Raw genomic sequence first — 72,089 nt, 5'->3', positions numbered from 1 at the left:
TTAGCAAAGGAGGTTACTGAGGCCGCTCAAGTTCAAGCTGAGAAAATTGCCGAGCATTCCAAATATCAATCTCGAAGGGAGACCCTCGAGGAAATAAATGCTCGAGGCTTTGATCTCAAACCGAGATCGAGAGTGCTAAATAGCTCGAAGATGAAGCCTGGAGATTAGCTTACCCCGATGATGATGACGAGTCTGGAAGCTTGAGCGGATCCAAAAAGCGGAGATGACCTCGAGGGCATAGATGCCTCTCCTGGAGACGACCATGCCACTTATGCTTTTAGATAGTTAGTTTTTTACTTTTCGTTGAGGTCGTTTTAGCCTTTATAAAGAATTTTCATCGGACCGTGTTGCCTTTGTATAAAGTTTTTGATGAATATATAAAACTTCTTCCTTTCCATGGTTTATGAATATGTTGTCTTTTTTGTTATTTCATGTAAGGGTCGGAATACCTTAGCATAAGATCATAAAGTTGTGTTCGAAGGTCCAAGGTTTGAGGAAGGTCAGGGGTGACAATAATCCTTCCCTTCTACCTTTTATAATCGATGGACGCCAAATGATAACTCAAACTTGAGTTTATTTAGCCCTTAAGCTTTATGATCGAGTGAGGACATGCTCGAACTCGGAATTAGGTAGACCTTAGGCTTTCTAGTCAAGTGAGAAGGATCTCTCGAACTCAAAGTGAAAGTAGCCCTTAGGCATTTGTAAATTTTGTATTTCACTGATTTGGCCTTTGTAAAATGATCGTTTAATCATATATATAAGGCTTTTCTACCCTTTTCGGCTTTTAAAGTTTTCCCTTTGTTTATCACTCGTGTTCACAAAGGTTGCAATGCCTTGGCATGAAATAAGGAGTTTGTTTGAGAGTTCAAACAACTTTGTACTCATTAGAGTTTTCAAGGCTTGATATTATCGAAGCCTTTTTATGACTTTGTCATGGGTAGCCCTTGTAACTGATTTATGAAAGAATTCGAAGGCCCGTTTTGGTACGGAATTTGGAAGTCTCTGAACTGTGTTAATTTGGCCGTAGCCTCTTTAGTCTGGGATTTGCCCCTTGAGCTTATTTTCCCATTTTACTTCGAGCTTTCCCGAAGTGACAGTCCCCGAGTGGGGTGGTCGCGGCTTATAAAGATTGAGAGTTGCCTAAAAGGTCTTATGATCTTGAAGTTTTAATGATTCGATTTCGTTTATTTTTTGGATGGTAGTCCTCGAGCATGGGGTAATTATCCGAACTCTGGTTATGATCGACCCTTAAACCCGTTTACATAATAGATCGAGAGTATGAAATGGTAAAGTAGAAATTTTTTTCTAAGGCATGAGATATTGGCAAGGAAAAATACTTCTCTTTATAATTGATTGGACATGCATACATGTTCTATGCCAGGGTCGAGCAAATTACATGGTCACGGTTCGTTTGATCGTTTGGCCTTTATAAATTTTCTATCGAGACCCTGATGCCATGAAGTAATTTCCTCGTAACAAAGTTGATATTCGAGAGTAATTCCCTCCAGTATTCGAGTTTGATTGTAAAGAAGCCTCGAAAACTGTTGACTTGTTCTAAGCTAGCACGATTAATAGTTGACTCATTAAAAACCTCACCGAAAAACCCATTTGGAAAAAAACCTGTCTAAGGGAAAAAGAGTGCAATGCGTGCTTTCAGACCTAAAGACTTCGTGTCGAGGAGTCCATTGTTATTTCTAATTGAAGACATGCAGGAGTTAGTTTAAAATATAAATGAAAATAGAAGGGGTCATACCTTAGAAGTAGTATCGTTTTAGGTGCGATACATTTCAGTTGCTTGGTTGTTGTTCGTCGTTCACTATGCCGAGCTAGTAGGATCCTTTTCTAATGATTTAGAGAACCTGGTACGGTCCTTCCCAGTTCGGACCCAGTTTACTTTCATTTGGATCTCGGGTGTTGAGGGCGACCTTTCTTAGCACCAAGTCCTCGATATTAAAATGTCGAAGATTGGCTCTTCGATTGTAGTACCTTTCGATCCATTATTTTTGAGCGGCCAATTGGACGAGGGAGGCTTCACATCTTTCATCCAACAATTCTAGGCTCGTATTCATGGCCTCGTTATTTGACTCCTCTGTTGCATATCAAAATCTGATGCTGGTTTCTCCAACTTTGATCGGGATAATAGATTCGGTCCCATAAACTAATGAGAACGGTGTTTCTCCAGTACTGGATTTCGATGTTGTGCGATACACCCACAGAACCTCGGGCAGTATCTCTCTCCACTTCCTTTTGGCATCGGTCAATCTCTTATTAGGGTTCTGAATGATGGTTTTGTTGGTCGATTCGGCTTGTCCGTTCTCGCTGGGATGATAAGGCATCGATAGGATCCTTTTGATCTTGTGATCCTCAAGAAATTTAGTTACTTTGTTGCTAATGAATTGCTTTCCATTATCACATACGATCTCAGAGGGCATCACGAATTGACATATGATGTGATCCCAAATGAAGTCTATGACTTCTTTTTCTTTGACTTTCTCGAAAGCATGTGCTTCAACCCACTTAGAAAAATAATCAGTCATAAATAAAATAAACTGAGCTTTACCTTGGGCCGAGGATGTCCATTCCTTATTTCATGAACGGACATGGGGATACGAGTGAATGGAGCTGCTCTCCGGGATGGAGAATCATTGGCACATACCTTTAGCATTGGTCACATTTTTGAATGAACTCCTTTGTGTCCTTATCCATATCGGTCCAGTAGTACCTGCTCTGATTACTTTGTGGACCAATGATTTAGCACCAAAATAATTTTCACAAGTGCCTTCGTGAACTTCCTATATGACGTAATCGGTATCTCCCAGTCCCAAACATATAGCCAATGGTCCATCGAACATCCTTCTAAACAGCATTCCGTCTTCGAACAAAGTGAACCATGCTGCCTTTGTGCATAGAGCTTTCGACTCCTTTGGATCCGATGGGAGCTTCCCGTTCTTTAAGTACTCTATGTACTTGTTTCTCCAATCCCAGGTCAAACTCGTGGATTTTATTTCGGCGTGGCCTTCTTTAATCACCGACCTCATGAGTTGTACGATAGTCCCCGAGTTAAGTTTGTCTTCTTCGACCGACGAACCTAGATTGGCAAGAGCATCGGCCTCGCTATTCTGTTCTCGAGGTACATGCTATAAGGTCCTTTCCTTAAATTGATGTAGAGTCATCTGTAGTTTATCCAAGTACCTCTGCATTCGATTTTCTCGGACTTCAGAAGTCCCGTTAACTTGGTTTACCATGAGGAAGGAATCACGCTTGGCCTCTAAGTCATCTGTAGTTTATCCAAGTACCTCTGCATTCGGTGTTCTCGGACTTCAAAAGTCCTGTTAACTTGGTTTACCACGAGGAGGGAATCACACTTGGCCTCTATGACCTCCACTCCAAAACCTTTAACTAGTTCGAGAACTGCAATCATGGCCTCATATTTGGCCTCATTGTTAGTCAATTTTGTAGTTCTAATAGATTGTCTAACTATATTACCCGTGGGTGATTTTAGCATGATGCATAGTTCGTACCCCTTCACGTTCGAAGAACCGTCCGCAAAGAGGGTCCATACTCCCGAAGATGTACCCGATTTCATCAGTAGTTCTTTTTCAACCTCAGGTACGAGGGCCTGCGCAAAGTCAGCCACGAAGTCTGCTAAGATTTGAGGCTTGATGGCGGTTCAGGGTCGATACTCAATATTATACCCACTGATTTTGACGGCCCATTTGGCCAATCGACCCCAAAGTTCGGGTTTGTGCAAAATATTTCGAAGAGGATAAGTTGTCACCACACATATTGGATGACATTGGAAGTATGGTTTCAGTTTCCTAGAGGCACTTATTAGAGCAAGAACTAATTTTTCTAAGTGCGGATATCTTGTTTCGGCCTCACCTAAGGTACGATTAACATAATAGACAGGGAATTACGTACCTTGTTCTTCTCAAACCAGGACTCCACTTACCGCGATCTCTGAGACTTCCAAGTACAAGTAAAGCTGTCCGTCCACTTTTGGGGTATGAAATAGCGGCGGGCTCGATAAATACCGCTTTAGTTCCTCCAAGGCCTATTGGCATTCCGAGGTCCTTGCAAAATTGTTCTTCTTCTTAAGCGGTAAGAAGAATCGGTGACTCCTATTTGAGGACTTCGAAATGAATTGTCCTAGGGAGGCTATGCGCCCTGTTAGCCTCTGCACGACCTTTACATTATCTACAACTATGATATCCTAGATAACTTTGATTTTATAGGGGGTGATCTCGATCCCCCAATTGGACACCATGAAGCCAAGAAATTTGCCGGAGCCAACCCCAAGCGCACACTTTTTTGGGTTGAGCTTCATATTGTACTTCCTCAGTATATTGGAAGGCTCCTGTAAGTGCTTTAAATGGTCCACTGCTCGCAGGGACTTAACTAGCATGTCATCAATATAAACTTCCATATATTTCCCTATTTGTTCTTCGAACATTAGATTTACTAGGCGTTGATAAGTGGCACCAGCATTTTTTAGTCCAAACGGCATTACATTATAACAATAGGTGCCATACTTAGTGATGAACGAAGTCTTTTCCTGGTCTTTCGGGTTCATTTGTATTTGGTTTTACTCGGAATAGGCGTAGAGAAAACTGAGAGTCTCGTGGTCGGCCGTGACATCGATCATACGATCTTTGTTAGGCAAAGGAAAAGAATCCTTGGTGCATGCTTTATTCAGGTCTTTATAATCTACACACATTCTAAGTTTGTTTCCCTTCTTAGGGACTACCACTATATTTTCTAGCCATTAGGGATACTTTACTTCCCAAATGGATCCTATTTGAGAAGTTTAGTTACTCGTCCTTGATGAAGGCATGCTTAATCTCGGACTGAGGCCTTCTTTTTGCTTCACCGGGCGGAATTTAGGGGCCAGGCTTAGCTTGTGAGTGGTAATTTCCGGTGGGATCCTTGTCATATCGAGGTGGGACCAAGCAAAGCAATTCATGTTAGCTTTAAGGAAATGAATAAGTTTTTTCTTGAGCCCGAGGGTTAGCCCTGTGCCCAGGAATACCTTTCATTCGGCTTGATGTTTGGCCAGTGTGACTTGTTCCAGCTCTTCGACCATTGACTTGGTGGCGTCGGAGTCATCAAGAATTATGAAAGATCGAGGGATCTAGTAGTTGCCATCTTCATCGGTCCCCGCTTCTTCGATTGTGTCGAGGCTGGTGTCTTTGGTTGCTATTTGGCCTCATGTTTTCCCTTCGAATATGGTCTCTTTGCTGATGTAAGTACCGATACCGATATTACTTCATCGGTTGCAAATATCTCCTTGGCGGCGGGCTACTCCCCATACACTGTTTTGATTCTCTCAGATGTTGGGAACTTTAGAACTTGGTGAAGGGTCGAGGGTACTGCCCTTATGTTATGGATCCAAGGCCTTTCGAGCAGGGCATTGTACCTCATGTCACCTTCGATCTCATGGAATTTTATTTCTGTGATGGTCCCGGCCATGTTCACTGGCAAAATAAATTCACCTTTGGTGGTTTCACTTGCCATGTTAAAGCCATTAAGTACTCAAGTTGTAGGCACAATTTGATCCTGTAGGCCGAGCTGTTCTACGACCCTCGATCAGATAATGTTGGCCAAGCTACCTGGATGAACCAAAACACATTTAAGTTGAATTTTACTCATAAGAAAAGATATTACCAGTGCGTCATTGTGAGGTTGTTCGATCCCTTCTGCATCCCCATCATTGAAAGACAAGGTCTCTTATGGTAAGTAGTCTCGAGTTCACTTTTCCCTTATGATCGTCACCTTGATGCGTTTAAATACCGGTCCTTGAGGAATATCGACCCCTCCAACGATCATGTGAATCATGTGTTGTGGCTCTTCTTGCTCGTTCTGTCTGTTTGAATCTCTATTTTTAAAGTGGTTCTTGTCCTGATCACTTAAGAATTCCTAAAGGTTCCCCTCGTTGAACAATCGGGATACTTCCTCCCTTAGTTGTCTATAATCTTCTGTTTTATAGCCATGTGTGCCATGATACTTGCATATTTGGTTTGGATTTCCCTAGGCCGGATCGGTCTGCAGAGGTCAAGGCCATCTGGTATCTTTGATGCATCTGATGGTCGACACGATGGTGGATGCATCTACGTTGAAGTTATATTTTGATAATCGAGGTGCTTCTTTGGGCCCAGCATCCCTGTCGAAACCACTCCTGATCATGATTCCTCGGGAGCTCTGTCCTTGATCATTCCTTCTATTATTCCGAATGGGGTTGCATCTAGGCCCGTTGTTTCTCCGATCTCTACCGTATGGCTGATATCATCTCTATTCAATCGTAGTTCCCAGTCGATATACCTTTTAACTCTGTCGATGGATCTGTTTGGATAAACAGACCCAGAAGGGGGACTCAATTGATTATCCTCGACCCTAATCTTCAACTGAGAATGATTATGTACATCGGCCCAAGTGACAGCTGGATATTCGATCAAATTCTGCTTTAAATACTGTGAAGTTATGGAACTCCAAGCGTTGAGACCTTGAGTAAAAGCTTGAACAACCCAATCGTTGGTGACTGGTGGCAAATCCATTGGCTACATTTGGAATCGAGATACGAATTCCCTGAGCATTTTGTTGTCTTTCTGCCTTACCTTGAAAAGGTCCGACTTTCTTGTAGCGACCTTAATGGCTTCGGCGTGTGCCTTTATAAAAGAATCTACAAGCATAGCAAATGAATCAATAGAATTAGGTGGTAAATTTTGATACCATATCATAGCACCCTTCGATAGAGTATCCCCGAATTTCTTTAGTAATACCGATTCAATCTCGTCATTCTCCTTGATGGCACACGTGAATGAGGTGACGTGTTCGTTTGGATCTGTCATCCTGTTATACTTCAGAATCTCGGGTATATAGAATTTCTTAGGGATTGGCTTCGGAGCCGCACTCGGGGGAAAAGGGTTTTGCACAAATGTTTTGGAATCTAGTCCCTTCAATATTGGTGGTGCCCCCGGGATTTGGTCGACCCTGGAGCTATATGTTTCCAACTTCTTATAGTTTTCTTAGATCTTCTTTTCCCTTGTCTCGATTCGCTTTGTAAGTTCTTTGAGCATCTTTACGATAATAGGATTGGTCTTCGATTCTCCTCCATTAAATCTCTTTGGCACCGATTCGGTTCTATGAACAATTTCTTGCGATGTCTCGAGCTCGATCCTGCTTGGTGTACTGTTCAGATTTTGGAGTTTTGCTATTGCAGCTTGTTGAGTCTGCAACATTTCAAATATCCTTTGAAGGCTAATCCCGCCTTCTTTACAGCCCTATGCATTCTGATCGGTTGGTCAAACATCTCTGTGAATGCTACTTTCAAGATCGATGGTCAAATTCCCATTAATGGGAATATGGGAGCTGACGTCGATTGGGTCCACGGACGGGGCTCCATCAGGGTTGACTGGAGGTACTCCATTTCCCGGGGCGGCTATGTTGTCGTTCTCGCCATAGAGACCAAGGCCATTGTCTGTGTGTGTGGGTGCTACTTGAGAGTTTGACATGTTGATCCTGGAAACAAAGACACTTGATAGAACAAGCGTAAAATAGTATGTGTTACAAAAATTGTACCAGGCAATCACTATTATCCTTAACTCCACGGTGTGCACCAAACTGTTTACCCTTAAAATTGGATAACAATTAAATTTATAAGTGGTTTTAAGGATATGTGATTTCACTTAGCACAAACTGAGAAATATGAGAATTAATGTAAGAAATTAACTGTAAATTAAAGCAGACCAATATAATCAGCAATTATGGCCCTTGAGCTAGACCGTCATCGAACCAGCTGAGTATGTTAATGAAAAGTATGAACTGAACAACAGAGCTTAAGAGAGAAAATGTAATGTAATGCTTTGTTATACGTGAATATGATGATCACAAAATGATTAGAACTCTCCTTTATATAGTAAAGGAATTTCACTTATGGTACAATTCTAAATACGGAATAAAATCCCATGATTGGCTAAATAACCGATCCCGACTCGATATGTGCCGAGATTTTCGCCACTATCCTTGCCCGGTCACGGATATCTCGACTTTTCTGTTATTCGACTTAGCAAGCTTCCTTCGATCTCGCTCGATATCCATCCCGCTTCGGTCTCGATCATGGCTGGTCTCGATCTTGATCAGTCAATGATTCACGAGCATAACAATCCATCTTTGTGTCGTGGTTCGATACAACGCAGGGCCGAGCCTTAGTATGCCACCCTGATTTCGATTAGCCGTACATAATTAGGGAAGCCCGATTTTGACCGTATATAATAGTGCACCTGATATGTTTTCAATAGATCTGTTGTATGCTTCTTAAGTTTTGATGATCTAACAAACTTATTGTGAAAAACCAGATAGAGAACCTGGCCCACATAGTATACATTTCAAATGCATAATGTCCAGTCTGATCTCCAGCAAATGAATGAACAACCACATGGAGAAACACAACAGGGACCTGGTGACTTGGTCCCTTAGGGTTCTCCGACAAAAGTACAAGTTAGTGACTGTGCACAACTATTATAAAGAGGAACACAACAGGGACCTAGTCCCTTAGGGTACTCTAACAGAAGTACAAGTCAATTGTACAGCTGGAACGTAACAACAGAAAGTGACTATCTCGTAACTGTTACAAAAGAGGAACACAACTGGGACCTAGTCCCTTAGTGTTCTCTGACAGAAGTACAAGTCAACTTTGCAGCTGGAACGGAACTGCACAAAAGTGGCTGTGCAGCAGACAGTGCAGTAGTCACTTCTCATTGGGAAGAGGCGTGTACCATGAATTGACATCACCATCCATTGTGATGTCTTTTACAGTATAACAACATGGTGCAAGGAACAAGATATCACTTGTGCATTCAATGATATTCTCTCAAGCATAACAGTGTTCATCCGGCATTGAAGTCACTGGTGTGTCAAGAAAAAGAAGACAACTCCACTAAGGATCAGTTTCATAATGAGTTTATGTATAGTAATCTTGTTATTTGTTCTTCATTGTATCTCTTCTCTTGCTTTCTTAGAAGCTTTCTCTTAGGAAAACGAAAAATCTGTAAACTTATGAGTTTATGTTGTGACTAGGACTAGTCATAAGTTTAAAGTCTTTGTAACTAGAAGAGTCACAAAGTGTCTTGTGGTGAGAGCATCACAAGTTAATTGAAGTCTTTATAATAGGTTTATTACAAAGTGGCTTGTAATAGGGTTTTTACAAGTTAGTGAAGTTAAAAGCCTACAAGTATAGATCGTGGTTTTTTGATCCCCTTGTGTGGGATTTTTCCACGTAAAAATCCCTTTTCTTCTTTACTTACAGTTTTATTAGCATTCTCAGCTTAACCTCATAGAGGACCAGGTACTATACTATTTGGTATACTTATACAAACTAACAATTGGTATCATAGCGGGTTCTTTCTAAAAGGCTAACACCTAGAAAGGATCTCAATGGCTGCTCCACCCAACTTTGAGGAAGGACAATCAACCTACAGACCTCCTAGATTCAATGGTCAATACTACGGCTGGTGGAAGACTCGCATGCATGATTTTATAATGGACAAAGATTTAGAACTATGGGACATCATCTGTGATGGTCCACATGTTCCTATGAAGAAGCTTGAAGAAACTGGACCAATGGTGCCGAAAGCCATAAAAGAGTACATCGACATTGATAGAAAAGCCGTAGAAAAGAACTATCATGCCAAGAAAATCTTGGTGTGTGGCATAAGATCCGATGAGTTCAATAGAGTCTCAGCTTGGGATACTGCCAAAGAAATATAGAAAGCATTGAAAATCGCACACGAAGGAACTACTCAGGTTAAATAGTCCAAGATTGACATGCTCACCATAGAGTATGAGCTCTTTAGGATGAGGGATAATGAGTCTATATAGGATATGCACATCAGATTCACCTCCAGCATACATGAGCTTCATTCACTTGGAGATGTTATTCCTAGAAACAAGCTTGTAAGGAAAATCCTCAGTGTTCTACCTGGTTCTTGGGAAAGTAAGGTAAATGCCATCACTGAAGCTAAAGATCTACAAATTCTAACCATGGATAAGTTGGTTGATAATCTAAATACATACGAGATGAAAATAAAGAAAGACAGTGAAAGGAGAGAGCCAAAGAAGGAAAAGAACCTGGCACTCAAAGCTAAGAGTAGTGACTTAAGTGATGAAGATAGTGATATGGCATATCTTACTAAAAGATTTCAAAGGATGGTTCAAAGAAATGGTGGTATACCAAAGAGGGGTAGTTCAAGTAAAGCAAGGAACAATGATCTTTGTCACAGGTGCGGAAATCCTGGGCATTTCATCAAAGACTGCCCACTCGTGAAACAAGAGCAATACAAACAAAATCCTAACAAAGCAGCAAAGAGGAACTTGGGTCCAGATAAATGATTCAATCGAAAAAGTACAACTAAAAATATTATAAAGCAGGCTCTTGCTGCTTAGGGAGACTCCTACAGTTAATTAGAAAGGGAACCAGATGCAAAAAACAGTTCCATGATGGCAGTGGAAACTGAAGCGACTAAGTATGACTCACTATTCATGCTGATGGCTCAGTCTGATGAGGATGAAGAAGATGAAGATGATGAGGTAAATTTCAGGGATGTTCAGAAAAATCTAAAATCCTACCCTTCTAAGAAGTTAAGGTCATTAGCAAATGTTTTAATTGATGCTTATTATAGTGTGGACAATGATAAGGAGATCCTGGCCTTAGAACTAGGAGAAGCTGAATAATATAGAAATGATCTGGTGGTCTGTGTAGTGGACCTAAATGAGACAATAACTAGTCTTGAAAAAGAAAAGAAAGCTCTAAATGAAAAGATAACTAGTGTAGAAAATGAGATATATGACCTGATAGTAGTGGTTGTTGACTTAAAGGAAATAATAGAAAGTCTCAGTAATGAGAAACACACTCTAAAAGAAAAATTTCTGCTACTGAGCAAGAGAGGGTTGACTTTTTTAGTGATAATCACTGACCTAGAGAAACCCATTGAGGGACTCAATAGAGAATATAGGACTGTGAGTCTTGGTAAAGGGAATGAAGTAGCTAGTGAGATACACATCAAGCTTGAACATGAATTAAACGATGTGAAAACCAGTCTATGTGGTGAACTTGAGAAAAATCGGCAACTTCAAGCTGAATTGGAGAAAGTCAAAATTGATCTTGAGAAATCTCTGAAGTGGACCTGGTCCTCAAATGTTGTGACTTCCATGTATTTGAATAATAGTGGAAACAAGTAGGGAATCGGGTTCCAAAGGGAGAAAACTCCTTACAACCCTCAGAGCAAGTACGTCATTATTCCCGATAACTGGCTGTGTACCCACTGTGGGAACAATGGGCACTTCAAAGAAAATTACCAGGCCAGGGTTCAATCTGTTTAGAAAAACAAAGTGTTTACTGACAAAGTGACTACTAACAAGGGACCAGGTACCTGTCGCAAGAAATGAATGTTGCCTGCATGGACTAGAAAAGCCCTTATCCATCCTTTTCATCATAACAAGGGACTCAAACTAGTTTGGGTTCCTAAATCTAACCCATAATTATCTTGTGCAGAGAACAGTGAGAGGAAGCGGACTGCAATGAACCAAGGACAGTGGATGCTCAAAGCACGTGACTGGAAGCACCATAGATTTCTTCTCACTGAAAGCCTTGCAGGAAAGGAACGTATCCATCGAAAAAGGAAAGGGTACATTCTCAATGCTAGAAAAGTTGGAAAATCTCTTTTTCACTCAATTGAGAATGTGTACTATGTGGATGGCCTGAAGTACAGTCTCTTGAGTGTCTCTCAAATCTGCGATAAAGGGAACAAAGTAGAGTTCTTGTCAAAAGAGTGCATAGTTACCAATTTGGTGACTAGCAAAGTGGTCTTAGTGGCCAAAAGAAACAAGAACAGCTACGTTGTTGACTTTGAATCTTTACAAGCTGGTGATATGAGTTGCTTGAGAAGGACCTGGTTTGTGGTCTATCAAATTCAAGATTCACCTGGACACTGGTTCTTAGAACAAAGGATGGGACTTTTGAAGTATTTAGTGCCTTTGTCAAGAAGATCCAAGTGAAGATAAAATTGAAGGTAGTATACATCAGATATGACCATGGGACAGAATGTGACAACGCCAAATTTGATGAGCTTGTAACAAAAATGGAATCACACACAACTTCTCAGCACCAAGGACTCCACAACAAAATGGTATTGCTGAAAGAAAGAACAGAACTCTGGAAGACATGGCATGGACAGTGTTCATCTACAATGGAATCGCCAAGAATTTCTGGGCAAAAGTAGTATATACTGCTTTCCTAGTTGGTGAACAGGTGTATGATCAGGTCCCTCCTGAATCAAAACCCACTATGAGCTGTCAAATGGAAGAAAACCAAAGTGAACTCATCTGAGAACCTTCTTGACTGAAAATGCCATGTTCTCGACAACGAGAAGGACCATCTTAGGAAGTTTAATACAAAAGGAGATGAAGGAATCCTTCTGGGATACTCTCCACAAAGTAAAGGCCACAAAGTCTACACCAAAGGGCACACTAAGTGGAAGGAAGTGCTCATGGGGGATTCAACAAGACACCTTCTTCTAACCAAGGAAGAGACAGTGATGATCAATATAATGAACCATCTCTGGTCCCTGGGAAATATCTGAGGTTTCAAATAGGATTGTTGATATGATAAGTAAGATGAAGGAGACAGGTGAAGGACAATGCAACATCATCTTCCACTTCTCACATGGGACTTGGTACTTCACTTACTACCACTGAAGTTGAAGAAAGAGTGGAGATGCAGTTCATGCAACTCCACAAGTAACAGAACAAAGAGTGTAGGGAAATTAAATTAACCTCCCAAGTTCCCCTGCCAATCAAACCTCAGTCCCAAACTGGAAACACAAAAGCTCCAAGCTATCTGATAACTTAATCACTCCTTAGTATTCTAGAAGTTAGACAAGTTTTAAAAAATTCAAAAAATATAAAAAAAAAATCGTAGTCCCTTTTTTATCTCTTCTCCAGAATAGAATCTGAAGTCAAGTCCTTAGGAATCCTACTTGAAGGCGGCCAAAAGAAGTTTGAGATACCTTAAGGGAACTCAGGACCTGGTCCTGTATAACCCCTCAGGTGATAGTTTTAATCCTGTTGGGTATGATGATGATAACTGCGCAGGTTTTCTTGTGGACAGGAAAAGCACTTCTAGAATGGTTCACTTGCCATGTTCATGTCTAATCCCTTGGGTCACAAGGTAGCAAAACTCAATGGCCTCGTCAACAACTGAAGAAGAATGTGTAGCGGGAGCATCCTGCTGTGCTCAAACCCTATGAATTGAGCAGCAACTGGGAGATCTTGGGGTATCTTCTGATGGTATATCTTCTCTATACAGTTCAAAACATGAGGACCAAGCACATTGAAGTGTAGCATTATCTTCTGAGGGTCAATATGGAGAAAAGGTTGATCTGTGGAATATCCTGCAGCATAGAAGACCAAATTCCAGATACCTTCACCAAAGCCTTGAGTAGGGAACATTTTAGAAGAAACAAGGTGAAGCTGGGGCATTAAGATCTAATGGAGAACCTGATTCCCCATCAGTTGGCTATGAAAAACACCTTCAGGTGAAATTAGCTAAAGTGTTTTCTGGCCAAGCCTAACTCACATCAATACTGTTGCAGGGTAAACACGCATAACGATCATAGAAGTTAAAGGTACAGTTATGAACTGCGAAAGAAGAGCTGCTAAAGTCTTTTTCAAAAAATTGTTCGGGCATCAGGTTCTTGTACCACAGGTTAGTAGTAATGTTCTTACTCTGCATGCCTTCTCAAAATTGTTTAACAAAATCAACTCAACTGCCACATCATCTGATTTTTCAAAGTCTGCATGTCATGTCTTTTCTTTCAAATCCGTTCATCCCCCCTGCACAATAACGTTTTCCCACAAACCTACCACCATTTTTAGAACTATTCAGAACCCATTTCTCTCTCTTCTTATCATTAGTCCTTTTTCCAATAAAACTTTCTTTCTCCCTCACAGCAAGTCATGAACCTTCATCTCTTCTGTATAGCTGTGATTCTCTCTTCATCTCTCTCTCTCACTCTACTTGTCTTCCAAATACTCCTATAATGGCAATCAAATGATTGCTTCCTTCTCCCACCATTAACTCTACTCCCACTTCCCTATCATCCCTAAAATCATCCCCAGAGAGTCACTATTTCACTCCTTCCAATACTACTGTATCCACACTTGGTTCTTTCTCCTTTCTTATAATCTTTCCTTTTCTGACAAACCCTATTTTTCTCCCATGTATTGAGAACACTATGTCTCGTCACTCCTTTGATCTCATCAAAGAACAGTCAGAGGGTTTCACCTCTCAAGTGTCAGAGGTCTCTAAGGATGATCCTGATCAGTATCTAAACTCCTCCATTTTGGACTTAGTGACTCTCACAAAGTCACCAGAAAAGGAAGCAGTGCATAACATCATGGCTATCACTGTTGAGAGTCTTATGAATGAAGGAGCATATATCTCGTCTGAGTATCAGGGGGAAGAAACTCCATTCCTAGGTGATGTAAGAACCACAATACTCTTCGAATCTTTGGCCCATAAGACGTTCCCAGAAAAACCTACTGAAGAACCTGATTCTGTTCCAGGCAAATCCACATCTGCACCCCCTGATCATCCTAAGCTCCTAGAATCCTCCTCCAAGTCACCCACTATCAGGTCACAGCAGAAAGAGGGTTTTGAGTCTACATTGCAGAAAAGTAGGAGGGGTATCAAGATAAGGAAAATAAGATTGATGAATCAAGGGGAATTTGTTACTGACAAGAGTGTTCCAGTAAGTGGGATTGACAAAAATGCTCCAAAGGAACCTGGTTCCTTAGTGAAACAATCTATAAAAGCTCAAAAACATGTGGAGAAAGCTTCCAATGAAACTATTGAGAAACAAAATGGTGCATCCGTGAAGGGTAGCAGCAAGTCTAAAAAGAGTCTAGTTCAGCAAGCCATGTCTGAAGATGATACTATAGGGCTAGTAAGCTAGAAAGAAAAGTTTGTTGAAGGATCTAGCAAATGAAAATGGGAAACTATTAGAGAACCTGGTGCTCTGAGGTCCATGCCTGGTGATAGTGGTCTTTGGCAGCAGAGATTAAGAACTCAGAAAGTCTTGTGGTGGGGTCGTACATTTGACCCAGCAATTTCAGCGATGGCTGGTATGAGACAAATTCTGGAGATAGTGGAATTTCAACAATGGGAGCACTTGTTTGAAGGGAGCACGCCTTTGGTGTACGAAGATGCGGTACAAACTTTCTATGCATCTCTCTTCACCGTTAAGGGAATCACATTTGTGCGCTAGTAAATGGAGTAGACATTGTACTCGACGCTTCAGCATTGGGAAAGGTTCTAAGAATTCATGTGAAGGAATGTCCTCAGTGAAAGGTGTATGTGGTGTCAACTTTAGGAGAGCTATCATGAAAGAGCAAGCTATTCAACAGGGGGAACAAGTGCATAAGAAGGTATTACTTCCTGAGTACCAGCTTCTTTTTTACCTGGTCAATAAGGTGCTCTTACCTCGTTCTGAAAGACAATCCATTGCCATAAAATCGAATATGGTCTTAATGGAAGCGCTTGATGAGTTTGTCCCAATCAATTTTCCAGCAATCATAATGGATCATATGCAAAAGGTGGCACACTTTAAAGGTGGGAATCATGGGCTACCATATGGATTTCTCCTCACTCAGATGTTCAGATTCTACAAAGTCCCCTTGGGGAATTCCAGAGTGGGAACACGCAAGCAAGCTTTCTCTAAAACCACTTGAAAAGAATGTGAATGTGTAGAAAGAGTTGGTGGAAGTATCTCGACCATCTCTCAGCTGATCAACGCTCAAAATGTAGCTTCTGAAGAGATTAGAAGGTTGAGGGCCCAAATGCCATACTGGAAACTCAGCTCAATCAAGCAGTTAAAGGAATTGATTCTGTAACTGAAGAAGTTGCCCGATTGACAAAGGAAAATGATAAGCTTTGGGAAAAACTGCTTGAACAATTGTCTGCAAATACCCGACTCGACCTGGTTCTCAAAACCATTGTTGCCTCCTCTTCCAAGCCTACCTCGTCTAGTGCCCCCTAGGATCCTCTCATTGGCCAGCTATTTCTTGCTCTAATGTTTTGTGGCTGTTGTTTTCTTTTTGTTATCTTTTTGTGATAGGCATGCTGGATTTCACCACTACTACTCCTGGTTTGCTCGGTCCATTGTTAATATTAATGAAACAGCTCCTTTTTGTGCATGTACAATGCTGCTTTCCTATAGCTTCTCTTTTTTGTCATATTGTGTGCACATATATGGCATGAGTTGGCTGTGTTAGACTTCTTTATGCTGATTGCATGCTTGTGTATCTTTTTAATGATGGCAAAAGGGGGAAAAGGTCAGGGGTCAGGGAGAATAAAGGATCTGATTGTGTATCAAAAGTAAAAGGTCAGGGGTTAGGGAGAAATAAGGGATCTGATTAACGGAGAATCAAAAGAAAAAATCAGGGGTGAGGGAGTCAGGGGGAACATGTGTAGTTTTTAGTACCTTATCAAGTTATTCTAAGTTTATCATCATCAAAAAGGGAAAAATTGATGGGTTTTCAATATCGCTGCCTTATGCTTCTTATGTTTTGATGATCTAACAAACTTATTGTGAAGAACCAGATAGAGAACCTGACCTACATGGTGTACATTTCAAATGCATAACGTCCAGTCTGATCCCCAGTAAATGAATGAACAACCACAGGGAGGAACACAACAGGGACCTGGTGACTTGGTCCCTTAAGGTTCTCTGACAAAAGTACAAGTCAGTGATTGTCCGCAACTATGATAAAGAGGAACACAACAGGGAGCTGGTCTCTAAGGGTTCTCTGACAGAAGTACAAGTCAACTATACAGCTGGAACGTAACAACAAAAAGTGACTATCTCGCAACTGTTACAAAAAAGGAACACAACTGGGACCTGGTCCCTTAGTGTTCTCTGACAGAAGTACAAGTCAACTTTATAGCTGGAACACAACTGCACAAAAGTGACAATGCAGCAGACAGTGCAGCAGTCACTTCTCATTAGGAAGAAGCGTGTACCACGAATTAACATCACCATCCATTGTGATGTTTTTTGCAGTATAACAACCTGGTGCAAGGAACAAGATATTCACTTGTGCATTCAGTGATATTCTCTCAAGCATAACAGTGTTCATCCGGTATTGAAGTCACTGGTGTGTCAAGAACAAGAAGACAACTCCACTAAGAATCAGTTTCATAATGAATTTATGTATATCCGTAGTTGAGTTGTAATCTTGTTATTTGTTCTTCACTATCTTGCTTTCTTTGAAGCTTTTTCTTAGGAAAACCAAAAATCCATAAACTTCCGAGTTTATATTGTGACTAGAATTAGCCATAAGTTTAAAGTCTTTGTAACTAGAAGAGTCACAAAGTGACTTGTGGTTAGAGCATCACAAGTTAATTGAAGTTTTGTAATAGGGTTATTACAAAGTGGCTTGTAATAGGGTTTTTACAAGTTAGTGAAGTTAAAAGCCTACAATCGTAGGTCATGGTTTTTTGATCCCCTTGTATGGGATTTTTCCACGTAAAACTCTCTTGTCTTCTTTACTTACAGTTTTATTAGCATTCTCACACTACTAGAAATCCGGTAAAAAGTGACCACGAAAAGCGACCAAAGTTGGTCGCTTATAGGCCTAAAAGCGACCAAAAAGCGACCAAACATGCCTGGTCGCAATATTGTTGGTCCCTTTATTTTAGGGACCAAAGTTGGTCGCTAATTAGCAACCAACTTTGGTCTCTAAGGTAAAAGGACCAAATATTCCAGGTAAAGACTATAGCGACCAACTTTGGTCGCTTTATTATTTTAATAATATAATTTTGGCGACCAAAGTTGGTCTCTAAATGTAAAATACGTTTTTTTATTTATTATTAATCATAAAAAAGCGACCAACTTTGGTCTCTAATTCAAATATTATATTTTAAAATCTGGAAAATAGAGACCAAGATTGGTCGCTTTTTTATTTATTTTTTTATTTTATTTTTAAAAATAAGCGACCATAGTTGGTCGCTAACTTCAAGAAATAATTTTTTTAAATGGAATAGCGACCAAAGTTGGTCGCTTTTGAGAAATCTGGGTTAAATAGCGACCAAGGTTGGTCGCTATTGCCCAGAAAATTGTTTTTTTAAGGGAAAAGCGACCAATTAGCGACCAAAGTTGGTCGCTTTTCTTGGTATATTTTTGCCAAAAAATGCCTGTTTTGGTAGCTACACCACCTGTCAGCTTACCAAAAATTCTAAACATGCATTTTATGCCAACAACAACAACAACAATAAACAACAACAACAACAACAACAATAGAAAAAAGCAACAAAGTATAAAGTTCAATAGAACTAACACATTAAGCTAACAAAACTAAGTTAACGCTTATTACAAGCCCATTCGAAAACTAGTTCTATTGTCTAGTTCAAAGTATATAAAGTACTCAAGGAGTGTTCTTTCAGCATCCTCATCCGAAAGTTGGATTGCCTCGCCCGACTCATTAGGTGGCTGACTGCGTATGAATTCCCCCACATCAGCTGTGAAGCGAACCTATAAGAAAAATTATATTGAATTAGTATTTCAAAATTTATATAAAAGTAAATCAAAATACTTAATAAAAAGTAAAAAACTTACATGTATAGTCGAGGCTCGACATTCGATCCACCTTTCTGGATCAGTCTCTTTCTTCTTCTTTACAATACGAGTCTCATTGAATAACTCATCTTACTTCATTGGCATCATAAAGTTGTCTGGTGGTTTTGGTGATTATCCTCGTGGTACTATTACTCGGGATGAACTTAGATACAGAGAGTAACTTGGATACAGTACCCGACAGGGTGTGTCTTTGATCAATTGTTGTTCTCATTAGCGACAATGATGATGAGAAGGCAATGGCATGTGTTTCAAACAGTGATGGTGTAGGTAAGAATTTAACATTTCCTAAGCAGATAAAAGAAGAGGTTATAGAGGAATTCTCTACTTCCTCTTGGAAAATGAAGTAGAGAATTCCTCTATAACCTTTTCTTTTATCAATTTAGGAAATTTTAAATTCCTACCTACATCATCACTGTTTGAAACACATGTCATTGCCTTCTCATCATCATTGTCGCTAATCAGAACAACAATTAAAGCACACTATGCCAGGTACTGTGTCTAAGTTATTCTTGGTGGAAGTTGCATTGCATGTATATTAAAGTCATCAACCCCTTCTACAAAATCCTCCCGCAATCCTAAATTTCAATTCATATCCACAAAAGTTCAATTCATATCCTAAAGGCTCAATTCATATCCTAAAAGTTCAATTCATACACAAAAATTTCAATTCATATCCTAAAAGATCAATTCATACAAAATAATTTCAATTCATATCCTAAAGGTTCAACTCATATCCATAAAAGTTCAAGTCATATCCTAAAATTTCAATTTATAAACTAAAATACCAACATATCCTAAAGGTTCAATTCATATCCTAAAGGTTCAACGCATATCCACAAAAGTTCAAGTCATATCCTAAAATTTCAATTTATAAACTAAAATTCCAATACATAAACTAATATCTTAAAGGTTCAATTCATATCCTAAAGGTTCAACTCATATCCACAAAAGTTCAAGTCATATCCTAAAATTTCAATTTATAAACTAAAATTCCAATACATAAACAAATATCCTAAAGGTTCAATTCATATCCTAAAGGTTCAACTCATATCCACAAAAGTTCAAGTCATATCCTAAAATTTTAATTTATAAACTAAAATTCCAATACATAAACTAATATCCTAAAGGTTCAATTCATATCCTAAAGGTTCAACTCATATCCACAAAAGTTCAAGTCATATCCTAAAATTTCAATTTATAAACTAAAATTCCAATACATAAACTAAAAGTCCAATTCATATCCTAAAGATTCAATTAATATCCTAAAGGTTCAACTCATATCCACAAAAGTTCAAGTCATATCCTAAAATTTCAATTTATAAACTAAAATTCCAATACATAAACTAAAAGTCCAATTCATATCCTAAAGGTTCAATTCATATCCTAAAGGTTCAACTCATATCCATAAAAGTTCAAGTCATATCCTAAAATTTTAATTTATAAACTAAAATTCCAATACATAAACTAAAAGTCCAATTCATATCCTAAATGTTCAATTCATATCCTAAAGGTTCAACTCATATCCACAAAAGTTCAAGTCATATCCTAAAATTTCAATTTATAAACTAAAATTCCAATACATAAACTAATATCCTAAAGGTTCAATTCATATCCTAAAGGTTCAACTCATATCCACAAAAGTTCAAGTCATATCCTAAAATTTTAATTTATAAACTAAAATTCCAATATATAAACTAAAAGTCTAATTCATCTCCTAAAGGTTCAATTCATATCCTAAAGGTTCAACTCATATCCACAAAAGTTCAAGTCATATCCTAAAATTTCAAATTATAAACTAAAATTCCAATTCATATCCTAAATGTTCAATTCATATCCTAAAGGTTCAACTCATATCCACAAATGTTCAAGTCATATCCTAAAATTTCAATTTATAAACTAAAATTCCAATACATAAACTAATATCCTAAAGTTCAATTCACATCCTAAAGGTTCAACTCATATCCACAAAAGTTCAAGTCATATCCTAAAATTTCAATTTATAAACTAAAATTCCAATACATAAACTAAAAGTCCAATTCATATCCTAAAGGTTCAATTCATATCCTAAAGGTTCAACTCATATCCATAAAAGTTCAAGTCATATCCTTAAATTTCAATTTATAAACTAAAATTCCAATACATAAACTAAAAGTCCAATTCATATCCTAAATGTTCAATTCATATCCTAAAGGTTGAACTCATATCCACCAAAGTTCAAGTCATATCCTAAAATTTCAATTTATAAACTAAAATTCCAATACATAAACTAATATCCTAAAGGTTCAATTCATATCCTAAAGGTTCAACTCATATCCACAAAAGTTCAAATCATATCCTAAAATTTTAATTTATAAACTAAAATTTCAATATATAAACTAAAAGTCCTATTCATATCCTAAAGGTTCAATTCATATCCTAAAGGTTCAACTCATATCCACAAAATTTCAAGTCATATCCTAAAATTTCAATTTATAAACTAAAATTCCAATACATAAACTAAAAGTCCAATTCATATCCTAAATGTTCAATTCATATCCTAAAGGTTCAACTCATATCCACAAAAGTTCAAGTCATATCCTAAAATTTTAATTTATAAACTAAAATTCCAATACATAAACTAATATCCTAAAGGTTCAATTCATATCCTAAAGGTTCAACTCATATCCACAAAAGTTCAAGTCATATCCTAAAATTTCAATTTATAAACTAAAATTTCAATACATAAACTAAAAGTCCAATTCATATCCTAAAGGTTCAATTCATATCCTAAAGGTTCAACTCATATCCTCAAAAGTTCAAGTCATATCCTAAAATTTTAATTTATAAACTAAAATTCCAATACATAATCCTAAAGGTGCAACTCTTAGGGTTTCTTCTCTTCAAACAATTTCTTCCCCAAATTAGTAGGTAAAACTAAATATTTTGGACTAAATGTATTAATAAGAACCCTAAAAATGCAAATAATATATAACTTTGAACCCTAATATGGTTGAGCTAACTTTGAACCCTAACATGGAGAAATTAAACCCTAATATGGAGAAATTATACCCTAATATGGAGAAATTAACTTTGAACCCTAACATGGTTGAACAAATAATATATAAATTTGAACCCTAATATAGATAAATTAAACAAAATTACTGTATTTCGAAAAAAACAAAGAAAGGAGAAAGAAACCTACCTTGGGAATGTCGGCGGTGGAGCTGCTACCGTCGGTGGTCGTCGGTGGCGTGGGTGGCGCCGCTGCTGCTGGGAGTCGGAGGGGGGGTTGAGTGTGAGAGAGAAAAGAGAGATTTTGGGGAATTTTTTTGAAAGAATGGGAGAGGAAACCCGATTTTGACGCTAGAATTAAAAATAGCGACCAACTTTGGTCGCTATTTTGGTAGCAAAATAAGTTTTGACTTTTTAACCAAAATAGTGACCAAAGTTGGTCGCTATTTCTAAAAACAATTAAATTACTTTTAATTCAATTTTAAATTATGTACATATGTAGTATAAATTTAGGATTTTAATTCAATTTAAGCTATATATATATATATATATATATATTAATTGATATAAGTCAAGACGTTTTAATTTATTGTTAATATATATACATGCATATGAGTAGGTTATAAGTCGATGAATCAATTTACAAGTGTATCAATACCTAAAAGAACCCGTCCCTGTGTTCCGAGCGCTTCATGTTCTTATATATATATATATATATATATATATATATATATATATATATATATATATATATATATATATATATATATATATATATATATATATATATATATATATATATATATATATATATATATATATATATATATATATATATATATATATATATATATATATATATAGTATTAGTGCATTAACTAATATTATATCAAATATAGCTATATATATATACATATATTAATTGATATAAGTCGAGACGTTTTCATTTATTGTTAATATATATACATGCATATGAGTAGGTTATAAGTCGATGAATCAATTTACAAGTGTATCAATACCTAAAAGAACCCGTCCCTGTTTCCGAGCGCTTCATGTTCTTATATATACATACCTAATATTATATCGAATATAGCTTATATATATATATATATATACTATACTATACTATACTATACTATACTATACTATACTATACTATACTAAATAATATAAATGTAACCCGCTAACACTTTTGTAATACAAAGGATGAATAGACTAAAATATACTCTAACATGCTATATATGCAATTAAGCAGTACTACGAAGCGTGCGTGTGTGTCTATATATATATATAAGAACATGAAATGCTCGGAACACAGGGACAGGTTCTTTTAGGTATTGATACACTTGTAATTTGATTCATCGACTTATAACCTATATATATATTAACAATAAATTAAAATGTCTCGACTTATATCAATTAATATATGTATATATATATATAGCTTATATACTATATACTATATTATACTATATATATCGAATATACCTTGATACATACATACATACATACATACATACATACATACATACATACATACATACATACATACATACATACATACATACATACATACATACATACATACATACATACATACATACATACATACATACATACATACATACATACATACATACATACATACATACATACATACATACATACATACATACATACATACATACATACATACATACATACATACATACATACATACATACATACATACATACATACATACATACATACATACATAAATACATACATACATACATACATACATACATATATTGTTAATATATATATATATATATATATATATATATATATATATATAGGTTATAAGTCGATGAATCAAATTACAAGTGTATCAATACCTAAAAGAACTTGTCCCTGTGTTCCGAGCGTTTCATGTTCTTATATATATATATATATATATATATATATATATATATATATTTCATGTTCTTATATATATATACACACACACACACGCTTCGTAGTACTGCTTAATTGCATATATAGCATGTTAGAGTATATTTTAGTCTATTCATCCTTTGTATTACAAAAGTGTTAGCGGGTTACATTTATATTATTCAGATAGTAAATACAAAAGTGATTTTTAATTTTGACCATTGTTGACCTGAAAAGAGACCAACTTTGGTCGCTAAATATACATAAATTTAAATTAGCGGCCAAAGTTGGTCGCTAAATTTAAATCAAATTTATTGATATTTTATATAATATTTAAAATAATAATATAATTGTTAAACGTTAGAACTCGGTCCCAGATTAGCGACCAAAGTTGGTCTCTATTTTCGTAAGCGACCAACTTTGGTCGCTAAATTTGAATTATATTTTTTTATATTTTATAAATTTTTTTAAATAAAAATATAATTATTAAAATTTTATAATTGGGTCCCATTTTAGCGACCAAAGTTGGTCGCTATCTGCTTACCCCTTAATTAGCGACCAACTTTGGTCGCTAATTTAAGTTATATTTATTTATATTTTATAATTTTTTTAAAATAATATTATAATTATTATAATTATATAAGTGGGTCCCCCTGTAGCGACCAACGTTGGTCGCTAATCTCAGTATACCTTTGACCAAGCAAGTCTGACCAGTCCGGTCAATATTTTGACAAAATTAGCGACCAAGTAGCGACCAACCTTGGTCGCTAATGTATATCAAATAATTATTTTATTATTTTCGCCAATTTAGCGACCAACTTTGGTCACTTTTCTTGACAGACCAACTTTGGTCGCTAAAGTTTGGTCACTTTTTTCAGGAATTCTAGTAGTGTCAGCTTAACCTCATAGAGGACCAGGTACTCTACTGTTTGGTGGACTCATACAAACTAACAACCATCTAATATCTAGCACACTAGAGATCTACGATCAGTACCTGTAGGCAAAGGCGAATCCGGGGTTTTAGCTTTATGGGTTCAAAATTTAGTATTTTATATTGAACACATTATACTTTAAAAGTATTGGGTTTGAATCCGCAGCTCAAAAGCTACGACCCCCCTACCTGTAGGTCTTTTTTGTAATAACTGTGAAATATTACCATTTAACAACCAAATTAATACGTCCTAAAGAGCACCTAGACACACTACCACCTTCTAAGAAGAGTCCAATGTACTCATAGGCCTCTAATCATTCACTAATTACAAAGTTTCGGTAGCAAATAATCGCATCTTCTGGCTTTCCTAGAGTTTCTGTGTATATCTATTATATCTTTAAATTCCTTTTGTATGTGTGTCATCACAAAGCTAATATTTACATTGATTCCTTTAAACACTTTTTCATTCCTGGTTTTTCACGTGTGATAGATCAGGCCCCTCAAATTGCTGCAGCTATTTCCTTTTTGAAGAACTTCCCGTGCTTTCTTTTAATCTTTTCCAGCACCTGCATTAGAGTCCCTTGTGGTATTATCATATCTGTCCAGTTCTGTATCGCAACCGTCAATTCTGTTGTCCATCGACAATCCTGAAACATGTGGTCTTGGGTTTCAGCAACCATATCATTACATAAGCACCATTCAGTGTCTTGTATTGGCATATGTAGTTTCAAAGTTTATCTTTCGTAAGCAATATAATTAACACTAGTCATTTTCTATTTGGATATGAGAACAAAGAACTTTCAGTTTCGTACATCAAATAATGTATACAAAGAAAAGTTTGTCCTCCTTTAAATATCATGCGGCTTTTCAAGAGAGAGGCTTCAATCATAGTTAGAATCCAGTGGCGGGCCAGTTCTAAGTTACACTTATATGCATCTCTATGATGGATAACTTCCATAAAATGGACAATTGCTCGTGTATTTTATGACCAGATGTAACAGTTAACATTTTTTGTGCAATAAATCTTTTGTGGTTTCGATAGTCCAGAGTGTTCATGTTCTATATACAAATCGGAAAGGTCCGATAGTTAGCAAAGAGATACAGGAAATACAGAGATGGTTTAGGACAATCTGAGTTATTTCTGGTGGAGCTTTAGAGCCCGTTTGGATTGGCTTAAAAATTGACTTTTCAGCATAAATAACTTTTAAGCCAAAAAGTAATAAGTTGGGGCTGCCCTATTTTAAGTTATTCTAACTTTGCCATACAATAAAAAAAGTTAAAAAGAGCTTAAAAACTGAATTAACCAGCTTAAAAGTCAATCCAAACACTCTCTTACAGTCAAAGAAGTGCATAGGCAGGCCATGACAAGTATAAATATTAGGGAAAAGAGTTGCTGCTACAAACAAAATCGACAAAAGTATTGGATGCTCGACAAGCGGATAGTAATTGGCATATGCTATTGTGAAATGGACGTAGCAAATGGTATAGAAAAGTAGTAGTAGCAATTTTGTGCAAAAATCTAATAGACATTATTTGCCGTTTAAGGTTTTCGGCTTTTCACACAACTCTTAAGAAAAATATATTATAACTTTAATCATAAGAATGCTTGTCTAAATTTCTTTTAATCTATGCCTTAACAGCTTGTTTGGATGGTTGTTACTCATTGTATCGTATTGTATTATTATCTCAAAACAATGTTTGTTTTGATTTTTTTAATTAAAATTGGTTGTATTGTATTGTTAAATCCATTGTTCCGGAACAATAAAAAGTCTCATTTTTTTAAACAACCAATTTGGTGTGGTGGGATCGAGGTTCAGCTGTGCTCCAGTGAGCTTTGCTCCAATAAATATCAATGGTTGTTTAGATTATTGACATGTGTCCTTTTTCATTCTAAAGGTTAACATTTGTTTAGAGTTAGTCTACATTGTGAGAATGCACGGGAAAAATATTATTGATATTATTCTCTTATGTTAAACACAATAATATATATATATACACACACACATATATACATAACACGTCTTACTCCTAATACATATGGGATTAGGGTTATTTACTACTATTTACATAACTATTCTAACACTCCCCCTCAAGCTGGTGCATATAAATCATATGTACCGAGCTTGTTACATATGTAGTTAATACGAGGACCAGTGAGGGACTTGGTGAAAATATCTGCAAGCTGATCATTCGACTTCACAAACTTTGTAGCAATATCTCCCGAGAGTATCTTTTCTCTGACAAAGTGACAATCAATCTCAATGTGTTTAGTTCTCTCATGGAACACTGGATTTGGCGCAATATGAAGAGCAGCTTGATTATCACACACAAGTCTCATCTGACTAATCTCACCAAATTTCAACTCCTTGAGCAACTGTTTAATCCAAATTAGCTCACATGTCGCCATAGTCATCGCTCGATATTCTACTTCTGCACTAGACGGAGCAACCACATTCTGTTTCTTGCTCTTCCAGGACACCAAATTTCCTCCTACTAAGACACAATATCCAGAAGTAGAACGCCTATCAGAAGGTGATCCTGCCCAATCAGCATCTGAGTATCCAACGATCTGCTCATGGCCTCGATCCTCAAATAATAAACCTTTGCCTGGAGCTGATTTTATGAACCGAAGAATGCGAACAACTGCATCCCAATGACTATCACACGGAGAATCCATAAACTAACTCACAACACTCACAGAAAGGGAAATGTCCGGTCTTTTCACTGTAAGGTAATTTAATTTACCAACCAACCATCTATATCTTGCAGGATCGCTAAGAGGCTCTCCCTGTCCTGGCAGAAGTTTAGAATTCGGATCCATCAAAGTGTCAACAGGTCTATAACCTGCCATTCCTGCCTCCTCAAGAATATCTAAGGCATACTTTCGTTGTGAGATCACAATACCTGAGCTAGACTGAGCGACCTTAATACCCAGAAAATACTTTAGTTTGCCTAGATCTTTAGTATGAAAGTGTTGAAAGAGATGTTGCTTCAATTTAGTAATACCATCCTGGTCATTGCCGGTAATAACAATGTCGTCAACATAGACCACCAGATAAATACAGAGACTCGAAGCAGAATGCCGATAGAATATAGAGTGATCAGCGTCACTCCGAATCATGCCAAATTCTTGGATAACTGTGCTGAACTTACCAAACCAGGCTCGAGGAGATTGCTTTAGACCATAAAGTGACCGGTGCAAGTGACATATAAGGCCATGAGACTTCCCCTGAGCAACAAATCCAGGTGGTTGCTCTATATAAACTTCATCCACAAGGTCACCGTGTAAAAAAACATTCTTAATGTCCAGCTGATAGAGGGGCCAATGGCTAATAGCAGCCATGGATAGAAAAAGGCGAACTAATGCTATCTTAGCCACGGAAGATAAGGTATCACTGTAATCGAGCCCAAATATCTGAGTATATCCCTTGGCAACAAGACGAGCCTTAAGGCGATCAACCTTACCATCTGTACCAACCTTGACTGCATACACCCAACGACAACCAACAGTAGATTTACCTGAAGGAAGAGGGACGAGCTCCCAAGTACCACTCGCATGTAAAGCAGACATCTCGTCAATTATAGCCTGTCTCCATCCTGGATGAGACAACAGATATTCCGACTGACTGGGATACGAGGACAATCCCGATTGTCCGATTGTCTCATCCAGGATTGACGAGATGGCGACAGTCATCAGCAGATACGAGGACAGCAGATATTTCGACTGACTGGGATACGAGGACAGTAGACATCTCGTCAATCATAGACTATCCACTAACTGGGATACGAGGACAACAATATGAGATGCCCGATTGTCCACTGACTGGGATACGAGGACAGATGAGTCAAGTGTCTGTGATGAGCTCACTGGGTGACTTGGTGTTGCAGCAAGGCGAAGTAATCGAGAGAATAATTCATCAATTGTGGGGACAGTCGGACTAGCCAAAATCTGGTCACGTACTAAATCAAGGTCATTAGGGAGTCCAGCGAGTGTAAGAACTAGAAACATCTTTTGTCGTTGCTCTTATTGCTTTTCAATGCTAGTAGAAACTGGCATCAATGTCTCAAATTCTTCCATGGCTGCCTGTACTTGTCTCAAGTAAGTAGACATATCCAATTCCTATTTCTTCAAGCTTGTCATTCGCGATATTACATCATAGAAACGAGATATGTCATTAGTGTATAAATTACGAGCCTTTTCCCAAACTAAATAACATGTCTAGAACAGACGGAACAAGGGTATCAACTTGGAATCAATAGATCGCCACAGGATACTACATAACTGAGTATCGACCTTCTCCCACAGTGTTTTGGCCTTTTCATCACCTTCGCTAGCCTTTTTTGTTAAATGATCTTGAACTCCTTGACCTTTACACCACAACTCGATAGACGAAGCCCAAGCTAAGTAGTTTGAACCTCCCATTAAAAGGTTCTGAGGTAATCATAACACCGGAACTGCCAGAACCCGGGTTTTTAGACCCGAAAGTATCGACTCCCAAAGACATCGTGAAAACTCGCTGAAACAAATGAAGGAAATACTATTTTTGCTGGGAAATTACTGTAGCTGCCGGAAAAAAATTGGTGTAGATGCCGGAAAAAACTCAAAGTGGTCGGAACCAAATGAAAACAGGATGGGTAGGGTCGGAATTAGTAGCCGACCCAACTGTTCTGAAGATCCATCGTTAAAAATGGCCGGAAAGGGCTCCACGCGCCGACGCGTGAAGCAGATCTCGCCGGAAAAAAAATCCTCCGGGCGGCGCGTGAGAGGTTGTCTGCCGGAGGTGTTTGATGGAGTTTGGTCGCCGGGGATTGGGGAGTGTTATGGTGGTGTTGGTTTTTTGTACAACACCGATGGAAATTGATTTTTTTCGAAAAACAACCCTAAAAGGTCGCCGGAATTGATGCACGACGACTGTTTTGGGTGGGTTTTCTTTTCCGGATGTTTTCTCACTGCTGCTCTGATACCATGTGAGAATGCACGGGAGAAAATATTATTGATATTATTCTCTTATGTTAAACACATACTTATATATGCATATATATATATATATATATATATATATATATATATATATATATATATATATATATATATACTCACACACACAAATACATGTCCTACTCCTAATACATATGGAATTAGGGTTATTTACTCCTATTTACATAACTATTCTAACATATATCAATGGCAATAACTAAAAGATATAATAAAATCAGCAGTTATACTATTTTCTCTCTTACTAGGAAAGAAGTACCGTAAAAGCTTAGCATTGACTTCCAAAGTATGTCTTCTTCCTTTTCATTTACAATATTTTTGTGTGGTATTATTTAATTTAAGTAATCATGATTATGTTCTATGTATTAACTATGTAGACAATATTGAGATTATTAATTATTTTTTTTTTTAAATTCATCTGGAAAATATGTTTGTTTGATTTTTTAATTATCATTTCTTGTTTTTAAGCTTAAATTTGGATTTGAATTTAAATGTGATAAAAGTATAGCTGATTTTTACAGCAAATGTTAATTTTAATTTTGTCTTATAATACTGGTTCTATATATTTATCTTTGAACTCACTTTCGATGTAACAATTACGTGACACACATTATTGTTATAATAAAATCCTTGAATTGTAAAAGTCAGACCAAAAAGGGGGGGAAAATTAAAAAGAATGTTGTTTAAAGAAACAGAAAATAATCATGTTCTAGTATTTTTAACAATTGATAAAGACATTTAAAAGAGAGATAAATTGGCGGGTTTCCGATGCTGCTCAGTCACTAAAAGTAAATTTTTGAAAATATCTTTTCCCGTTATTTTCATTAATACTGTAAACAAATCTTAACCTTTGAAATTGTGAAGGACACGTGTCTCTAATCAAAACAACCATTGAGATTTACTGGAGCACAACTAAATTCGTGGGATTGTTTCCTATTTTTCTTTCCGATTATGCGCTAACTTATTACTCTACAATTCTATTTTACCCTTTACCTTTTTTTTCATTTTAACTCCAATTCTCTAACTTGTAACCCACTTTGTCTTCGTCCTTTTTTTTCTACCAACATCAATGGTAAAAAAGAATAGGTTTTGCCTACTTTTTTTTTATTTCGTTTTTCTCCTAATTTGATTTTAACTCCAATTCTAATTACTTTAATCTCCAATTAGCTGCATACTATTGGCTTTTTTCAAGTGTGCAAAGTGTTATTATTTATCTTCTCAACTCCTTGTTTCTTTATCATTGTTCCTTTTTAAAAAAAAAATGATGTTAACCTTATTTTTCATTATTTTGTTCTTGTTTTCACATGGCAATTGAGTTAGAATAATATTATCTATGGTATAATTGCTAAGGATTTTATGGAATATGAATATTTCGGTATGGATTATATGTCACATTGTTAGAAAACTATTATGTTATGCACTTTAAGTTATGGATTATATGTCATCACTACTGAAAATTGGACCTATGGCAACAGTTTTTGCCGCAGCGGTTATATGGTCTATTGCAACGGTTCGAACTATTGCAAAAGCTTCCTGACCCTATTGGAACACTTTCGCAATAAAACCGTTGCATTAGCTATAAAACCGTTGCAATAGAAGTATTTAATCAGAACGGTTCCTTTAATCGTTCCACTAAATTCCTCTACAACAACGGTTCATTAAAAATATTAGCTATAGAGACGGTTTTCAATTCCCTCTCCACTTTCCCTCTTCTATTTGCCCAGGTCCTTTATAAGTCTTTTTATATTCTACTTTTATTTGTTTTTTGTCAAAAACAGAACACATCGAAGCTTATAGAACTCTCAAACACATCGAAGCTCTGAAATCTCTCTATGGGCAACAAACCTCTCTTAGAGGAGCCGAGAATCAAAGCTTTGAAATTTGATCTTCAAAGGTTAGAAGAACTGTGTCGAATCTCTGAAGGAGCTCTGAACTCAGTGTCTGGATCTCTTCAACTTGCTTCATGGTTGTATGATCAAAGGTAAGCAAATCCAGATCTAGACCTCAGTTTCTTGATTTTCAATATTTTTCTGGTATTTTTCGAATTTCTTGAATGATGATGATTTATGTGCGTATGCTTTTGTAGCTAGGGTTTTGAATTTATGTGTTTGTAGTTAGAATTTCGAATTGAATATACTGTTGTTGCGCATGTATAGTTTTGTACATTCAGATCTATCAGTTTTATGTATGCGTGTGTATTTTTTTCCTTTTCTTTTTCATTCTTTCAAGGAAGGGGGTAGTATTTAAACCCTAAAGTTGCTAGTATTTGATTTGGTTTTCTGGGGTTAATTTTAATTTCTGCTGGTTAGAGTCCTAAAATGACATTGTTGGTATAAGAAACAGAGAAACCCATGCCTATAGTCCAAAATTAACGATAATGGAGAAAACGATACTCTTGCCGTGAAAAGTATTTGCAGTTTTTCTATAGTCATCTTACTCTTTGAAGTTTGGAGACCATCTAAATACAATATTCGAACTGAGCTCATACTTCTGAGGTCCTTTTGCCTTCAGTCAGACTTATTTTTATTACATACCTCATGACAAAGTCATGGTAGAGAACTGTATTCTGCAGGCCTAGGTAATATTGAACATATGTGACACACAATGACTTTTTTGAAGGCATACTCATTACTTACAGTGCATTTCCAAGCATTACAAATTTTTTCTTTTGGTTCATGGCTTAGTAGACATATTATTCTTGGCTTTTGGTTTACATGTATCATTCAAGAGGAAATGATTGAATGAAATATATATATATATATATATATATATATTCTATTATATTGGTGGCTCTGTTTGTCGAATTAAACGTCACTTAAATTTGTATGAATTTTATTGCTTAATCTATTTATAAGACATAATTGGTGATAAATTAGTCGAAATGGGCTTTCTTAAATTATTTTTATGCGTAATTCTTAATAAGCTTAATATTTAAAACAATAGAGGGTATTTTAATAAACTTATCAGTTACAATACAGTACGATATAGTCAAACCAAACAATAAAATATTATTTAACAACAACAAATACTACAATCTATCCAAACGTCATATTCATAACAATTATAAAATGATGGGTAACAATGATCCAAACAGAGTATAAAGATCCACTTAATTTACAATTCTCTAATTGGAGCACTGAGGATAGACTTGGAAAAGAAGTGACAATTGACTTCTTGATTTTAAAAAAAAATCATATATTTCAAAATAAATCTTATTAGCCAAAACAACTAATATTTGGCACCGGAAGAAGTAGTAAAATATTTTGGGAACATACCTTAGAGTAGAGCATCATAAAGGTTCCAAGAGGAGGTTAAAGAGCACATATATAGTGCAGTTATATATGCTGGGAGAATTATGTTGATGTGTTGAAAAACTTTATGGCAAAGGGTTAAATATATCCTTGTACTATAAGAAAAAATTTAAATATACCCTTCCTTATACTTTGTAACGACCCAACTGATCGTTTTGAGTAATTGCGTCCGGTTCGGCAGTTTGAGATCACGAGTAGCTTCATATTATGTGTATCGACTTGCATGCGCAGTTCGGGAGTGAAACCAGAAAGCTTTTATGTGAAAATATGAAAAATATAGTAATTTCTAGAGTTAAAATTTGGTTTTTAATTGACTTTGTTCAATATTTTTAGTAAACGAACCCGGATCTATGTTCCGACGATCCCAGGAGGTCCGCGGTAAAATATGGGACTTGGACGTATGCCAAAATTGAATTCCGAGGTCCCTAGCCTCAGAAAATAAATTTTGAAGAAAATTATTGTGCTGGTTTTTAAATGAAATAAAGAAATGAATTAATGTTTGAACTCGTTGGAATCGGGCCCATATTTTGGTTTTGGAGCCTGGTACAAGTTTGTTATGATATTTAAGTCCTATCTGTGAAATTTGTTGAGAATCAGAATTTATTTGACGTGATTTGGACGTCCGGTTGAAAAGTTAGAAAATCATGAGTTTTGAGGTTAAATTCATAGTTTTTGATGTTATTTTGATAATTTGATCACATGAGAAAGTCCGTATAACATTTTTAGAGCTGCGTGCATGTTTGGTTTGGAGTCCCGAGGGCTTGTGTGAGTTTCGGATAGGTTTAGGCTATGTTGCGCTTGCTTTTGGATGCTTCATCATCGTTTCTTCAAGCAAAAATGATATCATATTGAGAAAATGAGATCCAAATTCAATTTTTATTGAACCATTAGATCCGTATCAAAATTTTGGAGCCATAGGAAAAAGAATCATCGAATTTAGACATTGTATGAGGAAGTTATGCTCATTTTCATGTCGGGAATAATTGTTGGTTTCTGGTGTAGTCGCAAATGCGAACTTTTTCATCGCAATTGCGATGCCCAGTTCGCAAATGCAAACTTTTTATCGTAAATGCGACTTCTGCCAGCCCTGCCTTGTTCGCAAATTGCGAACCCTGGGTCGCAAATGCGACATTTGAGGCTTGTTAAGTGAAATTTTTTAAGGGATTTTCACCCATTTTTCAATTTTCTCAAACCCTAAACCTCCATAAGTGATTTTCCAAAGACCCAAACTTCTCCAAATTATTGGGTAAGTACCTATAATTAATTTTCAACTATATTTTATGATTATATCTTAGATTTAACATCAAATTCATGAGAATCTAAAGGAAAATTTGGGGAAAATTGTGAAATCTTTCAAAAATGTAAAATGATGATTTGAATGACCAATTTGTATCGGAATTAGACAATTTTTGTATGGGTGAACTCGTAGCGGAATGGGTGTTCGGTTTTTGTAAATTTTGTCGGGTTCCGAGGTGCGGGCCCGGAGAGTTGACTTTTGTTGACTTTTTGCAAATTGTATAAGAATCATAGTTTTGTCAATTAAAATTGTTTGATATATTCAAGTCGTTTTTCGCTAGATTGAGCCGAGCGTTGATGAATTGGTAAAGGAAAAAGCTAAATTGAGTATTGAATTGGCCGGATTGAGGTAAGTATCTTGCCTAACCTTGTGGGGGGAGGACTTCCCCTTAGGAGTTGAGTCTTCTATGCTATTTGTTGTCCGTGCACGCGAGGTGACGAGTATGTGTTCAGACTTACTTGTGGGAAATTTGCCTTTAGGGTTCTTAGGTCCTTATGTGCATTAAGTGGGAAGTTTTCTATATGATTGGGTTTCCTAATTGACTGTTTTACCTCTTTATGCTCCATACGATGTTGTTAGCTCTCCTCCAACTCTTACTTGTTACTTGACCCTTATTTGCCTTAATTGAAGTGATTGTCTTCCTTATTGTTTTGATACTTCTTGATTGTGAATTCCTCTATGACTTCGTGCAAATATGTTACATGTCCAATTGTTGTGATTATCGATATAGTTATTACGTGCTCATTATGTCTTGTTATTTTTGTTAAGGTTATTGTGTTTCTTGGCTTTTCCATGATCCTTATTATGTACTATTTATGCTTAAATTGATGAATTATTCATGTTGAATAAGACTGATGATATTCTCTGGGTAATTGACCATTGTTGAGTATTGAGTCAAGTTGAGATCTATATTGCGAAGCTAACTATTAAAACAAGATTGTTTCTATTGTTGATTCCCTTGCCGGGGTGTTATTATTTCTATTGTTGATTCTCTTACGGGGATGTTGTTGTTTCTACTGTTTGGGTGAGGAAAGAGTGATAAAACACGAAGGGTGATGTCGTGTACATTTATATTATTCATATGGTGAGGAAGAGTGATAAAGCACGAAGGGTGATGCCGTGCACATTTACATTTATATTATTCATATGGTGAGGAAGAGTGATAAAGCACGAAGGGTGATGTTGTGCATATTTACATTTATATTGATGCATATGTTGAGGAAAGAGAGATAAAGCACGAAGGGTGATGCCGTGCACATTTATATTATTCATATGGTGAGGAAGAGTGATAAAGCACGAAGGGTGATGTCGTGCACATTTACATTTATATTATTCATATGGTGAGGAAGAGTGATAAAGAACGAAGGATGATGCCGTGCATGTTTATATTTATATTGATGCATATGGAGAGAAAGATAGATAAAGCACGAAGGATGATGTCGTGCACATTTATATGATTCATACGGTGAGGAAGAGTGATAAAGCACAAAGGGTGATGCCGTGCACATTTTTGTTATTTATTGCATGGTGAGGATTGAGAGTTAAAGCACGAAGGGTGATGTCGTGCACTTTCTGTTGCTGTGTTTATTTGTTGTTATCAATTCAAGTATTTAACTGTTTAAATTTCTTTATTGCTGTGATCCTTTGTGTTGGAACTTACAATGTTTTCAATACCTCGCCATATTTATATATATACATTCCAATACTTCAAACTTCAATAATTGTTATATCTTTAATTCAATTAGTTTCTCAATTGTTTTCCCTTAAACCGTCTGAGGTTGTATTTTACTTAAAAAGGAATTTCTACTAAGTTTTAAGTTATTAACTCCGATGTTAAAGATAATAATTCATTTGATGTTGTATTTTAATTGAAAAGGGTACTTTCTTTACTCAAATGATTTCTAAAAAATAACTTCATCTTTTCTCTCTGGTTTATCCTAATTAGTTTAGAAATTATAATTTACTTATATTAAGTAAATGAGACTTTTTAAACATCTTGAGTGCATTTGTACTGACAGTATGTACTGTATAGCATATGAATTTTGTTGTTAAAAGTGAGATGGAAAATATGGGGGCACAAGGTGCCATGTGTGCTGAAGGTTCGGAAGTTGAGATTATGATATGAGAAATCGAGGATTGAGATGGTTGGGATTGTGTATTAGACTTGATGTGATTGATTGAGTTGGCATTGCCTTCTTTATTTGAATACATTCTTACTTGTCTCTTTTCCTGTTATGTCAGTGTTGATTTACTTGGTTATGTGATTTACTTGGTTATCGTTCGTTACTACCTGTGTTCTCCCTTTATTGTTCCTACTGTTTGTATTTTGATTTCTCTTCGCTGTTGATATTACCTCGTTATCTTTATCTCGATATTTTATTATCATATCCTGTTCATTTCATTTGACCAGTAGGTGTCTTGACTGTTCCTCGTCACTACCCCACCGAGGTTAGTCTTGATACTTACTGGGCACCGCCGTAATGTGCTCATACTGCACTTCTGTATATTTTTTGTGTATAGATCCAGGTATTGATCAATAGTAGTTGTGCGGGTCGTCGCGGTGGAGACTCACGGTAACCTGTTGTTGCGTTCGTAGGCCTCGGAGTCACCTTCGTTTTTATTTACATTCCATTGATTCCTTCTCGTTTTGGAATAGTGTTGTATTTATTTTGTATAACTACTCTTAAAAAGGCTTATTACTTGTACCACCGGTTTTGGAAATTGTGATTTATTGAGAGTTATTAAATTTGAAGTTAGTAAATGTTAATGTTATTTCAGTAAATGTTAGGCTTACCTAGTTTAGAGACTAGGTGCCATTACGACTCTTTCAGAGGGATTTTGGGTCGTGACATACTTTGGGTTCAAATATACCTCTGTCGTAATGCTATTGGTTCAAATATACCCCTTTTCTGTTAAGTTCGTTCAAGGTGGACATCCGATCCTATGTGGCACTGATATTTGATGAAGTGGATGTCACTTCATATCACCTTCGCGCCCCTAATTCATATACAAAAGACTATTTGAATTTTTTTTTATGGTAGCGATAATGGTGGTAATAGTGATGGGCGGTAATGATGAAAATAGTGGTGGAGGGGAAGGAAATCTTAGTGGTAAAAAAAAAATAGAAGGGAAGGATAAAATGGGTTAGGGGCGCTGAGGTGACAAGTCATGTGACATCCACCTAATCAAATATTAGTGTCACGTATAATTGGATTTTCACTTTGGACAAGCATAAACGGAAAAGAGGTATATTTAAATCAATAGTATAACTACAGGGATATATTTAGATTTAAAATATAACGAGTGGTACATTTAAATATTTTCTGATAGTACATGGGTATACCCTTTTCTGAAAACTTTACTATACGCCTCACATAACTCACATAAGTTGTGTGTGGCTTTATTTTGTCTCACAACAAAGTGGACTCAAATTTTACAGATTTGGGTCCACAAAACTTTGGGCCCATTTTGTTGTGAAATAAAATAAGAGAAATTTTCACAAACCACTATTGTTTAGTGGTTATTAGCTAATTGTAGCTACCATTTACTATATTACTTCATATAGCTACATTTTCAGTGTTTTTAGAGTGTATTCGATGTATTTAAGCTACTGTATTCATGAATACATAGCAAAACTCGGCGTGAAATATGGGATTCCAGCTAGACAATTATTGTATTCGACTGTATCCACGATATGTATTTGTGAATATAGTAACGTAAATAGCGCAAATCGTGGTCTATTCAACTGTTTTAAACGGAAAGTGAATTAATTAACACAATAGACTCCTAATATAACTCAGCTAACTCAATTGCATAACCCATAATCTGTATTTGACGTGAAATATGCTGAACAATTTTCCCAGCCGATAAATACAACAAAACAGAGCAATCACCGAGTTTCTAATCCTTCCCTTTTATGTTGATATCGTTCGTGGATGTTTCTGTTTTCAACCATTAAAATTCGAGATTCATCTATAGTGCAAAAACATATGAATACATACTGCAGATACATTTGAATACATATATACATCTGAATACATAAATTATATTAATTAAAAAAATATATGAATACATTCATGGAATACAACGAGACAGTGAATACAATGAAATACATGGAATACAACGAGATTCATTGAAATACAATGAAAAAAGACAATGAATACAATGAAATATATGGAAATACATCGAGATATATTGAAATACAATTAAAGAAAAGGTAATAGAATCTTCAAGTTACTCAGCCCAAACTCCGTCGTCTTTGTTCAAGAACAACCCTAATGTCGTCTCTTCGAGAGGGCTGCGATTCTGACTCGAAACGTCACTGTTCCCGTTTCGATCAAGAACCCTAGGTGAGGAAACGTTTGTTAGGTTGGGTTTTTATGATATGGGAGAGGTAGTGGCAGATAAATGACGTGAAGAGGAAGAGGAATTATTTCACGAGGTTGTATTTTCCAATCCTGCTTCACTAGGCAGGAATTTCTGGAACCAACTTGCTATTGAATTTCCTTCACGGAGCAGGAGAGAACTCGTTAGCTATTATACAAAGCGTTGAGAGAGAGAGAGAGAGAGAGAGAGAGAGAGAGACGGTGGAGAAAAATCTGAAAGAATGAGAGAGAAAAATAATACAAAGCGTATTTTATGGCTTAAGGGTAGGAGATGACCATAAATAGATATTTGGCTATAAAAATTAAAATGTAGCTATAGAATATAATTTTTTAAAAGGGTATTTATTTAAAATAAATAATGTATCAACCTTTGCTATAGGAGGTAAAAATTCTATAAAACAAAGCTTCGGCATAAAATAAATTTTTTTCATATGCTCAATAGTACTCTCTCCTGCCTCTATCCCAAAAAGAATGCTAATATTTTATGGATTTCGAGGTCACACTTCTTAATTTTAATCATGAGTTAATGTATAAAATCTTTAAATTTTTTAAATAAAATTTATATATTTAGAAACTACATAAAAATATTATAAATCATAATAATTAAAACTCAAAACATTTAAAAGGTACATGAAAAAGCTGTGGTCAAAGAAAAGTATCATCTATTTTTGGACTGAGAAAACAATAATTAGTTAAAGAAGATAATTAGTGATGTATTCAGATTAAAATCAAAACTGCATCACGTTCTTAACTTGTATGAGCATCAGATTTCAGATGCATACAAATATAGACGTTAGATTTAGCACATTATATAATCTTGAATGGAGAATTAACAAATGCCAAATGGGTTCAACCCCATGTGATTAAAACAGACATGCCTTCTTTTTATTATATTAAAAAAAAAACCGATCGGATCTGACACTGATCATATGCTCATCTTATTGGAGTTATGTAAGCTGAACTTGGGCAGCGAACTTTTATAGTTGCTCGTGCTTATGAACTTATAATCACAAGATAATTTCTAGAAATTCCTTTAACAACCTACCTATTATTATCTTGCAGTACCTTGTATTACTACTACACATCAATCTCAAATTATTTGATACAGACATATAAATTCTAGTAAAAGCTTACTCCATTAGGTGTTCACATCAATAGAATATATATACGCACGAACATAATTATCACAAAGTTATATTTATCACCTTTGACTTAACTATGAGGTATTAATTAGGTTTGATGCGCGGTGCGAGTAAAATATTACTTGAATTCTCTATATCCATAAACATGATCTATCTGGGTCGATGTCATTCCGATAATTAATAAGTTGTGTTTTGTGACAAATTCAAGATTTCTAAAACCATAAATTCTCTAAAAATCAGACTTATCCCTATGCTTACATACAAATGCAAATAGGGTCAGATGAAAATTGGGAAATAATAGGAAAAATGACACTCTGTATAGCTACTCTCAAAATAGTAGTCGAAAAAGATATATAAAATAATAGACGAAAAAATGTATAATTTTTGTATGTATATGCATTATGTATGTTATATACAAAAATTATATAAATTTGATACACTTTTTCGGCTACCAAATGTAAATAGTTTCTGGGGCGGGCTAAAAACGATAATACCCTAATTTGTTCTAAAATATATTAATGATGATATAACATAATATTATTAGAGTAGTTGCCATTACGGTGTAGGGAGCAAACTTTCAAAGTACATTGTACACCCATACAATTAAGGAGAGTTTTGTCGATATTCTTGAATCTTCGTAGGTAATTAATGAATGAAAAATCCATATTTTACCTTGCATTTTCTACGACATTTCGCAATGCGCCAGCATGATACATGAAAAGTCATACTCAAATTTTGAAAACTATATCAAATGGCTGCCACAAGTTACCCTACTTTTTTCTCTAATACACATACCCTTGAATAACTTACTGTCCTAATCAAACAAAATTTCAAGAATATAAAAGAAACTAGTTGGCTAATCAAATTTGATCTTGATCTCTGTCAAGATCACGCACCAAGTTGCAATTCTTATGCATAAATTGGCCCATTTTTTTAAGAATGATAATATTTTTCACACATATCATGTCTTTAAACGCCAGAAAGATTGGATCAAAACCAGCCAAAGACCTCTTGTCGATTGGAACTACGTTAGAAATAAGATGCCAAGTCAGATGCTGAAGTATCTTGAGTTGGAAAATACCATATTAAAATTGGCATATGCAGAATAGCCCAAAAAACATATATTTCTCAGCTAATCTTTGTCCTTTTGTCGGCCTACATATGGTGGGGCAAACCTTAATGGCTGAGTTTAGGCGAATCCACGTCTTTGAAAAGGTGATGGCCAAATCTCAGCGGCCAACCAATTTTAGGCGAATTCCACATCTTTGAGAAGGTGGTGGGGCAAATCTCACTAAAGACGCTGAGTCTTAAGGGGTGAATGTATTGCCCATGACGGAGAATGGGCTAATGAGGACTGGTCAAGCAGGACTGACAAATTTCTAGGCCGACAAACTTCTGAAAAAGGAATGCACATCTCACCTTAGGCGAATCCCATATCGAAATGGGAGAGGAAAGTGAAGAACCTTCTAAGACATGACACAAATGCAAATGGATACACGCTTTTAGGGCTTGAGATGACGCAACATGAAAGACAAACCCGTGTTGGCCTAGGCCCAAAACAGACAATATATGTTATGGGCATAGGCCTAGGCCTAAACCGGACAATTTATGATATGGATGACAAATATAAAATAAAAAGTTAAAGGAGAAAGCTTAGCAGCTTAGGATAAGGACCACCGTTTTTGTTAAAGATATTTACACAGCATTAAATGAAAAGATAAATGAGCTGTACGACAAAGAATATATTTTGATTATAAATTAATAAACTCAACGACAAATTTATAGGACACGGAAAATAAAGACCACTATATACCAGATTTGACGACTCAAGTAGTTTTAAATGGATCTTAAATGACACCAAATCAGAAGGGGTTAAAAAAAGATAAAGATAAAGAAAAACGTAAGAAAGGGGATTAACGATATGTCTGCTCTAGAAATTAATTGTTCACTGTCAAAGAAAGAGCCAAGTGTGGACCAAATACATAGAAACAAGATTTTTTTCAGTGAGAATTTATACGCCGTGAATGCTGACTCAAACAGTGAATTCTCAAATATATATCTAATTCAAGGTATTCTTGTTATTTACACACAAAGTTCGATTCAAAACTCTGAAATTCTACATAACACGCGATCACACATTTGGATCTACCAATGTTTTTTGGTGAGAAATTAACTCCAAAAGGAAACTTTTGTTGCTTTAATCGGTTTCACACGTCAGTTCTAGCTTTGCCAAGTCATTTCAGTAAAAATATTACTACTATTGTTATCGCCACAACATTTGGGATGCAGATCTGGTTACACCTAGAAAATTAAATACTCCTAGAAAGGAGCCACTCGTACAACTTCTACAGCATAAAAATACGCATATGTCGCTCATCCAAAAACTCCCTTCCTTTCTTGCTTCTCTTCCTCACTTTAGTCCTTGCCTCTAAAACTTCTCTATTTGAACCAAACGCCCCAAAACAAATATGAAGGAAGATATACAGCAAAGTGAGAACAGGTTACAGGAAGAGATAAGAGCTCCTCTCATCACTCAAACATATAAAAGGGCAACAGAAGAACAGGCAGAAAATGGCTGCTACGAGAAGAAACAAAACAGGTGCATGGTTTACCTCAGCACATTTGTGGCTGTCTGTGGCTCCTTTGCATTTGGATCTTGTGTAAGTTCATCTCTCATTCAGGGGTCTACAGTCTACTCTTGTTTTCTTAGTTTAAGTTCTAAGCACTTGACAGTGCAATTTGTACAATTAGATTACTCATAAGATAATTGCTGCTAAATATTTGTGGCAAACACTAATTGGTAACCTGATAAAAATGGCCAGTAATATGGTATAATAAGTCAAACTACACTGATTAATAGTGTAAAAGATCTTGCACTATTAATGTATATAACTTAAATCATTCGTTTCTCCCTTCTCATATGTGACGCTTCTCAACTTTTCAGGCCGGGTATTCATCACCAACACAATCCGCCATCAGAGAAGATCTCAATTTATCTATAGCAGAGGTTAGAGAAACGATGTACATATCTACATTTTTTGGATAGAGTATACCTGTTGCTTTTAAATACAGTAAAAACAAGGGGGAAAAAGCTAATGGATAGAAACTTTGACTGGCTTGTAAATCTCTATACAGATAATTACATCCCTGCAATTCTCCAGTATACTTTCACTTAATGAGTATAACTTCTATACATTGACATTTAATTAATCAAATTTTTTCACTATCAGGTTACCTAAAAGATAACTATTGGTAGTACGAGATTAGTTACAGGTAAAATAAGACAAGTAACCTACTATAATAGATTGAAGTACAGTGATAAGTGTAAAAATTCTTTACACTATCAGTATATATAAGTTAAATCCTTCACTCATTCACTTGGTTAGATGAGCATTTTCTAGTTAGTCTGATCAAGAAAAGTTCAATATACTTGCAATCAACCTAATAGTTATTCCATACAAACAAGAAATGAACTAGCATAGGACACAAATGTTTGTATGGACTCGTTAATTTTCTGGAAAAGCTGGTTGTACTAGAGGAAAGAACACTAACATGATGGCAAGTATCTACCTTGATTAGAATACTTCAGTCCTTAATGGAAAAACCTTTCTTGTTTGGAAGAATATTTGGCATTCTTAAACTGTGTTCTTGTTTTAGACTTTACCTTAGATGTGTTCAACATTTTGTACTACGCAGTTCTCGCTCTTTGGATCAATATTGACATTTGGTGCGATGATTGGAGCAATCACAAGCGGTCCCATTGCTGATTACATTGGCCGTAAAGGGGTAAGCCTGGAGTATATTCTAAGTACACCAGTATCCACCTCCATATATCTTCTTTATTACAGCCTGATATTTATCTGACTATGTGTAACATGCAAACAGGCAATGAGAATGTCAAGTGCTTTCTGTGTTGCTGGGTGGTTTGCCATTTACTTTGCTCAGGTTTATTACAAGTTCTCTTTTCATCTTCATGACACGGTATTGCTACCTAGGTCTTACAAACTGATAACTATTTTTTCCTCTTCAAAGGGAGCTCTTTCTCTGGACATTGGAAGATTGGCAACAGGATATGGAATGGGAGTTTTTTCTTACGTGGTACATACTCTGTTTCCTAGAGATTTTAACAAAATATCCAACTATAGTGTGCTTTCGACTTTCTTGATTCCAACATTTCCCTGACAACAAATCAGGTGCCTGTATTTATAGCTGAAATTGCACCTAGAGATTTACGAGGAGCTTTGACAACCATAAACCAGGTAAAGAAGTACATTTTCTACCTGTGCTCCATACAGCAACTTTATAGTAGAATGCTTTTACTTGAAATTTTTCTATCTTAGTTATATAGATTTTTGATAACCGTGATGTTCTGGCCAGCTTGTGCACCTCGACTAATTCTGTTTTTCAACTTCTTATCCTAAATGCAATAACCATTTTAAAATGGTTTTGGTCGCTAATCTTATCATATTACAGCTGAACTAATAACAGTACTCCAGTGCTAGTAAAACCTACGTATTGTTTTTCTACAAGACTACTGCCCTTAACTTTTTCCTACTTACCGGATAGTTAGACTCAAAGTGTCCTAAGGTTATTGAAATGTTGGAGACACTATCTTAATATGGTATAACTAGGACTATTAATCCAACATTTTCTATTATTTATCGAGTAATGTATATCACCATCTCTTTAGCTCAGATAAACTGAAAACAGCGTGGTTATTTCAGTCTTCACTAAAATAAAGAAAAGCTAAATAGGAAGAAACATACTATACTTTTACAGATTATAGAGTAGATGTTGTAGTTGGCTGTTGATTATCCTCCCTTGACAGTTTGTTACTTCTACACCTCCAGCTGATGATATGTTGTGGAGTCTCAGTTGCCTTCATTATAGGAACTATGCTGACATGGAGGACTTTGGCCTTAACAGGTTTGTTTTAGCATCAAGTTGTATTGTGAGATCTAGAAAGAACTAGCTGCTACTACAAGGGACAAGACACGCAAAAAGAAGAACGAAAGAAAAACTGAGAAATAACCACAATGAACAATGTATTCAAGTGCTAAGGGTTTGATTTTCTTTTTTTCAGGATTAATTCCATGTGCTATTCTCCTTTTCGGTCTCTTTATTATTCCAGAGTCTCCTAGGTGGTTGGTGAGTTACAATATTCACTGGCTAAGAGTTCATCCTGTCGGTAAAATCAAGAAAATGACATAACATTTCTACCAAATATGTAGGCAAAAATAGGACATCAAAAGGAGTTTGAACTTGCACTCCGCAGACTTAGAGGCAAAGATGCTGACATATCTGAGGAGGCAGCTGAAATCCAGGTTCATTATTCTGGAAAACTTAAATTTCAGTTTCTTTCATACTTTGCAGGTCGCCTAAAACTTCCTCAAAATACTCTCCTAATATTACGTATTTGATCTGCTTGACAGGATTATATAGAAACCCTTGAAAAGCTTCCCAAAGTCAACTTGTTTGATTTGTTTCAAAGAAGATACTTGAGCTCACTCATAGTAAAGTTCCTTTTCCACATTGTTTTTCGACAATTTGGTAGCTGAAACTGTTAGTTAATTTATGTATATGATAAACCTATGGCCAGGTGGGAGTTGGACTTATGGTGTTTCAACAGTTTGGTGGAATCAATGGAATCTGTTTCTACACCGGTAGCATATTTGAGTCCTCAGGTAGGAAACCCTCATTGTCAAATATATCATGCTTTACACAACAAGAAATGTAGGACATTCAACATTGTATTATCAGTAATCAGCTAATGTGATAAGCAGATGAGGAAGATAATGTTTAGAACTTGAAACCGCACTAATCTCTTTAGGCTACTTTCTTCGCCATTCTATAGTCCCATTTTAATTAAGTTTGAAGGCCTGTAAAATATAACATGTCATTTCATTTCCCTTCAGCTCAAGAATTTAAAGCAAACAACTGTGTTAAACCATAAAGTTATTTGTTCTTTAACTGTATTCCTTTTCCAGGGTTCCCCTCTGATGTCGGAACTATAATCTATGCAATTATACAGGATGTTAGATATCTTCCTCCTAAGGTCTGGTGTTATAATGGATCATTCACTTTACTTTATTTTCTTCATCAGGTTCCCATCACCGCATTGGGTGCAGTCTTAATTGACAGAGCTGGAAGAAAGCCTCTTTTATTGGTATATCTAGGAAAAGAAAGCCATTTTCTTGAGGATATTACCCGTTGCATTCACCAAATATAATGATGATCATATCTTTGCAGGTTTCTGCGACAGGACTTGTCATAGGCTGTATACTAACAGGAACCTCATTCTATCTGAAGGTTAACACTAAAACATAAATTGCTTAAGCTTCTTAGCATGTCTCATGAACATTTTGACGAAAAAAATTATTGTTTGACCAGGGACATGAAATTGCAGTAAAGGGAGGACCAATACTTGCCGTCACAGGCATACTGGTACCATAAATATCCACTCTGATTGTCCTCTTCATAGTAGCTTACCCCGATCCCCACTCTCCCTCAACCATGTGAAAAAAAGTGGAGGTTTTCCTTCCAGTTTATCTAATAATCATTCTCAAATGCAGGTCTATATCGGGTCCTTTTCGATAGGAATGGGAGCAGTTCCCTGGGTTGTAATGTCGGAGGTATGTAAAATCTGTACTATCCTCTATTATTAACATTTGAGACATGTCGAGCCTAAGAATTCAATTACCTTTCTTGCAGATATATCCAATAAATATTAAAGGGGCTGCTGGGAGCCTTGCAACACTAGTGAATTGGTTTGGGGCATGGGCGTGCTCTTACACTTTCAACTTCCTCATGACCTGGAACTCTTTTGGTAAGCTGTTGCCACAAATATCATCTCTAAAGTAATGCAAAAATGAGAATCATGCAAAAAAAAAAAAAAGATTTTTTTTTATTTTTTATAGAAGTGCCAAAGGAACCTATATTGGAAATTAATGTTGCAACTTGCAAGCAAATTTGATTGAAGATAGGGTTCGGGGGGTAAGTCCATTTATCCGTCATGGTTTAAAAATGATAGACAGAAGAAAGGAGAAACTAATAACAAAGGAGGGGTATAAACTATTTACTGCATATTAAGACAGCTAAAGGTTAGATATGTATGCTCACATTAGTTTCACTGGTTGCAGGTACTTTCATTCTTTATGCTGCAGTCAATGCACTCTCAATTTTGTTTGTGATCAAGATAGTACCTGAAACCAAAGGAAGAACTTTGGAACAAATCCAGGCTTCTATTAATGCATCATAAAATGCTCAGCACCTTGTTTCGTCCTTCCTACTGAAAACTATCAAATAGCCAGAGAGATGTCAGGACGCGCGCTGCTGGTTGAAATCTCATACTCATCCTGGGATTTTCCAAAGATTTAAAATGATCGACTATTTGTTGCATAGGGGACCGTGTCCATATTCTCCATTTGTTTAAGGTATGAATACCGTATTAGAATAAAATGATTAGAATAATGTGTTCCAGTGCCCTTTTTTTTTCTTCTGAGTATCATTCAGTTAGTCAAGAAAAGTCTTCCCAAGATGTGGAATCACATTTTTGAACTGTACTCATTGATTTATCTATCTTGCAGAAACCCTAGTTTTCTGCTCGCTTTTCCTTAATTACTTGGGAAATTCAGGTGTCTCTTCACAAACCTAATGCCTTATTTTATCAGTGTACTGTTTCCTCAGTCTAGAGCAGATTAATATGCAACCGACGAACCTTACAAATTTAATGAAAATTATGAAAAGAACAACGATTTTAATGAGCACGAGCTACACAATATAGATGAAGGGTGATATGTCTAAGGGAGGTCAAAGAAAATCCCTACCAGATTAGTGCATCAAAGGAGGGCTGCTTAAAAACTAAAGAGATTATCTAGCAACTTTGCCATGCTAGACCTTTGTAGAATAGAATTAATTTGCCTAATCCATCATTAACCAATTGCTGTTCTCTGAAGAAGACCCTTCAACTGTGACAGCTTTTGAGAGGTTGTTTAATGCTATGTGGACTAGGGCTTAATATAATTAAGTCCTCATTTCTCCAAGTTTCTGCCCTATAAATAAAGGAAGTGGTGATGCAGATATTCAGCTGATACAATCTGAGAATAATATTGCTTCCTTAATATAAGAATACACAGAAGTCTTACGCACTACCCTCCTCAAACCCCGCCTGCCTGTGGGATTACACTAGGACTGTTGTTGTTGTACACATAATATATAACAAGCATGGAAAGAAGGCAGATCGATCTACACTGCAAACTGCTAAAAACCAGAAATATCTATCAAATCAACAATCTTTTAAAACTCTTAGCATCTTTAGTGGCTGATAATGACTGATGTTAGCTGGTGCTGTGATTTCAAAGTTGAAGTGCAGTAACTCATAAAAAATCTCAGTTTTACCTACAAAATTAATTGCTAACTATATTAAATCAGCCTTACATTTACCTTAACAAACCATGTTGAAGTGCGAAAGAGGTATGGTTACTTCATGTGAATTCTTCAAAATATACTAAAGACTTGCAAAAGAACTGAACTTTGTCTTGATTCCCCCATTTTTACTGCCGTAGTAAGAATAAATGCTTCATTTTCTGTAGCTGGAAGACTTTCAGGAAATTTAAATAAGAAAAATTGATTATATGAGATAGAGGCGGATCTATGATTTCAAGTACATGGATGCACTACTAAAAAAAGAGAAAAAAATGCATTAAGTATGGAATTGATCCTATTCCTCTTGGTAAAAAATTTAACCATCAAAACAAGTGCGCCATTTAACTTTCTTTGAGCATGAGTGCCAACAATTAATATTATACTAATTTTTAAAAATATATACATAAAGTATCTAATTTTACGGAGAGACTACGGGTTCACTTGCCCCATAATTCCCAAAAATTTGCCCTTGTTTGAGAGTGATACAGAAATTTAACGTAAAAGAGATGATAGCAGTAGTTAGAACATTACCTATTCTTATAACTTTGAAATTCAAACTCCCTTTTAGTTAGTTTCCTGATAATCAATTTGATAAACAGACATTATCGGTTTTCAGCTCAAGAGAAGCATAATCATCCATTTCTGATATCTCATCTCCTAACTCCTAAGTAAATAGTACTATTTTATCTTATACTTCCTCGAATGACCGACCGGTTCGAAGAATAAAATAAATACATCTATTTTCCCTATGAATTAGAAAATGGACTATACTATTTTTTATATTCTTTCCAATATAGTAATTTTTATGTAGCCGGACCCAATGTTAATTTCCGATTTAAATGTCAGCTTCAATTTTGGAGCGATTCATAAAATTATTTTAGTTGTCACAGTTGAAAACTCAAGGGTCATCCGTTTGTGTTCTCCCTGCTACTCCTACAGCCAATTTTAGTCTCTTCTTTCATTTTTCATTCTTTATAATTATCACTAAGGTTGTATTGTGAATATTCCAAATAGAAAAACTTTAATTAGTTTTTTGTTGTGGTTAAAATATTTGAAAATAAAAGAAAAAGAAAAAAATTGTTTGAACAACTATGATGATAATAATGTCATAAAACACATGGAGTATCAGATTAGCAGAACGGAGTGAAGTTACTTTTAGTGGGATTGGTAGAAGAGGAAAGAATTTAGTAGGATTGAAATTCTGTACTTTGTCATAGGGAGGCTGCAATTAGGTTTTATGTATTAAAATATTTCTTCTTAATTAATTCATTCAAAATATCTCAAAATAAGGTCCCTATTATTTATTTTTTTAGGAAAAATGGAATTGTGGCTACTAATAGTCTTTAGGTAATGGGGCATGCTAGGAATTGTAATAGCTAATTTATGCGATGTATCAGCTTGACAGATTCCATTTATTTAGCTCTCTCTCGAACATGAAAAAGAAAAGTTACACTTTGCTTCAGCTAATACAGATGAATTTACTCCAAGTTCAAGTATAATTTTTATTCCATTAGGAGTCGTTCGGTGAAGTTTTTTTATCGGTACGGATATGTACATCAAATAAATAAATATATGATACGTACTTGCATATTTAGGCGGAGACATATTGGTATTGATAGAACCCAGTAACTTTGACTCAAACCCTATATTTCTGTTAATTTTTTTTAATATGTACAAATAAGTATTCAGAACCCAGTAAATAAAAGAATTTGGTCCAAACCCTATAAACTAAAAATTCTAGCTTCGCTTATGTGCACATTCACTTTTATCACTTAAACTATGGTTAATTAATGCATTCTTTTACTTCATTAAATCACTTGACTATGATAAATTGAACTAGTTCAGTACTATACATTATGCATCAAATAAAAAGACATGTCAAATATATAAACAAACAATATATATGAAACAAAAGAAAAAAAAGGGAACTTTTGACAAAAGTTGCTAGGTAAATTTTTTGTCAAGTTACGTACCAGAGAAAAGGAAGCAATAGACCAAAAATTAGCGCAAAATTATCAACATGCCATGTGCTAAGGGGTGGGAGGAATCACTTTGAGGTAGAACAAATACTTATCCGCATTATATTCGTATTGTACTAACTCAATGACGCCATTGATGTGTCTCTTTGTATAATTTTTTTTCCATGTGATAGTACCAAACTAATATTCCCTCCGTTTAAATGGACGTAATTTGATTAAATACGAAATTTAAAAAAGAATTATTTTTGAAATTTGTAATGCTAAACATGTCAAGAGATATATATTTATGATAAGATCTTATCACTAATGAATACAATCAAAATTTAAAGTTGAACTATTTTTAATTACAAAAAGTATATACGTTCATTTTGTGTCCCTTAAAATTTAAAATTTTCCAATATATATAGTTCAAGCATAAGTATAGAAAAACTATTACTCTGGTGAACTTTACTTATAATTGGGTGAGGTAGATTAGCCTAGTAGGGGTGGGGAAAGGGACATCAATGCAATTAAAGGGGAGAAAAAAGAGGAAGGATACTTTCATAAAATGCACCATCAATGCAATTAAAGGGGAGAAAAAGAGGAAGGATACTTTCATAAAATGCACCTTGAAATTTGATTGCATTTAGCTCTACACTAAATTAACAAATGTAAAATATGTATTGACATATATACTAGTACCTTTTATCACTTCTTCATCATTAATAAGTATTTTCTTTTTTTATTTTATGTGACACTATTTTTTTAATAATTGTTTTCAAAAAATAATTTTTTTAATATTTAAACAATTTATCTTTAAATTTATTATTTTACATCATTTTAGCAACGAAAAACCCATGTCATGTTTAAGACTATTATAAGTTCCAAAAAACTTTTGTGTTTTTTAAAACTTCATGTCCAACTAGCTAATCAAACAAGTTATTCACATAATTAAAATGAAATGGAGGGAGTATACATTTTACTACTATATTTTATCACTTAATTATGATAAGATTAATATAATTTAACGTAAACACGTAATGCAAAGTAAGACCATTGGAATTAAAATGAAAATAAGCAAGATCGCTCACCATTATTTTCACTCTTACGAATCAACCATTTATTTTTTTATTTTTTGTTTTTGTTTTTGCATGAGGTGGTTACTGCTAAAAAGAACCCCTACTTACACATTTTTCATACTATTACATATTCGTTCTACGTGCATTTTCAGTCCTACAGTACAAACATGCGCACGCGAATTGACGAAGATCACAAAAATCCCAGCAAAACCGTGGAAACTCGTCAACACTAACTGTCTACCATTACTTTTCTTCCTCATCTATCACTATCACTACAACAGTATAACTGCCGTTTCAAGATTTTCTTGACGTTTCTCCATCTTTCTTGGGTAATCTGCTTCTACGCTAATAATCAGAAGATCCATTCTTGTCGATTTCACTGTTTTCTTGCTCATCATCATCATCATCAGAAGAATCCCCGCCATTGATGAACTTCACTCTCATGCGGCCGCCGTCGCTACTTTCATCATCTGCAGATGGTGGTGAACGTACAACCAACACCTCCGGCCGATTGTTTCTCACGCTCGAAATCTGCAACCGTCCATTTTCCCGCACCTTAACTAGACTAGATCTTGGCCGTCCGTTCTTTTTCAAAATTGATAGAAGTGGCGGGAAACTTGCAACTGCCAATTTTCCCTCTCTCTGCTGGCGCATCCGCATTACCGTTGTGGTATTTGTTCTTGATCTCCGTTCTACTGTCAGCAACTCTAATTCCTCGAAACTGCATTTTGCTTTCTCGTTTAAGCTCTCAAACCCTAGGCTTTCTGTTAACGTCTCACAACAATAATCCACACTTTCTTTAAGATTAAAACTATTGAGTCTGTGTTCAAGTTCATCACTTGTTGACTCGTTTGACCCGTGATCTTCCTTTTCGCTACTGGAACTCTCAGCAGATTCGTTATTTGTGTTCCACATTGCTTCAAGATTAATGGAATGAATGAAATTAAAACGTTAGCTGATTAAGTCAGCTGGAGAAGTATACAACGGGAAGCAATGAGAGAATAATGGTTATGGCTATAGAGTAGTGATGATTAGTGTATCAGAAACAGTTGGGGCTGGCAAGAAGTAGAAAGGAAACTAGAAGAAAGAAAATTGGGAGATTTTGCGTGAAAATGAAACGCTTTTCAAGTTGAGTTATTATCTTAACTTGCGAATGAAAAATTATTGAATTGGAACGATTTAAGAAGACAGCATTAGAGCAATTTAAGTTTTTTCGCTCAGCTCTAGGAGCGGCAATGTGCTACATGTACTGAAAGAAAAAGAAAAAAAATTAACTGCGGCTAGTTTATTTAAGCATTATTCTTTCTTTATAGAAGCTAACTCATTTTAACCGTTAACATTCCGTTTCCATTAACAGGTTTAACAACAATAACAACAACAAAGTATCCCAGACTGTGGGGTCTGGAGAGGATAGTGTGTACGCAGACCTTACCCCTACCTTGTAAGGATAGAGATGCTGTTTCCTATAGACCCTCAGCTCAGGATAGCATAAGCACCATATTAATGAAAATATAGACAAGAAGGGACACTGCCAAAAAGTCATATAAAATCAAAATAAAAACAACAAGACAGTAAGGTGATCAACAATGAAAGAAACAAAGGTTAGTCATAAAAACCTACTACCAACAAAAAGCGAGACTGCGTGCATATACTACTGTTATGAACTCTAGACTACCTACTCTACTACCCTAATCCTCGACCTCCATATCTTATTATCAAGGGTCATGTCCTCGGTCAGCTGAAGCTGCGCCATGTCTTGCCTAATCACCTCACCCCCACCTCTTCTTTGACCTACCTCTACCTCTTCATAGGCCCTCTAATGTCAACCTCTCATACCTCCTCACCGGTGCGTCTGTGCTCCTCCTTCTCACATGATCAAATCACCCGAGCCGTGCTTCCCGTATCTTGTCCTCAATAGGGCCACACCCACCTTGTCACGAATAACCTCATTTCTGATCCTATCTAACCTGGTGTGCCCGTACATCCATCTCAACATTCTTATCTCTGCTACCTTCATCTTCTGGACATGAGCGATCTTGACTGGCCAACACTCAACCCTATACAACATTGTTGGTCTGACCACCACTCTGTAAAACTTACCCTTAAGTTTCGGTGGCACCTTCTATTGTCACACAAAACACCGGAAGCGAGTCTCCATTTCATCCATCCCGCTCCAATACGATGTGTGACATCTCCATCAATCTTCCATCTCCACTTCTTCCTGAATAATAGACCCAAGATACTTAAAACGCCCTCTCCTAGGGATGACCTGTGAGTCTAGCCTCACCTCTCCTTCCCCTCCTTGAGTCTCGCCACTGAATTTACACTCTAAGTATTCTGTCTTAGTCCTGCTCAATTTAAAACCTTTAGATTCTAGTGTCTGCCTCCATACCTTTAATTGCGTGTTCACATCATCTCACGTCTTGTCAATCAGTACAATACATCTACAAATAGCATGCACCACGGCGCCTCTCCTTGGATGTGGCGCATTAGTACGCCCATCACCAAAGCAAACAAAAAGGGGCTGAGTGCCGAACCCTGATGTAACCCCATCATAACTGGAAAATGGTCCGAGTCCTCATCTACCGTCCTTAATCGGGTCTTTACTCCATCATGCATGTCCTTAATCAACCTAACGCATAGGTAACAGGTACATCTTTAGCCTCCAAACATCTCCACAAAGCCTCCCTCGAAACTTTATCATAGCCTCCCTCGAAACTTTATCATACGCCTTTTTAAGTCGATGAACACCATATGCAAGTCCTTCTTTCTCTCCCTATATTGCTCCATCAATCTCCGAACAAGGTGGATGACTTCTGTAGTTGAACGTCCCGACATAAATCCAAACTGGTTCTCGTAAATAGACACACTCCTTACCCTTAGCTCTACCACTCTCTCCCAGATTTTTATAGTATGACTAAGCAGCTTGATACCCCGATAGTTATTGCAATTTTGGATATCATCCTTGTTCTTGTATACAGGAACCATCGTTGCTCCACCTCAACTCGTCGGTCATCTTCTTCATTCTAAAAAAGACGTTAAATAACCTAGTGAGCACTCCAAACCTGCCTTGCCTACACTCTTCCAAAACTCCACTGGGATTTCATCTGGCCCGGTCGCTTTGCCCCTACTCATCTTACGCATAGCCCCCTCCACTTCATCCACTCTAATTCGCCTAAAATATCCTAAGTCACAACGACTCCCAGAGAGTTCCAAATCACCCAGTACAATACTCTTGTCCCCCTCCTTGTTCAAGAGACTATGGAAATAGGTCTGCCATCTCCGACGGATAAGCCCCTCATCCAACAAAACTTTACCTTCTTCGTCCTTGATGCATTTCACTTGGTCCAAGTATCGCGCTTTCCTTTCTAGTGTCTTGGCTAACTTGAACAACCTCTTATCCCCACCTCGGCCCTTGAGTTCCTCATACAAACGACTAAAAGCTGCTGTCTTGGTCGCCGTAACTGCTAGCTTTGTCTTTTTCTTAGCCAACTTATAATACTCCCTATTCGCCCTCTTCTCCTCATCGTCTACACTTTCCACTAGCTTCAGATACACTACTTTCTTGGTTTCCACTTTTTCTTGCACCTCTCCATTCCACCACCAGTCTCCTTTGTGACCACCAGAGTTTTAACATATGGGTAAATTGCGAAATGGTCCTCAATAGATTATGGGGCGCAAATTTCATCAACCTTTGTTAACTTGTTCTTGAGCCGTTCAATATCGAATTATGTGAGTGCAATCCAATTTATACTTGAGCCACTGTCAAGTGTGACCTTAGCTTACAGATAAAATTAGTGCAAAAACTCTCTGTCATATATGTGAATTTAGTCATGCTATTGCATAAAACAAACTAAAAAACATTAGATTATTTGTAACAATTTAAGTTACATATACACTGATAGTGTAACGATTTATTTTACGCTATTAATGAATTTTAACCTGTGATAGTGTAATGACCCGATCGGTCATTTTGAGAATTTGTTTGGTGGCTTAAGGTCTCAAGAAGCTTCATATTGTGTATCATGACTTGTGTGTGTGGTCGGGTTCAATTTTCGGATGATTTGGGATTGATTTGGAAGAATGATTCTTGTTTTAGAAGCTTAAGTGGCAAGAGTTGACCAGGGTTTGACTTTTATGTTGACGACTCCGGAATGCTATTTTGATGATTCCAATAGCTTTGTATGGTGATTTTGGACTTTGGACTATGTTCGGATTTGGAATTGGAGGTCTGTAGGTTGATTCGATGCATTTTGGCGAAAGTTGGAAAGTCGAAGGTTTGGAGGGTTGAGAGGTTTGACCGGGAGTTGACTTTATTGATATCGGATTCAGATTTCGATTTCGAGAGTTGGTATATCTCCGTTATGTCATTTGGGACTTGCATGCAAAATTTGATGTCATTCCGAGTTGATTAGATATGATTCGACGCTAGTTGTAGAAGTTGAAAGTTCATAAGTTCATTAAATTTGATTTGAGGTGTGATTCATAGTTTTGATGTTGTTTGATGTTATTTAAGGCCTCGAACAGGTCCGCATTATATTTTGGGACTTATTGGTAAGTTCAGACGGGGTCTTGAGGGGCCCGGGTGAGTTTTGGATGGGTTTGGGTTGTGTTGCGCTCGTTTTTGATATTTCGACGTTATTTATTCAAGCATAAATGGTAAAAAATTAATCAAATGAGCTCCAATTTATGTTTTGATAGATCCGTATCATAATTACGGAGCCATAGCAAAAAGAATCGACGAGTTTGGACATCGTATGAGGAAGTTATGCTCATTTTAGTGTCGGAGAAGAGAGCTGGTGCTGGTGCTTCGCAGATGCGAAGTTGGGTCCGCATCTGCGACCCCGCAGGTACAAAAAATTGTCCACAAAAGTGGAAATGACAGCTGAAAATGTGTAGGTGTGGCCTTTTCGGCGCAAAAGCGGAAATGCCTGTGTATAAAAAAAATCAAACTGCGTTGTTTTGGTATTTTGAGCATATCTTGAGTTTTAGAGCTCCAATTGAGGTGATTTTTGTGGCGTTATTCTTGTATTTTCATGGGGGTCAGTATCTAATCTTAATTTTGTATTTTAACATGATTCCAATAGTTAAATTTTGAATTAATCCATGTTTTGATTGGAGAATTGGGCGTCTTTATCAAAAAACTTTTCTAAAGAGAATAATTGAGTTTTAAACATCAATTTGGAGTCGAAATTGGATGAAATTAGTATGTTTGGACTCGTAATTAGTGTGTTCGGATTTTATAATTTGTTTTTGTGTTTCGAGGTGCGGGAATAATAAGTGGGGATTTTGACTGCTTATTAGCACATTTTAGCTTTGGTTTTAGTCCGAAATTATTGAATTGTATTCCCGAAACTAATGAAATTGTACAAATTTCAGGAATGCTGCAAGTTTGGTCTCCGGAGATGAAATCCGACTCAAAAAGGAGTGTTTTAAAGCACAAGATAATAAAGGGTACAGAAGCACAAATGTGCAATTCGTAGAAGAAATTTGCGGACCGCAGAATTCCATCTGCGACCGTAAACCAAGATGAAAAATCTAGCAAAACTTTCAACAATGTGCGGACCGCAAATGAATTGTGCGTCCGCAAAACTGGGCTAAGAGTCAAAGATCAGAGAGTATGGAAAAAGACAAAGTCTAAGAGCCTTTGTGAATTGCGGACTGCACAAGTATTGTGCGGCCTCAAAAGGTTGCCTTGCGATTGCAGTCCAGAAATGTGCGGCCGCAGAAGATTGCCTCATGGCCAGAGTTCAGAAATGTGCGGTCGCATAACTCCACTTCCTGCCAGCTAAAGAAATTTCTGGACCGCACATGGAATTGTGCGGTCGTAGAACCTCCAGAGGGGCATTTTTGTCCGAATTTTCAGCCCTATATAAATAGACGAGTTTCACAAAATTAGGTCAAGAGTTGTTGTAGCCATTTCTCTTCGCTATTTTAGGAAGTTTTAGCTTATTTGAGCATTTTAACATTAGATTTCATCATTTTAATCTTCCATTATGAGTTTTATTAGCTTTTCTTCTTTGTTTTCTTCAACACCCATTATGAGTAGTTAGATTTTTACTAGAGTTATGACTCAATCCTAGTGTTTAAACCTTATGAGTGATTAATTTTATGCTTATTTATGATTGGGTGTTGATTATTTAGCTTAGTTCATGCTTCAATTTTAGAATTAGTGCTTGCAAACATTGATTCATGCCTATTTGACTTAATCTCTACTTGAGAAAGAGAGACATAGTCTAGGATAACTTAGCTAACAAGGAATTGAATTAATTGAGAGATTGATTAGCCTAATTAAAGGATTCAAACTAGAGATAGCACTACTAGAAATTCGGTAAAAAGCGACCACAAAAAGCGACCAACGTTGGTCGCTTATAGGCCTAAAAGCGACCAAAAAGCGACCAAACATGCCTGGTCGCAATATTGCTGGTCCCTTTATTTTAGGGACCAAAGCTAGCGACCAACTATGGTCTCTAAGGTAAAAGGACCAAATATTCTGGGTAAAGACTATAGCGACCAACTTTGGTCGCTTTATTATTTTAATAATATAATTTTGGCGACCAAAGTTGGTCTCTAAATATAAAATACGTTTTTTATTTATTATTTATCATAAAAAAGCGACCAACTTTGGTATCTAATCCAAATATTATATTTTAAAATCTGGAAAATAGAGACCAAGATTGGTCGCTTTTTTATTAATTTTTTTTTTTTAAAAAATAAGCGACCATAGTTGGTCGCTAACTTCAAGAAATAATTTTTTTAATTATAAGCGACCAACTTTGGTCGCTATATTTCCAGAAATTATTATTTTTAAATAGAATAGCGACCAAAGTTGGTCGCTTTTGAGAAATCTGGGTTTTTTTAAAAGGGAAAAGCGACCAACTAGCGACCAAAGTTGGTCGCTTTTCTTGGTATATTTTTGGCAGCTACACCACCTGCCAGCTTATCAAAAATCCTAAACAGGCATTTTATGCCAACAACAACAACAACAATAAACAACAACAACAACAACAACAACAATAAAAAGCAACAATAGAACTTTATAAAGTTCAATAGAACTTTATAAAGTTCAAATGATTTCCATTGTGATATGATGTGTAGTCCCAAGTTATGGGTGCGTGAAGAATCATTTTATGTCTCCTATTTGGAGTGAAGTAAATTTCATGTTACAGTATGAGTTTAGACTCAGGAAGATTAAGTGATTGTGTAATGTGTATGGCAGTGGAAGGTATACAAAAAATATTAACTAAAGGTAAAGCTAGTGGGTAATTGGCTTATGAGGGGAATCTATTTGTCATACTAGTTAGATAAGTCTGGGAGCTGAGATCGCTTCTGTAAATGTATTATGACGAAATCGTTGAGTCAAGGAGACCACCTTGAGGGTCGAAAACATTAAAGAAAGAATATGTTCTTACTCGGTTGAATAGCCCAATAATGGAGGATTGAAAGGTATTTTCTATGTGTTATGATTCAAATAGGTGCAACGCATGTCCATGTATCAATTTTGATAATATAATACATGTAACATTGAGATTAATGTTGTTGATATACATTGTGATGCTTTGTCAAGTTGTAGACGTGTTGTTAGGATGATTTTGGTGATTCTCTGGAAGGTGGATAGGCCCAATTATAAAGGAAACTCTGCCAAAATTTTTGAAAAATTTGGGACTTAGTAAAAAAATTGTCTCCTAAAGAGTGGGCTTAACTGTTATGTGAGTGAATGCAAAAATTGCAGAAGAGTTAAAATTTCTGATGATTCGTGTTTCCACAAGCTTATGAAGGAGTGAGTTTAATCTCACCATGGTATTACGGCAGCAATAGAGTATATGTGTTGTGATCTATGGCTTCGAGCCAAGTTGTGGAGCTTGCTATTGGTTAGCGGATTGTACGGTTATGTACTATGTTAGTTCCGATTTGATGCATGCTGGTGAATCAGTTCTGGTTGTGGAAATTAGGCCGAGAATGGCACGAGTGAAGGAAATTTTTTGATAAGATGTCATGAGCTCGGATGAGCAGGAGATAAATTTCGATGTTTACGGTAAGTTGGAATTGTCTTCAGCGTCACCTAAGATCGGTGTTTTGTAAAAAGGGTTTTGCGTCCCGGTTAATGACTCTTGATCGCTCTTTAGCGTTAGTGCGATCGATGGTTTGGAGGTACGCTCCAGATATTGTTGTGGTAGGTTGTGGGAGTGTGTCCCACGGGAAGATTATATAAGTGTGGCATGTGATCACTTGATTGATTAAAGATGTAAACCAAGTATGAAGTTTGTGATGGTGTCGTTAAATTAAAGATTCATGCCTGGAGGGCACTTGGCATATTGGGTTGTGAACTGGGGAGGATTACCCCAATTGTGATGATTGTTCTTGTGTGTTATGAGAAAAATGAGAGTTATTATGGACCTTTGAAAGGTTATCAGACTAGTTCAGTGTGATCAGAATCGGCTTGAAGTCGATGGATAGATTTAATGTGAATAATGGCTCTATATCAGGCTAGATGTGTGCATTTTAGTAACGCGGTCCTCATGGAGGAGTAGTTAGGTTGATGTTTCATTGTCAGATATTTCGCGTAGTGATACATTGAGCCGTGGGAGTTGTGAGACGACTTGAGAAATTGCTATGTGTTGAGAATCTGTGTAGGAATGACGTTATATGAGCATCTTGGCTCTTGAAATTCAGATTGTACATCGCACCTCAGTTGTGCTTGAGTTTTGTAGCTTATAATGCTATATGTCCCTCAGAGATATTATTATGCACTTAGCATGCTTACGACCGAAACTCGATATTTTGTCGTAATGAGCAAATTTGGCTCAATGTGCATCTCCTTATGTGAGATCTATGTGTGGATCGGGTGGCACGCTGCCATGGGTATGTTATCTGGATCGGGTTGCACGCCGCAACAGTGTGATGTTGAGTATAGTTTTCTATATGCTATTTTGTATACCTTGCTTCCTGTTTTCTAAGGAAAGTCTCTATTAGTGTGTGAGATTGGTAATTCCTTCCAGAGTTTGTTTTCCTTTTGTACCGCGTTCGAATTGGTAGCTTATTGGCATATTGATGCATCATATGCGACTTTTGATTATGTCTGGGGTGTCTTATTGCCTGAGCAGTTCGTACTGGGTGAGACGAGATCATTGAATTTGAGATTAGTGCAATCTAAGTATATGAAGTAAATTAAGGAGCTAAGACCATGATTTTTCTCAAAATGAGGTGATAGTTCTTGCCAGGAGTATAGAACCAACGAATCGTTGTCTCGACAGTGGTCATGAATTTATGTATACCTCATCCGTCATGTCAATATTGTAAGAGTTAGAACAATACCTATGTACATCATGCAGAACATGAGATGTGTAGCGATTTTCTTCTAGGTGATTAGAGAAAAAAGCTTCAGATGATTAGGGCGAATGATCTTCGGATGATTGGGGAAATAGTATTGCTAATTGAAAGTGACTTGACGAGATTATATGTCTCATAAAAAGGTAATGTTATTAAACTAATAATATTTCGGTAGTATTGCGGAATGTTCTTGTTGGGCCCGCTGATGGTACTGATGAGCTTGAGGTACGACCCTTTCGTTTGAGTCATTTTTCATGACTTGAGTATGTTCAGGCCGTTTCTTATTGGTGCGTGTATTATGAAAGTTGTGGCTTAGGCCTGTATTGAGGTGTCATATCACCAGAGTGGTGTGTTGGATTTGAGGTGATCATTGGGGTCATTGATGAATACGAACGGATTTGATTTCAGCATGTTTGATGGGTAAATATCGAGGTTCGGTTTTAAAAATAAATTGTTACTATAATTTCTAGAGGAGAAATGGCCTCATGAATGGTTGATCTGAGTAATGGTTATAATTTATTGCGTGTTTCAATTATCATTGGCAGTATATGAGAGTGTTGGAATAAGACATTGGCTAATATGAGATTTCTATCGGTATTTGGTTGTTGTGGGCAGCTGCTGTGAATGGAAGTTATTGCTGCATTTGTTTGAGTTATTGGTATATCATACAATTGCACCTAAGGTTGCAGGCATGGTCTATTACAGTTGGTTCAAACTTATTCTGAATGTAGGTGTGAGGTTCTAATCTTGTGTATGATTCCGAAAAGGTGAAATATGGTTCTATGATTTATGGGCTAGACTAGATTGTGTGATCTTAGTTACAACGCGTTATCGGACCCATGTGAGATAGGGTGACGTGGGATCATCCCCGGGTTATGCTTGATATGGTCATTCAGCTTTTGGTTGGCTTCTAGGACAACTCTGGGTATGCTCGAGGACGAGCGTTTGTTTAAGTTGGGGAGAATGTGACGACCCGACCCGTCGTCTCATGAGTTACTGTCTCGTTCGTCCCATTTTCCGCTTCCTCATGTTTCATTATCGGTATTGGGTGCATTAGAATTTATTTTGAGCGATTTTGATAAGAAATGAGACATTTAGTCTCTTTTAAGAAGGTTTAAGTTGGAAAAGTCAACCAGACGTTGACTTATGAGTTAGAGGGCTCAGATGTGAATTTTGACGGTTCGGTTAGTTCCGGGAGGTGATTTGTGACTTAGGAGCAGGTCCGGAAGTAATTTTGGAGGTCCGGTGTTGAATTAGGCTTGAATTGGCGAAGTTAGTATTTTGGCGAATTTCGGTTGATATGTGAGATTTTGATCCGTGTGTCGGAATGAAATTCCGAGAGTTGCTGTAGCTTCATTGTGTCATTTGGGATACGTGTGCAAAATTTCAGGTCATTCGGACATCGTTTGGTCGGGTTTTTGATCGAATGTGTGTTTTAGAAGTTTTAAAAGAACTTAGGCTTGAATTCGATATAATTTGATGATTTTGGCGTTAGTTGAGGTGTTTTGACGATTCGAGCAAGTTTGGATAACGTTTTAAGACATGTTGGTGCTTTTAGTTGAGGTCTCGGGGGCCTCGGGTGTATTTCTAAGGTTAACGGATCGATTTAGGCATGAAAAAATAAAGCTGTTGCATTTTTTTTACAGCACTGTGAACAGTAGTTATGAACAGTACCCACGAACAGTCCCATGAATAGTGCCCCGTAACAGTATCCGTGAATAGTGCCGTGAACAGTACCCCGTAACAGTATCCGTGAATAGTGCCGTGAACAGTACCGTAACAGTATCCGTGAATAGTATCGTGAACAGTACCCCATAACAGTATCCGTGAACAGTACCGTAACAGTATCCGTGAACAATACCTCGTGAACAGTAACACGGGGTGAACAGTAATTCCGAAAAATTCTGGGCAGAATGTTTACATTTCATTTGCGAAAAACACCCAATTTCTCCACCATTATTAGTCATTTTGAGAGCTTTTGGGCGGGGATTGAAGGGAGTTTCAACTAAGATCGATTGGAGGTAAGTTTTATGAGTTAAATACATGATTTTATTGAAGAATCATCCTAGAAATCCATGAAAACATAGCCAAATTATAAGAAATTAGGGCTTGAGATTGAAATTCTAAATTTGGGATTTGAGGGGTCAAATGGACTCCGATTCTTGTGAATTTGGTATATATAGACTCGTGGCGAGATAAGGAACATTTTGATGTAAAAATTTCTGGATTTCAAGACGTGCGCCCGGGGCTCGGGTTTTGCAAATTTTGTGATTTTTGATATTTTTCAAGTCTTTTCGATTGGGTTATATTCCTTTAGCCTATTGTGATGTATTCGTTGTGGTTTTGGCCAGATTCGACGCGCGAGGAGGTCAATACGAAAGGAAAGGGCATCGCGGAGTAGTATTTGGCCGGCTAGAGGTGAGTAATAGATGTAAATGCTGTTCTGAGGATTTGAAACCCCGGACTTTCACATCGTAACGCTATATTGAGGCGTGACACGCACTCGATGATGAGTGCGGGGTCAGTTACTATTGGGGATCGTGACTTGGTCCATCCCGCGTGATATTTATACTATACTGGTGATTGATACACATACTTTATTGATATTTACTGGGTTGGATGCCATGTTTGGGACCTTGTGCCGACTTGTAGAATCCTTCGGGGATTGATATTACTGCTTTAGCATGATTTGCATATCATTTGGTTTCAGTCCAAGGTTTTAAATACTGTTTTGCAAACTCAGCCATATTTCTAAGTTTTGAAAACTCAAATGATATTTTAAATCTTATTTCGGGCTGAGAACTACTGTTTTTAGAAATGCCCATGGGGCTTATGATGTTTTCTGGACTGATTATCGGTAGCTCGGGCTGTGCGCCGCAGCAGTGACTTAAAACAGTGGTAACAATGGCACTGTGTGATGTAACTTGAAACATTATGGGTGGCTCGGGCTGCGCGCCGCAACAGGAACTTGAAACAATGGTAACAATGGCACTATATGATGCAAATGGGTCAGGTAACAATGACTGACCAGGATTTGATTGATGCCACGAGATGGCTTGATATTGCGCTTGGGCTGTAGGAGCCCCTCCGGAGTCTGTACACACCCCCAGTGAGCGTCTTCAACGATAAATAAATATGGATGGCTCGGGCTGCACGCCGCAGTGGGTACTAGAGGGTACCGTCATATGTATTGCATTGCACTCATGCATTTATTCTTTATCTGCATTATCTGCCATAATAATTATGTGCTCTTATTTCATTGACTGGTTGCTTTATACTGTTCTGAGCCTGAGGGGTTGATACTGTTCTGAGATACTGAGCCCGGGGGGAAGATTTCTACTAATTATTTTGATACTGAGCCCGATGGGAAGATTTCTAATTATTATTTTGATACTGAGCCCGAGGGGCAGATTTCTACTTATTATTTTGATACTGAGCTCGATGGGCAGATTTCTAGTTATTATTTTGATACTGAGTCTGAGGGGCAGATTTCTACTTGTTGTTTTGATATTGAGCCCGAGGGGCAGATTTCTACTTGTCATTTTACTGCTAAATTACCTGTTTTACCGGTTTAAAAGAAATTTCACATGATATTTCACTGAATTGTTATTTTAAATGATTTCACTGCTTCTGTATAGAATGTTGTGTGCTTTAACGTGTTTTCTTACCTTCAGTCATTATTTATATTTATTACTCACTGAGTTGGAGTACTCACTTTACTCCCTGCACCTCGCGTGCAGTTGCAGGTATTTATTCACCCGGTAGCTGGTATTGGCTGCGTGAAGGCAGCGTTGTAGAGGTTTTAGCGAGGTGACTGCTAGCGTTCGCAGCACCACTGTCTCTCTATGTTATTCATTATTCTTGTTCAGTGTATTTCTAGACCGTAATGTGGAAATTTCATTCTTATAGATGCTCGTGACTTGTGACACCCCGGTTAGGGCTGAGTTGGGTTGGATTTCCGTATTTTATCTATACTTTCCACTATTGGATATTATTAAACCATATTTATACTATAATTGTGTTAATTAATTGTCTTAAAAGGATGAATTGGGTTGAATGGCTGGCCTTGTCTTCATGAGAGGCGCCATCACGACCAGGTTCGGGAATTGGGTCGTGACAATACTCGAGGCTCGACTCTCAACCCACCTTTCTGGATCAGTCTCTTTCTTCTTCTTTACAATACGAGTCTCATTGAATAGCTCATCCTGCTTCATTGGCATCATAAAGTTGTCTCGTGGCTTTGGTGATTATCCTCGTGGTACTATTACTCGGGATGAACTTGGATACAGAGAATAACTTGGATACAGTACCCGACAAGGTGTGTCTTTGATCAATTATTGTTCTCATTAGCGACAATGATGATGAGAAGTCAATGGCATGTGTTTCAAACAGTGATGGTGTAGGTAGGAATTTAGCATTTCCTAAGCAGATAAAAGAAGAGGTTATAGAGGAATTCTCTACTTCATTTTTCAAGAGGAAAAGAAGTTTAATTAAGAGTGACAAGGTTGATGGTAATGGAAAGAATTGGACTATGAATTGGCAATGGCATGTGTTTCAAATAGTGATGGTGTAGGTAGGAATTTAACATTTCCTAAGTAGATAAAAGAAGAGGTTATAGAGGAATTCTCTACTTCATTTTTCAAGAGGAAAAGAAGTCCAATTCATAGTCCAATTCTTTCCATTACCATCAACCTTGTCACTTTCAATTAAACTTCTTTTCCTCTTGGAAAATAAAGTAGAAAATTCCTCTATAACCTCTTCTTTTATCTACATAGGAAATGTTAAATTCCTACCTACACCATCACTGTTTGAAACACATGCCATTGCCTTCTCATCATCATTGTCGCTAATGAGAACAACAATTAAAGGCACACTCTGTCAGGTACTGCGTCTAAGTTATTCTTGGTGGAAGTTCCATTGCATGTCTAATAAAGTCATCAACCTCTTCTACAAAATCCTCCTGCAATCCTAAATTTCAATTCATATCCACAAAAGTTCAATTCATATCCTAAAAGTTCAATTCATACACAAAAATTTCAATTCATATCCTAAAGGTTCAATTCATATCCTAAAGGTTCACTTCATATCCTAAAGGTTCACTTCATATCCTAAAGGTTCAACTCATATCCACAAAAGTTCAAGTCATATCCTAAAATTTCAATTTATAAACTAAAATTCCAATACATAAACCAAAATTTTTAATTCATATCCTAAAGGTTCAATTCATATCCTAAAGGTTCAACTCATATCCACAAAAGTTCAAGTCATATCCTAAAATTTCAATTTATAAACTAAAATTTCAATACATAAACTAAAATTCCAATTCATATCCTAAAGGTTCAATTCATATCCTAAAGGCTCAACTCATAACCACAAAAGTTCAAGTCATATCCTAAAATTTCAATTTATAAACTAAAATTCCAATACATAATCCAAAACTTTCAATTCATATCCTAAAGGTTCAACTCATATCCACAAAAGTTCAATTCATATCCTAAAATTTTAATTTATAAACTAAAATTCCAATACATAAACCAAAAATTTCAATTCATATCCTAAAGGTTCAATTCATATCCTAAAGGTTCAACTCATATCCACAAAAGTTCAATTCATATCCTAAAATTTTTTAATTTATAAACTAAAATTCCAATACATAAACCAAAAATTTCAATTCATATCCTAAAGGTTCAATTCATATCCTAAAGGTTCAACTCATATCCACAAAAGTTCAATTCATATCCTAAAATTTCAATTTATAAACTAAAATTCCAATACATAAAATAATATCCTAAAGGTTCAATTCATATCCTAAAGATTCAACTCATATCCTAAAGGTTCAACTCATATCTACAAACGTTCAATTCATATCCTAAAATTTCAATTTATAAACTAAAATTCCAATACATAAAATAATATCCTAAAGGTTCAATTCATATCCTAAAGATTCAACTCATATCCTAAAGGTTTAACTCATATCTACAAACGTTCAATTCATATCCTAAAATTTTAATTTATAAACTAAAATTCCAATACATAAACTAATATCCTAAAGGTTCAACTTATATCCACAAAAGTTCAAGTCATATTCTTAAATTTCAATTTATAAACTAAAATTCCAATACATAAAATAATATCCTAAAGGTTCAATTCAGATCCTAAAGGTTCAAATCATATCCACAAAAGTTCAATTCATATCCTAAAATTTCAATTTATAAACTAAAATTCCAATACATAAACCAAAAATTTCAATTCATATCCTAAAGGTTCAATTCATATCCTAACGGTTCAACTCATATCCACAAAAGTTTAAGTTATATCCTAAAATTTCAATTTATAAACTAAAATTCCAATACATAATCCTAAAGGTGCAACTCTTCGGGTTTCTTCTCTTCAAACAATTTCTTCCCCAAACTAGTAGGTAAAATTAAATATTTTGGACTAAAAGTATTAATAAGAATCCTAAAAATTGCAAATAATATATAACTTTGAACCCTAACATGGTTGAGCTAACTTTGAACCCTAACATGGAGAAATTAAACCCTAACATGGAGAAATTAACTTTGAACCCTAACATGGTTGAACAAATAATATATAACTTTCAACCCTAACATGGAAAAAGTAAACAAAATCAGTTTGTTTTTGTCATGACCCCAATCCCGATCGTGATGGCGCCCAACACGATGCTAGGCAAGCCCGACCAATTACCACTCACAATCCTTCTTATTAGAATTCATTACCAAATTTTCAGAAATAGATACCAATTTAATATAAGTAGAAGCCTGAAATAAAAGATTGAAATATGTGGAAGGCCATAATGAAATCTCTACAAATGCCCAATGATCTGGTGTCACAAGTCTGAGCCTCTAATACAAGGTTTCAACAGCCTAATGCAGAAATATATCTGAAATGCGGAATAGTAAAGAAAGATAGAGGGAGAAATTGGGTCTGCAGACACCATGCAGCTACCTCAATAACTCCGATGAAAAACTGAACGACAGGAAAGCTCGCTCTACACCTCAGGGACACCTGTACCTGCACACACGGTGCAGGGAGTAATGTGAGTACTCCGACCCAGTGAGTAATAACAATAAATAATGGCTGACGGTATGAAATCACGTAAAGGCACTAAGCAGTTGTATATCAAAGCAGTAAAATCATTTAAAGAGCAAGTAGTAAAGAAAATTGAATGAAACTCTTTGAACCAGGTGAAACAGGTAATTTGACAGGCATTAATCTAGTATAAATTCGCTCCTCGAGCATTTCTGTTCATTTACTTATTTCTAACCCTCAATACTCAATTCATATACTTCTCACAATAACCGAAATCGAAACATATATATATACCGCTGCGGCGTACAGCCCGATCCGTATATCGCTGTGGCGCACAATCCGATTCATAATAATAGACAGTCGGCTGCGCTCACTGGGGGTGTGCAGACTCCGGAGGGGCTCCTACAGCCCAAGCGCTATATTGCTGCGGCGTGCAGCCCGATCCATATAAGTATTGTTGCGGCGTGCAGCCCGATCCATAACATATATAATATCCTCACCATTGGGTTCTCAACCCCTCTTAGTCATTAACCTCAGAGCCTCTCGATATAAGTATTTTCTGCGGCGTGCAGCCCGATCCAATATATGTATTTGCATATTTGCTACGGCGCGCAACCCGGTCCATATAAGTATTTGCTGCGGCGTGCAACCCGATCCAATATATGTATTTGCTGCGGCGTGCAGCCCGATCCAATATCATATATAATATCCTCACTATTGGGTCATCAACCTCTCTCAGTCATTATAATCACAGCCTCTCGGGCACAATAATATAAGGTAGGGATCTCAGCCCACATATTTCTCTTATTTATGGTTAACATTTCATAACCCGGTTCATATCATTTTTAAACAATTAGAAACATGACTGAGGATATGATTTTTAGCAAATAAGTGAGGAAAACCAGTCAAAAATCCCATAAGGGTTCTACAGGTCGGCACAAGGCCCCAAACATGGCAACTAGCCCAAGTCAGGATGACAATGCATAAGTCTCAGTCAAAATGTAGTGAAAATATCAATTGGGATGGACCAAGTCACAATCCCCAGTAGCAATGAACCCCACGCTCATCACGCAGCGTGTGTCTCATCTCAGTATAGCACTACGTTGTGCAAAATCCGGGGTTTCAAACCCTCGGGACATCATTTAAAATCATTACTCACCTCAAACTGGCCAAAGCTCTAGCTCGCTATGCCCTTGCCTCTCAAATTGGCCTCCTCGCGCGTCGAATCTGACCAAAATCACAACGAACATGTCACATTATGCTAAAGAAACAATACCCAATCAAAAACAATCGAAAAATATCAAAATTCTCGAAATTGGCAAAACCCGAGCCCCGGGCCCACTTCTCGAAATTCAGAAAATTTTATATCAACGGGTTCCTTATCTCTCCACGAGTTCATACATACCAAAAGTTCTCAAATCCGATCCCAAATGGTCCTCCAAATCTCCAATCAAAATCTCAAAATCCCAAGCCCTATTTCTTCCATTTTTAGCAAGAATTCAATGATTTTCTAGGTGGATTTCACAATATAAATGAGTTTTAGGTCCGAAATGCTTACCTCCAAAGGTTTCTCCTTGAATCCCTCTTCAATCTCCTTCAAAAAGCTCTCAAAATGATCAACTATGGCTGAAAAATGGACCTAAATCGCGGACAAGAGGACTTAAAAACATTCTGCTATCACGACCCCAACCCCGGTCATGATGGCGCCCAACACACTACTAGGCAAGCCCGACCATTCAACAACATTATCCCAAATTCTTATTCAGATTATAGATAAATATCATAGAGAATTTACTAAGTCATTACTTTCAAGTGTATAATTAATAATAAAACCTGCGGAAATTCAACTAAAATACCACACCATAGCCCAATAGAATCCAGTGTCACGAATATGAGCCTCTAATACTGAATATCCACCTATTACAAGTCTGTCTAGGAAAAATGCGGAATAAAAGATAGATATAGAGGGGAGAGATCAAGGCTGCGAATGCCATGCAACTACCTCATTACTCCCGGATACTGCTGCTCAGCTAAACAAATCCTCACTCAGCCTGTGGTGTACCTGGATCTGCACGCAAGGTGTAGGGAGTAATGTGAGTACTTCGACCCAGTGAGTAATAAACATAAATAAAGGTTGAGAATAAGAAATCATGGAAAAATACAAAGTAAGCTATAACTGGCAGTTTAGAACAACAAATAGTGGAGCAACAAGTCAATTAAATCAGAGTACCAAATACTGAGACATGTATAACAGATAAAAACAAATGCATGAGTGCAATGCAATGCATATGATGGTACATTCTATGCATGAGTGCAATGCAATGCATATGATGGTACTCTCTAGTACCCACTGCGGCGTGCAGCCCGAGCCATCCATTTTATTTATCGTCGACGGCGCTCACTGGGGGTGTGTGCAAACTCCGGAGGGGCTCCTACAGCCCAAGCACAATATCAAGCCATCTTGTGGCATCAAATCTAGGCCATCGACCTCATATCAATATCAGTATAATCACCCAGGCTCTCGGCCTCAATATCAATGTAATCAACCAGGCTCTCGGCCTCAATATCAATGTAATCAACTAGGCCCTCAGCCTCAATATCAATGTAATCAACCAGGCTCTCGGCCTCAATATCAATATAACACTGCCGTGGTGCGCAGCCCGATCCATGCTCAGTCCAAAAATCATCATAAGCCCCTTGGGCATTTGTAAAACAGTAGTTCTCAGCCCGAAATATCATTTAAAAATATCATTTAAGTTTTCAAATCTTAGAAAGATGGCTGAGTTTGCAAAACAGTATTTAAAACCTTGGACTGAGATCAAATGATATGCATGTATGCAAAAACAGTGATATCAATCCCTGAAGGATTCAAATAATTGGCAAGAAGCCCAAATGTAACAATTAAATCCAAGTAAGGATGATTCTCAATTTAGTTCAAGTAGAAAACACGGTAAAAACATCTCTCGGGACGGACTAAGTCACAAACCCAATGGTGCTCTACCCCACGCCCGTTATCCGGGGTGCAAGTCACCTCAATATAGCGTTACGATGTGAAATTCCGGGGTTTCAAATCCTCAGGACATCATTTACATCAATTACTCACCTCAAACCGGCCAAAGCTCTAGCTCGCTATACCCTTACCTCTCAAATTAGCCTCCTCGTGCGACGAATCTGCTCAAAATCACAACGAATATGTCGCATTATGCTAAAGGGACAATACCCAATCGAAAACACTCGAAAAATATCAAAATTAACGAATTTGGCGAAACCCGAGCCCCGGGCCCATGCCTCAAAACTCAGAAATTTTTATACCAAAATGTTATTCGTCCTCTCACGAGTCCGTACATATAAAGAACACAAAAATCGGAGCTCGTTTGACCCTTCAAATCGACCCTAGAAAATCTCAAAAGCACAAGCCCTAAAACCCCACTTTTCTACTGATTTTCATGTTCTAATTCACATATAATCTTATATTTAACTTGGAAATAAGTAGAAACAACTCACCTTTGATGCTTGATAAAATCCCCCTTGAAATTATCTCCAAAATCATCCAAGCCAAATGAAAGAAATGAAAGAAATAAGCCAAACCTGTGTTTAAAGAATCTGTCTGTGCTTCGTCGAGTTGTACCTTGCACTTGTGCTATACAAGTTGTACATCCTATTAAAATTTTCCCTTGTCAGACACCTTCTGTTTAAACACACATAACGTCTTGTATAAATATCCAAATTACTAACGGTTTGAAGATTTAGAAACTAGACTCGATGATCTTTAATTTGATAGGTTGTACACCATATAACTCTTTATATATCCCGAGATATGAGTTTCTAAAGTCGGTTCCATGAAATCAGAAAATTCTGGAGAAACTGCTCCACCAGTCATCTTCAATCAATCATAACGTTCTTTACATATGTCCAAATTACGATTTCCTTAGCTTTCTGGAAACTGGACGCAAAGGGCTACAACTTTCATTTTTGAATCATCTCAAAATTCCTTGTAGATCAAAAGATATAGGCCTCCGAAGTACGCTCCACGACTGCACATTTGCTGTCCAAAGACAGCTTAGCAGCAGAAATTGCAGCAACTTTTTCTTTTCTTTTTGGGTCCGAATTCCATTCCGTTAACCTTCCGAAATCCACCCGAGGCCCTCGGGACCTTAGCCAATTATATCAACATGTCCCACAATATCATTCAAACTTGTCCCAACCTTCGGAACACCCAAAATAATATCAAAATATCAAATCATCATCGGATTCAAGCCTATGAATCTCAAGAACTTCCAAATTCCATTTCTGATAAAAAACCCGACCAAACCACGTCCGAATGACCTCAAATTTTGCAGACAAGTCCAAAATGACATAATGAAGCTACAACAACTCTTGGAATTCCATTCCGACTCTCAGATCAAAATATCACCTCTCAACCGGAAATCGCCTAAATACTAACTTCGCCAATTCAAGCCTAATTCTACACCGGACCTCCAAAATTACTTCCGATCACACTCTTAAGTCACAAATCATCCCTTGAAGCTAACCGAATCATCAGAATTCAAATCCGAGCCCTCTAACACATAAGTTCGACTGACTTTTCCAAC

General features: G+C 36.7%; 1 protein-coding gene and 1 long non-coding RNA gene across 4 annotated transcripts; both read left to right on the top strand.

Annotated features, from left to right (window-relative positions):
* Positions 1-31,159: 31,159 nt before the first annotated feature.
* Positions 31,160-36,890, top strand: LOC142176760 (uncharacterized). Of its 3 annotated transcripts, XR_012705549.1 has the most exons (3): positions 31,160-31,502; positions 34,410-34,477; positions 36,650-36,890. It is a non-coding gene; the product is annotated as an uncharacterized LOC142176760 (long non-coding RNA). The 3 variants fall into 3 exon arrangements; XR_012705547.1 differs by lacking the exon at positions 34,410-34,477; XR_012705548.1 differs by having other exon boundaries at positions 34,410-36,890.
* Positions 36,891-41,742: 4,852 nt separating this feature from the next.
* LOC107785986 (sugar transporter ERD6-like 7) lies at positions 41,743-47,280 on the top strand. The gene is made up of 18 exons (XM_075244287.1): positions 41,743-42,316; positions 42,601-42,663; positions 43,353-43,442; positions 43,542-43,601; positions 43,689-43,754; positions 43,850-43,915; positions 44,507-44,582; positions 44,740-44,804; positions 44,888-44,980; positions 45,089-45,169; positions 45,256-45,340; positions 45,644-45,690; positions 45,760-45,822; positions 45,906-45,965; positions 46,047-46,100; positions 46,229-46,288; positions 46,368-46,482; positions 46,796-47,280. Exons 1-18 carry the CDS (start codon positions 42,125-42,127, stop codon positions 46,912-46,914), a joined length of 1,455 nt encoding a protein of 484 aa, XP_075100388.1. The 5' UTR covers positions 41,743-42,124; the 3' UTR covers positions 46,915-47,280.
* Positions 47,281-72,089: the final 24,809 nt, after the last annotated feature.

The sequence above is a fragment of the Nicotiana tabacum genome, chromosome 22 (genome assembly GCF_000715075.1).
Source record: "Nicotiana tabacum cultivar K326 chromosome 22, ASM71507v2, whole genome shotgun sequence".
Lineage (NCBI taxonomy): Eukaryota > Viridiplantae > Streptophyta > Magnoliopsida > Solanales > Solanaceae > Nicotiana > Nicotiana tabacum.
This window is presented reverse-complemented; position numbering and strand designations above follow the sequence as displayed.

Coding starts and splice junctions, on each gene's coding strand:
- LOC107785986 (XM_075244287.1), top strand. CDS start 42,125: ATGAAGGAAGATATACAGCAAAGTGAGAACAGGTTACAGGAAGAGATA. Junction 43,755..43,849: donor TGGGAGTTTTTTCTTACGTG/GTACATACTCTG, acceptor ACAACAAATCAG/GTGCCTGTATTTATAGCTGA. Junction 45,966..46,046: donor GAACCTCATTCTATCTGAAG/GTTAACACTAAA, acceptor TTGTTTGACCAG/GGACATGAAATTGCAGTAAA.